This window comes from Anser anser (genome assembly GCF_964211835.1).
Source record: "Anser anser genome assembly, chromosome: 1".
Classification (NCBI taxonomy): domain Eukaryota; kingdom Metazoa; phylum Chordata; class Aves; order Anseriformes; family Anatidae; genus Anser; species Anser anser.
This window is the reverse complement of record NC_139720.1, coordinates 123,565,651-123,637,739: the sequence shown is the minus strand read 5'-3', so window position 1 is coordinate 123,637,739 and position 72,089 is coordinate 123,565,651. Positions and strand designations below refer to the sequence as shown.

At 39.2% G+C, this 72,089-nt stretch overlaps 2 protein-coding genes across 6 annotated transcripts; one reads left to right on the top strand and one right to left on the bottom strand.

The window, feature by feature from the left end:
- Positions 1 to 2,182: 2,182 nt before the first annotated feature.
- TASL (TLR adaptor interacting with endolysosomal SLC15A4) lies at positions 2,183 to 13,450 on the bottom strand. The gene is made up of 2 exons (XM_083821598.1): positions 12,510 to 13,450; positions 2,183 to 6,368 (listed from the first exon to the last, which is right to left on the bottom strand). The coding sequence occupies exon 2, from the start codon at positions 6,365 to 6,367 to the stop codon at positions 5,492 to 5,494; it is 876 nt and encodes a 291-aa protein (XP_083677724.1). The 5' UTR covers position 6,368; positions 12,510 to 13,450; the 3' UTR covers positions 2,183 to 5,491.
- A 21,352-nt stretch (positions 13,451 to 34,802) lies between these two features.
- GK (glycerol kinase) lies at positions 34,803 to 69,532 on the top strand. 5 transcript variants are annotated; one of them, XM_083820822.1, is made up of 21 exons: positions 34,803 to 35,031; positions 40,731 to 40,804; positions 41,432 to 41,538; positions 42,106 to 42,183; positions 43,194 to 43,273; positions 44,274 to 44,411; positions 45,150 to 45,259; positions 45,828 to 45,894; positions 47,033 to 47,050; positions 49,243 to 49,278; positions 49,946 to 50,013; positions 51,594 to 51,636; positions 52,504 to 52,584; positions 54,313 to 54,391; positions 56,201 to 56,297; positions 56,818 to 56,902; positions 59,798 to 59,918; positions 61,177 to 61,320; positions 62,273 to 62,353; positions 63,863 to 63,949; positions 67,075 to 67,235. In XM_083820822.1, exons 1-21 carry the CDS (start codon positions 34,954 to 34,956, stop codon positions 67,086 to 67,088), a joined length of 1,686 nt encoding a protein of 561 aa, XP_083676948.1. In that variant the 5' UTR covers positions 34,803 to 34,953; the 3' UTR covers positions 67,089 to 67,235. The 5 variants fall into 5 exon arrangements, with proteins under 5 accessions (XP_083676948.1, XP_083676949.1, XP_083676951.1 ...); XM_083820824.1 differs by lacking the exon at positions 34,803 to 35,031 and adding an exon at positions 38,563 to 38,582; XM_083820823.1 differs by lacking the exon at positions 47,033 to 47,050 and having other exon boundaries at positions 67,075 to 69,532.
- Positions 69,533 to 72,089: the final 2,557 nt, after the last annotated feature.

Below are 72,089 nucleotides of genomic sequence, written 5' to 3'. Positions count from 1 at the left end.
GGGCACAGAGCTCCAAGGGCCCTTGCCTGCACACCTGGGGTGGACGAGAGGGTGGATGAGAGACCACGGTGGGTCTTGCAGCCCTGTAAACTCAAGAAATGGCTTGGGTGGAGCTGGCACGATTGTTGTCTCACCCAGTAGGGGAGTGGCTGGAAGCATCTTCTCAGGAGGATTGTGAAGCCTGTTTACTCCGCTGCCCGCAGTCCTGTGCCCATTTCACAAACCTGGCTCCCTGGCTCCACATAGGCATCCGTTGCCCACAGCCGCCCATGGAGACCTCTCACCTGGGCCAACACCAGCCTGCCTGCAGGCTCCCATCCTCCTCAGACATCACCCCTGCTCCCCTCCAGGTATTTAGTGTCCTGCCATACCACCCTGCTACTCCTTCTCCTACTGCCAGGGGGGCTGCAGGGAAGAGCGAGGCTGGAGAGCCAGAGCAGGCTGGCCACAAGCAACAAGGCAGCATGGCAGGAGGAGGGAGAGAGGTCTCATGGCCTTCCTCAGAGCTCTGGCATGGCAGCACAGTGTAGGAGTGTGCAGTGACCAGCCTTTTCGAGAGATAAAGTGGGAAAGCAGTGCTGGAGGGAAAGGCAGCCTGGAGTTCAGCAGTAATCAGATGCTAACTCAAAATGAGGCACTGCTAATTTTCCTTGAGGGCATTTCCACTTCAGACAGAGTAGTTCACACAACGTTTAGAAAAGCCTAAGGAACACTGCTCCCTTCAGCCATTGGAAAGCCTGCTTAATATTCTGAAAAGTCACCCTAATCCTGTCGGTATTAATGCCAGTGAGACAGCGAGACATCTCTTCCTGATACAGCAGAAGCAGATGAATAATTCCATTTTGACCTAAAGTTCTATTTCTTTATATGCTAGTTATTTTTATGTATCCATTTCTAAGACAGTGATGTTTTTAACCAAATAACGTGGCCCTCAGTCAGCGTTATTTGCCAAGCAGAGGCCAGCCCCGCCGGCTCACGCTGGTGGAGAAGCTGCCCGCAGTGCCTGCACTGTGTGTAATTAACGCAGCTGAAGCTGCTCCTGTCTCTCCCGAACACCCTCCACAGCTGCTGTACTGCTCTGTGGGAGACGCCATGCTCCTGGGTGTACAGGGATGCCAAGTGGCTGCCCAGCAGCTGTCGTGGGCGTACAGCTTCCTTTCTGAGTCCAATGGGCTGCATTTAATGAGGTTTGCTACTAGCTCTGTCAATTAGCAAAAGCACAACAGGCCTTTCATATCTGGTATTGGTTTAAAGTCTGTAGTCAGGTCATCACTATAGCCTGGTGACCTCCCTAAGTCAGCGATTGTCCCTCCTGAATCTATGAGGACAAGGTATACTACCTACACCCAGTGCTAGTAACTACATTTTACAGCACCTCTGATAAGCATGGTAAAAAATCATGTAGTCCCTTTGTCCCCTCCTCCCCATGGCAGGCCTAACAGCTGGTGAAGGTCCCGTCTCTGACAAAAAGCCATAGTAGAAAGAGGCTAGGGGAAGGGGTGGTCCTTAATAGCTGCCCCTACGTCAGGTGTGGAAGGCCAGTAGCAGCAGGAATAAGCCAGACCTCAAGGTGCCCCCGTCTCACCCAGGTCCTGCCCCACAGCAGCTGCCTTGGCACTGAAGCCCCAGCACTACGCCTGGCTGCTGCAGAACTTCATTTATTTCAGTTTTAGGTTGTTAGCTTTCTGTCTTCATCTGAACACAGCAACCGGAGCGTGAAATGCTCACTTTCACATTCAGCACAGAGCTCAGCCCATGCTTTATATCCCTTTTCCTTCCCTCCACAGCCACGTCTTGGCACAAAAACCAGAAACCAGAGCCGGCACAGGGTTTAAACCCAAAGACAGGAGCCAGAGGTTGCCCTTATTGCAGCAACCTCCTTTCCCTCTTTTCTCCTCCCCGAGGATTTTGCTTCTCACACTGCACATCCAGCCCTCCTGGCAGCTCCCAGGAGCGTTCAGTGGCCCTGCGGTGACAGCCTTGGACTCTTAGGGGCACAGTTGCACTACGTATAAACAATAAAACTCCTAGATGCTAATAATCATGTTAATAGCAAAATGTTCTGTGAAGAAACGTCTCAGGAAGCTACTGGAATATGCTGATGGTGGTCCTTCTATAATCAGTTTCTTGACAGTTGGACAAAATAGGAACCAACCTATTTTTGAAATCTTTGCTCCTTTTTTAATTATTATTATTTTCTTCTCGAGTGATCTTTGTCCTACTCAGATCGTCCTATTGCTGGGAAATAGTCATGAGGCCAGACTTCAGGCTTTCCTTTCAAACTACACTCACCAGCCACCAGAACTCCATCAGTGTCCAGTAGCGATGAGCCTCTGCCTTAAAAATGATTATTTAACAAAGATACTAAACAAATGGGATCTCTCTCTTTAAACGTTTGACCCTGAGACAGATGAGGAGGGGAGGGAGGGAGAGAGGGAGGGAGAAGGAGAGAGAAGATGGTAATCGCTTTAGATAACAACCTGACTCATGCTAATAGCAGCCTAATTGCTATCCAAGTGCTTTTAGCAGGAAACAGACACACCTAGAGAGGCACTCATGCAGAAGAAGATTAGTTTTAAATGGAGGAAGGACAGAGATTTAAATGAACTTTCAGCTGAGCGTAGTGGAAAGTAAGAAATATTTGTTTGTTTATGCAAAAGTCACATCCAAGAGTTACTCAGTATTGCTTCAGGGACTGGGATGGTATGTAATTCATATGAGAAACAGATACACAGTAGGGTTCAAAGTGAAACAAGGAATTATACTTAGGCAGGGGAAATAAAATAGCCATATTTCGGGAGGAAGTGGTTGAATGCTCTTTTTCCAGCATAAATCAGCTTCTACAAAGATTATGACCCTTATATGAATAAAATTCATAAATGTCAGTCCAATAATACAAAGTAAGACCTTTATGTGAGAGTAGGTGTGATTATACTAAGTGATTTGCCTGGGAGAAAGCTCTGTACACATGGAGTGATTTGTCATTGATTGAATAATCCAATGTAAGCATCCAGCATGCCCTCTGATTGCAGCAGCCGTGCTGTCTTACACTAAAGAGCTGTCTTTTCTGCACAGCTGCATAGTGAGTTTCTGTAATAGCTCTTTCCTCTGAAAGCCCAGCCCCAAATCCTCATTGCAGCACTCTGACACAGTAGCTAAGGCGTCAACACTGTAAGCGAAACCACATTTCTACATCAGTCTGTAGGCAAGCCGCTTAGCCCCTGTTCCCCAGGTGCTGTTACTATTTCCTAAATCTCTTCTCAGAATGGAGGCTGTGGCCAGAGGATGTTTCCTGTAGCTCTCAGTCACAGATCTGCCAGTTAGGAGGAGAACCAAGATCTGGACTTCCAAGTCACAGATGATAAAAAGCTCTTTTGTTCACACAGTGCATGCTTTATGTAGTGGGTAGAGTTGAGTGCGAAAATGGAGTATGTTCTCTGATGAAGGTGCCAGATCTTTCAGCAAGGGAATTTATGTACGTATTTGACTCTGGAAGTTGCTCTCTTTTTGTTTTGTGCTACTACACGACTACAGTCAAGTGAATGTCAATAGGAATAAACAAAAAAAAAAAAAAACATTTTGAGGAAATTGATCATTCATTTGTAGGACATAAAAAATGACTGCTTGCTTTTGCTGTCTTCTGCAAGCCATTTTCATAGATTCTTGTTTATCTTTTTATTCTGGGATAAATTAAAAAATTTGAGAGATCTATTGATAATGGATTTTGCATGCAGAACACGACTGTACATTTACTTGAATGTTACTGTCTCTTTAGAATAGTATTTTTTCTATTTGTAAATTGAATTTGATAAAAGTCTAGAAACATTAGAAGCCAGAAATTAGCAATCTTGAGTTGTTGAATAATAGTATTGGGGTAGGCTGCTATGGCAACAGAAGTACAGCCTCTGAATTCACACAGGAAAGATTCGTATAGCAACTGTTTTTTGGATACCCCTTCAATGCACAAGCAGGAAAATATACTGACTTATCCAGTAGTCTCTGGGAAGAGAGCAGCAATAAAATAAACTGACATGTTTACTACTTTGCATTTGTTTTTGAAATACACATAAATGCATGCCTTACATTTGTAAAACAAAACAAAAGAGGAACACAAAGGCCAAAACAACAGTGTTGAATCACTGGCATGAATCACTGGCATGAAAACATTTGATGAATATTTATTATAAATTAGTATTTACATTATATTTAAACTTAGAAACTCAGCCAATGATGGATTGTCATTGTCAATGTGTTATATATCATACAGACTCAAAGCAGGTAACCATCCTTGCCCTTGAGGCAGCTATTTATTTTTTTCTTCTTCTTTTTTAAGACTTGTGAGATTTTACGGAAGACCTTTCTATTAGATATATGTCAAGTTCAAATGACCTTGGCCTATTACACAGAGCAACACTAATAACAAAAGGAGGGGTTGGTCATGCTGCTGAGTGGTCTGTTTCTTCTTTCCTTTAGTGGCCAAAAGAATTGGTCACGTTAATTACCCGGGCTTTGGCTTAGCCCTTATTTTTCAATTTGAAATTCTCTTAAAAATAAGGGGAAGAGAAAGAAGCATTCACCTTATTATCACCACTATGCCTACATGACCACTCCACAGCCACAAGTCTGTAAGTCGCTGACAAACACGGTGTCTGTCTGTCATCACAAGTCACTGGCGTCCGTCGTAGAAGTTCAGCTCGGCACAAAATATACAGCTATACACGCACACTCCCGCTGATGAAGTCTGTCTGGAAACAGAGTTTTGCTTTGCAAAAAGGGATGGTAACTTTTGAATAGGAAAACACCAATGGATTAATTAGAGCTAATATAGAAGAACCTGTAAAGTGTCTACTACTTGGTATCTTTAAGAACAGAATAAAAAAAAGAACATCTGACAGAGGTGTTGTAAGTAAAGCAGTTTGGGTCAGGGAGATGAACCAGATGGCATCCTGAATTCTCTGTTTCTGTGGCTCTGCGATCCCTGCGCTTTCAGGGGTGTGAGCCTTAGCTTCACAAAGACCCTCAGGTAGGATGGCATGTTCCAGGGGAGGAAAGTTGAAATGACATGTCAAGGGGGAAGAAAGGGAGCATCTGGAAGAGTGTCATATGCTCTTAGTCATTTTTCTACCAATTTTTTTTTTAATGTCCATGACTCACTCAGTGAAATAAGCCTTTGGGAAAAAACATTTTTAAAAAAATGTAATTCATCTGGCACACAATAGGGGGACATCTGTGCAGTACAGATATTTTGACTTAACATGTGCTGGAAAATGTAACTGGTAAACAGTAAGTAAATTTTAACGAAGCAGAAAGATGTCTGAAGAGATAAAAAAAAATAAAAAATAAAAAATAAAAAATAAAAAATAAAAAATAAAAAATAAAAAATAAAAAATAAAAAATAAAAAATAAAAAATAAAAAATAAAAAATAAAAAATAAAAAATAAAAAATGAGTTTGCAGAACCTAAAAGCTGTCTAACTGTAGAAATTCAAATACTACACATTAGTGTTGCTGTACTGGGAAATATGCAGACTGGGTGTGCTAATTTCAGAGGATATTTGTTCACTGGCTATTTGTAGGAAGCGGCTGATGACAATGTCTTTGGCCTTGGTGGTCTCCATATTCCTCTCTCGTGATATCTGCATGCTGATTTGGTCTACGTTAGTCATGATGAGCTCCGAGGCCAGGATCTGAGTGGGGGATGCCCTGTTTGCTGTGCTATCCATGATGTACTGCTTGTACAGCTCCACCAGCTTCTGCTCGAGGTAGTCATTGAGGGCCGAGTCAGAGAGAGGCTGCTGGTGTGGCATTAAGCTCGCCAGCCGCCAGCACGACGAGAAGCCTTGGACTGGCCTGCGGATGGTCTCGCTGGGGGGGACCCTCATGGACTCCATCGGCGGCGGAATCTCTGAGGACTCCAGGAAGGGGCCAATGCCACTGTCGCAGGTAAAATCTGACGCCACTGAGCTAATAGGCACCACGTAGTCCCCAGCTATATGCAAGTCATTGTAGTTCTTGCAGATGCTTTTGCAGGAGGATGGAACCAGGTAGGTGTCTTTTCTTGCCAGCCCCTCGCAGATGTCCATAGCTGGAGATGTCTGTCCTTCGGGCGCTGGGTGCTGCGTGGGCTGCAGGAGATTATCCTTCTGCCTTCTGCTGTGTTTGCTGCCTTTAGAGTGGACTGAGGAAAAACATTTGCCAGCAGATCTGCATCTCTGAAGGAAGCTTTTTCCTTGTGCTTCATCCCTGGAAGAATAATTAATGGACCTCATTTCATACACCACTTCCTCAGCTGCCACGTTGGTGCAGAGCTCAGAGCTCAGGTCTTCACAAAGGTAGGCAATTCTGTGAAGGTAACCTTCCGACAGCATCCTTCGAGAAAGGAAAGGAACCACCAGCAGACAGAAAAATGACAAGAAGAAACCATTAGTTCGTTACCAAGTCAGTGAGTGATGATTATACTCACACCTCTGTTACAAACTGCCGAGATATATTTCTGATTTGGACATTAACGCATGTCTCTGTCTTTCTGGGGGGCTTGAGTCAATAAGTGAAGTGATCAGATTGTCTCCCTGTTGTGCTGTTAACTCAATTGCATCAAAGTATATTCTGTGTAACACAGCATATGGTATGTACGATACATCCAAAGACAAGTGAATTGGGAAGAGAGGAACAAGAAGTGGTTTGCTGTGGTAATAAGTGTTATAATAGCTTGCATTTAAATATTTATATTTTTGCCCTTTATTTCAGCTAAAAAGCCAAGGTTCCCCCCCCCCCCCTTTCCCTCTCTGAAGCAACTTTATTGTGTGTGGTTTGTCATCTGCCTCTAAACTATGTTGACTTGAGACTCGTATCAAGAGCATAACCCTTTATTATCCAGACTGATCAATGTCTGTAGGTGGGGATCCTTTTTCACTAAGAAGTCTCAGATCATTAAATTAGCACTTCACACTTCCATATGCTAAGCTGGATGGAATTGTCTCTAGTTTTTAGACATTAAAATGTCAGTGACACAAGCAAGGCTTTTTGGAGACATGACTCATGAGACTTGTTTTAGACACCCGAATTGAAATTAGATGAATTGTGCCCTACATGTGCTTACCACTCTCCAGCTACTATAAAAGGATCTTCTTAAACTGACTGCCCTAGATGCAGTGTGCTTTTGAAAAGACACATTTCAGTGCAATGCATAGGCAGATGTGCATTACAGAAGTACTCCAGCTCCTTCACTGTTGTATTAGCCATGAGTATCACCAGCTCTGAAAACAGTTCTCATTGCGTTACTACAAAGGCACAACCAGGTTCCAGAAGTCACTAACCCTATACAGTCACTGAGCTGGTGGCTCATTCTCAAAAGCTGTGTAGCCGTGTTAGCAGTAAAAGACAGGGCTCACTAGCAAGGACAGAAATGTGTCTGCTCCTCAGCAAATGTTCTGCCCACACTTTAGCAGTTCCACTGCCATGTAATTGTTCATAACTCAATCTTTGTGCCTTTCATTTAAACAGATGTCGAGGAGGTGATTCGTGGGAAAGATGTCCTAATGAAATTGTGTGGTCCAGGAGTGAGAAAGTAAATCTTAAATAGATATATTTTTCTTTGTTTAGGACAAAATATCTTGTGTGATAGAGGAGCAAATAAATTCTTTGTTTAAACAGTGGGTACTTCTTTCACTTACTATTTAATCTGATTACATCATTTTAATCCTTACAGATATTGTCTGTGTAGATTTAAGCATATATCCCAATTAGTTGTCAAAGCACCTGCTGTAAAGGAGCACTGGAACATATTTCCACAAAGTGTGAATAGTGGAAAGGTGGGATCTCTGCAGCACATGCAGTACTACATCATTGCTGCTGATGACTGTTCAACTAATATTTTAAAAGAGTGAAAAGACTTTCATTTCTGAGTCAGGTATCTCTTGTGTTGCAGTTGCTAGTGCAAAATGCTGCAGTAGTATTAAATGTTGGCTAAATCCTGTCTAACTGTGGATATGGACTTGAGGCATATGTTGGCAAGAAGATAGTGTGAGAAAAGACTTTCCTCAGGGGGAAAATAAATCACTTCCACACTATGAAGATGGCTGCTGAAGGAAAAAAATAATCTTCCTTCAGAAGGAAATATTCATGAAAATTAAATATATCCAAACACTTGCTTTGGTGACTCTGAATCCCTTCTGCTGCTTCAAGTTGTGTAAGATTTCCCACAGGCAGGTAACATTTAATGAAATATAGTCCATTTTACTCCCTCTCCATGAGAGGCAAATATATATATATATATATATATTTGGAGCTTGCCAATCTTTGCAGTAAGTTGCTGTTGTCTTGTGTTAGGTTTTAGCTGTAATTAAGGTACCACCACAGAAATCTCACCCAAATGCCTGAGGTGCTCTTGTTGTAAACCTCCCCTTCTCCTCCCCTTTTCCTTCTTTCCCCTCCTTGTGCAGTGCAAAGGCTGTTCCCTTCCCCTCTTGCCCTTACCCAGAGGGCTTTTGTGTCAAGTTGCCACCAGCTTAGGGTAGCAGGAACTGTTAGACACTTATTCCTACATTTATTTTTAATGTTGATTCTGAGAAACAAGTGAAAATATAACATCTGGCCTATTCGCTTCTTAACCAACATGCGCAAAGCCATGCATGTTCAGGTAGCATGTGACACTTCTGTCTTTCCTACTACCCAGATGCATCTTGTTTCTGTCATAAGGTGATACATTAGGGAAATGAAACTGCTGGTTTCATTTCTTCGTGCTGCATTCTGCAGTACCCATTTTCAGAGTTTTAGAGCACAGGGTCTGAGACTGAAGTGGAAACAAAAGAACAGGCAAATTCAAAAAGATCGGGCTCCCGTCATGCTTACGAATTACATGTTTTGTTGAACGAGTTACAAGTTTACCCTCTGAAGGTTGCAAGAGCTGTGGCACTAATCTGATGATATTCACAGCTCTGCAAGGAAAGCTAATTGAAACTCTGATGGGTGTTGTCGAGAGCCAGAATGCAGAAGTGAGCTACATATATCTCTGGTCCTAATACTTATCATATACCCATATCACATTGTTATTCCATCACGACTGATGGCTGGCCACACAGTTGGGTCATGCTTAATTCTTGTATTTTACATCAGACAAGGATGACAGTTTTCATTAATTCTGCTTTCTTTTGTCCCTTCTCTTAGTCCCCCTCCTGTGCCACACACACACCTATACACCAAGACTGCAAATGCATGGGGATTGTATCTAATGCCTTTCAATATCTGGGGTTTCACGCTCCTTAAGTTCACCTTTCACTTTCCTCTTCCTGAATATAATTGCTCTATTTTTGTTGTAGAAGGAAGAACAGTCTGGTCTACAATATTGATCTGGTGCATTTTGCACACAAAGTGAACAAACCAATATTTCCTTGCACAGCTACTGTCTTGGCAAGGGGAGCTGGCTACATCCTATCTAAGCACAGATCACAGTGGAGACAGAGGGAGCAGGCTGTCTGCTTTACAGTCTTTTCTATCTTACGTAGTCTTTATTACTCTCAGAAGATCTTAAAAACTCGTAGGCCTTCCCTGGGGTTTTTGTTCAGTTTTTCAGAAGAAGAAAAGCCTAAAGGCAGGATGAATGTTTAAAGCCATGTGGAGAATCCAGTGCTATTGCTACTATTTTCTGAGTGGTGGCAAATTTGCTGGAATATAATGCTTGGAGATGGCACCAATGTTTGCATAAAGACCTCATATTTTAGTCTGGGAGCAAGCAAATAGAATGGGGGTTCTTGGCTTAGGGTAAGCAAAAAGCTTAAGGAACACATGAGAAGTGTGCACAAAGTGGTATGATAAATTGTGTCCCGTAAAAAACCTGAGCAAGATCAAAAGTTGCTAGGGAGAATGGAAAGAACGTGGTGCCAGCTGGGATCACTGCTCTGTGGGGAAAGGGATATTATTTTGCATTGCAAAAGGAGGGGACAGAAAGCTCAGAGAATAGAAAGGCCTGTTTTGAAATGGAATATATCTGGCTTTCAGTTCTCTGAGTGAGGCTCTGAATGGCACTGAAGTTGTGCTCTTGGTGGTTTCAGTTCAAGTTATAGCACTGGGTATAGCTATAGGTATAGCTTAATTAAGCTATAGATACAGCCTATGTTCTAGCTGACAGTAGGTCTGGACTGCAATTAAAGTCTGCACATTTCAAGGGAACCCAGACCTTGTGGATTCATCTTTGGTATGTTTTTTCCTAGAATTAACAGTCACTTTTATAGTCTGTGGAGAAACGGACCCTTCGCTGAGGTTTGAGATCTCCCTCAAACTGCAGGGCATGCATGTGAGAGTTCCCCCGGCAGGCAGGGTAGGCTGGAGCAGCAAGCCCGCATATGCTGTGGGATCCACATCTCACCTTCCACCAGGGCTGGGATGAAACAGCTCCTGAGAAGCCTCAGTGCAGCCAGCATGGGGAAATCAGGACAGTGAAGAAGGAAGTGAAATGAGCTGTGCGTATGGATGAGTATATAGCCCTTCCTTAATGCATGAAACCCATGGGTTTTGGTGTCTGAACCCCATTTGTTAAGGGCTATCTCCAGTGCCCAGAGCTGGCTTAGGTAAAGGTAATGGAGGCTGCTGCTTGAGGTGGGAGTTGGCCCACTTTGCCCAAGGCAGAAGAGAAGAGGACCAGCTAAGCGGTGCTTCTGCACAAGCATCCAAATGTGATCCGCTGTGTTTGTCGCTTCCCCTACTGTTGCTCTGGAAGACCTGAGACCCATGGGACTGTGCCATGAGGCTCTTCCAGCAGCAGCAGCAGCAGCAGTCCTGAGCCAAGCACCTTTTACCCCCCCCGCCCCCCCAACTCTCTTAGCTCAGATCTTTTTGTCTTCCTTCAGAAGAAAATCGAAGCCCAGCTCATCTTTATTCACATGTCCACAGTTCAGGAGTTGCAGGAAAGCTAGGAGTCCCACAAGGATGTATGGGCTGCTTTGTGGGGAACAGATAGAGAAGGTTGAAGAGGATGAAAAGCCCGTATTTCAAGAGCATGAAGGAATCACATTGTCCAAGGAAGCAACAGAGAGATCTCCTCAGAAAATGCATTATGCTTTATATGTTTATTGTAATGTGAAATGTTCTTGTTTGACAAATGTCTACACAGTCATGCTAAATGGATGGCAATGAACTCCAAGAGCACCTGGCTTCCTTCACTTTGAAAAATACATTCTTAATGTATGTTTGAGTGCTGTTGTATCTTTAAGTGGAGTTTTGGGGGGACAGAATTCCATAAAAATAAAACAAAAAGTGTATGTGGGTAAATAGAGCTTCTCGAGCTCTTAAATCATTTCCCATCCAATCTGTTTTATTAGTTCCTTGAAGCTTTTTACAAAGCCAGCCTGATTTATTGCTTTCCACATTTTCCTTAATCATCTGTACCCATACAAACTTGTTTTAGGACACCATCAATCTGATTCGATAGCATTTTACATCTAACATGCAAAGCTGTAAGCAGCAATATGAAAAGTAAGGCAGGAAGGGATCAAGCTCCGCATTCATTAGGATGACTTGACTACATAATATTTCTAGACTGTGCTTTTCCCCGGGGTGGAAATAATTTCCTGTTTCTGCATTTCTGTGTTTATTTTAATTAGTTGTCAGTTGTTGTTATGACTGAACTATTTGCACGGAAATATTTTGTATCTAAGCAGCTGAAATAAAAGGGAAATAAATTCATGTGCACGTGGTATAGAATACACTTTCTAGAAGTGAAAAGAATAAATGGTAAAGCAAGAAAGACAGAAAAAGCTGAAGGGGTTTCCCAGGAGGAGTGAGGGAAACGTTGCACTAACAAACCTTCAAACATTGGTCACATCTGCTAAAGGGTATAAAAAAGGAGGGGAGGGTGTACACCCATGTCATACTGTGAATTTGCACCGAACCAGGAAATTGGCTGTGAATCAGGAAAACGCAATGACAAAATTTCTTTGTTTATATTTTTTAACATCATCTTTCCGTTTTTCAAAATAAAAAAGTCTCAACATGTTTTCTATTAATATTTTTAACATTATGCCCATTTGTGTCTATTACAGTGCCTATTTTTATTTCTAATCCAAAAATAGAGTACAACACTTCTAAGATGATTTGAACAGTATACTACCATGCAAAAATCAATAAAAAATACCATAATGATTCTAAAAACAATACACGTGGTAAGACTCCCTGTAAAAGTATTCTGAATAACATTAGTTTAGTATGATTTTATGACAGTCTCCAGAAGGATCAGAGGATCAATCAAAAATTTTTTACATTCACAATCACAGTCAATTGTGGTTCTGAAGACAGCACTTTTGAAATGCTCTTATCGCTTCTTAAGGCAGAAATTGCATGTGGACGGTGGCTGGGACTCTGCAAACGTGTGCAGGCATTCAGAACAGTCAGAAAAAGCACATCTTCATTTCACCAGCTACCAGCTGCAATCCCATACAAACAGAACCAAGCTGCTTTGGTAAGCAAGAGCAACATTTTCACACTTTTATATAGCGCATAGTATATTTTATTTCTTACCTCCAAAGATACAGCAGCTGACCAGGTACACAAACTGGTTGTCTTACAATCTGTTTAAAGCTTCCTGTGCGCCTGTCCTACCCCAAAATGCAGCGTTCTGTTTTTATTTCCTTTTCAAATACACTTCTAAGATGACATATGCTTTATTTCCAATCCTCTACAGTGCAGAAGTATAGAAAGAAAGTCCCTTAGGAGTTGAGGGGGTTTTATAACTGACTGAACCACAACATGCTAGCCTTGCTTCCTCTTTTATGTCTAAATGAAACTTCATTGTGAAACAGTGTATTGTTAAAATAACTGGTTACAACACACTCAGTCCATGCAGCCAGACTTCTCTTTATTAACCGTTTAAAACAAACAAAACCAAAAATTGTTCACCTTAATGAATTGAACATCTAAAACAATCTTAGATAAAGTGCTCGTCTTTTTGTGATTTATGGTTTATTATATTTCAACCATTACCTACCATTTTCTTTTTAATTGACACAGCAAGGCATCTAGACCTGTCAAGATTGTGGTGTTGCCAAATATACATGAAGAGTGAGATGCCAAAGCAGAAATGCACTTCACTTCAGGACTATTTTGTTGTCTGCAGAGCTTCTTAAATCTCAGCTTCCTCCCAAACAGCACAGGTTAGCTGGTTTATCAGGTTTTGTTTTCGCTGCAAAACTTGTGAGGAAGGTTCGACACAAGGTGCACTCAGCTTGTCTTCGCAGGGGCAGTACGTTAAAATACTCTGGGCAATGGGGAGTTCACCCTCCAAGCTTGAGGTGCATGGACAATGACTATGGCTTTGAGATTGGTATGGGACATACCTTAAGGGACAGAGGACGTGCACAGTTTCAAGGATGTAACAGCAAGTCCAATGCATCAAGAGTACTGTATCCACATCCTCTAAAGAGAAAAGTGCTTCAGGTAAGCTGCACTGTTCCTTCTTTCCTTCTTACCACAATCCTTCTACTCCAAAGAGCACTCCCAAGAAGATGCACTATGTGCATCTATCTCGTCTTTTTATTTGAGTTCAGGAGTGTGTTTTCAAAACAAATCTGCCGGGTGTATGCACTCGCTGTGCTCTGGTTTGCCTCACAGACCTGTCTCGAAGCACATGAAACAGGATTCCTCATGGGACCACAATAGAGGTAGTCCAAAATAACTTCATACCGTGGTTTCATGGTTTCAGCACCAGCTGTTTTGCTGTCCACATCTACTCTGGCTGTGATGCAGTACAGGCTGATGTAGGCAGAGCAGAAAAATGCTGTCAAGAGGCTCATCTATAAGATAGTGCTGGACAGTTTATCATGTCTTCATGAAGAAAACCTCATCCGCTGATGCCATTGAATTAGTGTGTCTCAATATATTGTAAGTGATAAAGCTACACTGCTATAAACGTAAGAGAGAGGGCTGGATTTCCTTCTGTACAGCTACAGGCTGCACCACAGAGGTTCCATATAAATCTCTGCATAGCCTGGGACTGTTTTGTCAAGCAGCACAAAGGCAGCTGCCTGCCAGCTGTACGTGAAATGTCTTTACTAGAAATTGTAACTGGGGAGCCTTTGAGAGGACCCATATTCTGCAGCTTTTTCTTAAAATTAGTAGTAGGAATAAATGCGGAAAATAAATCAATTTTCTTGTGCATATATTCAAGCAGGTATATACGCAGTAAGCTCCATCAGGTTATCAAGCAGTTTTAGCTCTACCCTTGTTTGGTAGGTCTATGCCATTAACTAGGAATTTTGGAATTTAAAAAGGTTTAGGACAACACCTTAAGATTATCACCTAGTGTATAATTACTTTGTGCAATATGACAAAGGGGATATTTTAAAACAGTCTTTGGAAGGGAAGTGGGTATGGGAAAGAGATAAGCACATTATTCAGTACTTTGTCATAAAAAATGATGACGAATGATTCCTGCTCCTTGCTGTAGCAAAGCCGGTTGTATTTCCCTCCACAGCATGGAGAGGTCTGGCTGTGCTGCGTGCCCGGCGCCTTGCTGCCAGGAGCCCCCCAGCAAGGCGGGGCAGCACCTTGGGCATGCCTTGTGAGGTCACGTTAGGCACCCAGCATTTGATGTTACATGCTTAAAAATAAAACAGCTATTTCATCATGCAAATGACTACTGGATCTTTTAGTTATCTACAGGGGCAAGGACCATGACCCTCCTGATTTCTTGTTGTATTGTGACTTGCTTTTTGTACTTCAGCGACAAGTGAACTATTTGTTGACTTGCATGCTCTTTCTAGTCAATAAAAAATCTACAGGTTCAAACTCTGTGCAAGTCAAAAAGAAAAACAAGGCCTTTTATCTAAGAAAATTAGAAGCAAGACCATTGCACCCTGTGATAAAATCTTCAATGGGAGTTTGCTTTGAGAAAGGGCAGCGATGTTGGACTGGGTATATTGAAGCTGTTATACTGTCTGTTCCCAGCATTAGCCTTGCTAGGAATGCACAGCCAGCTGATGGAGTCTTTTCAGTGCATGCTCTTTCTCCTCTCATACTTTACATGAACTATGTGATTGCTGTTTTCACACTTCCAAAATCTTTCTCAACTTGTCTTCATTCATAATCTTATTTTTATCTTAGTGGTCAAACTGCTCTACCTATGTGTTTTTTACAAAGACCATAAATAATGCTGCACCGGTGCATTCCAGATGATAAAGTACCTTATTGCACAGGTGATCCCACTGACAGCAGAGAGTGTGATGTGTTTTCTGTGCACAACTATGTATGGGCACATAATTGTATAAACACTGTTATTTAATCTGGAGTGTATGAAGCACAGTGCTTGTAAAACACCAAAAAAAGTATTGTGTAGGGCTGATCGGCCTCTTTCCATTGCCAAGGTCTGGGAAAAAAAAAAAAAAAAAAAGTTTTTTTTTCTTCTTTTTCTTTTTTTTAATTAATAGTATGATAATTTATATATTTTTTTTAAATAAAAAATAATCTAAATGTCGTCTGCTTTTTTACATCTCTCTAGCATTAGATAACAGTGAGGCTAAAAGGGGATCCACAATGTATAGATACACAGATATATATGTACTGAAGTATTGGTGTACACAGTAAATACCGTGAAACACATCACAGCTTTTCAGTCAGCAGCAGAGAGCAGCTTGAAACTGCGCTGTGCTGGGCAGAGTGCAAACTGCACCTTCTTTCAGCAATGTACCTTATTCCTGCCCAACTCAGCAGCCTGCTTGGCTAAATGGGTTATCAGCAGCTACAAACCCCTGCTTGCGTTTGTACCTTCCAGGTCTCTTTAGGAGTCTTCTGGGGTCATTTGTTAAGCGTTCCAGGGTACAAAGAGATCAGTTCTGCTCCTTTCGTAGAATTTGTGTTGTGGAAAGCCCAGCCCATTTTTTAGAAAGTCCAGTTTCAATGGAGAAACTTAGCAGTGCCTTTTGCTTGCCTGGATATTTCCCCAGTATGCATGATTCTTTTGTAAGTCCCTACACTTTCAAAATGTGCATATATAATGTGAAGGGTTGTTTGTTTCTCCCTGTCTTTAGTTTTGTTTAATGCTTTGCATACACTGAAAACTTTAAATGCTGGAAACTCATAAATATTTTCTGCAAGCAATGTGAAAAAATACCTTCATTATTATATTTTATTTGTAAATCTCAGTATGAGTAGCAAATGTACTTCAGGTGCTAAACAAATTAAGCAGCCATTCCAGATCACTGCATTTAGATGTAACTGCAGAATAAAAAGTGCTTGAGCCTGTATCTCAGCTCCGTAGTGCCAGATCATTTCCTACTGCAGGAATCCCAGCTTCTTTGAACACAGGGTGTTATAATGCAATTTTTGCTTCACAAGTCCAAAATGGCTACTCCTATCTGCTCACTTAATTAAGTTGCAGCTAATTGCATCCTATGTACCAGATAGAAAAGCATCATCATTAGATTCCTTTTAAGACTAACCGGTAGACCTGGGAGGAAATGCTTTTGCTGCTTGAAATGTTGTTCCACCTTTCATTCAAGAAGAATTTTTAAAATACAGTGTCTAGAGGGAGATTTCTGCAGCCAACAGCATGGTCCTAGGCAGAGGACAGCAGAGCCTGACATTATTTTATCAACGTGGCCAGAGCAGGGTGTAGCCTTCCGTTCCCTCCTCCCCTTGGCTTTCTCCCCCCAGGAACCTTTTTCTGATTTTTTCCTTTGGGTGAGCTTCCCTTCTCAGCAGGTCACCAGATTTAACAGGCTTAAGCTTCAGCAACTCCCAGCTGTAAGAGGAGAAGCTTGTTTCATCTGTCTGTGCCTTGAGGACAAGGAAGGCTATTCATCTCTGCAGGACCATCTCACTACGACATCCGTAGTTTTCTTCCTGGCTTTCTTCTGATCAGATTTCCACTCTGGTTAGATGGACTCTCTGGGATGAGCCAAGACTAGCTGTGTAATTCCAAGGTGGGAGCCAGTTAATTATATTACAAAACTTTCGTGTTGTATCCAGAGGCAGTACAGACAGGCTGGAATACTGCCTGCCTGTATGAAATCCTGCCACATGATACACACTCTAATTCTGACGCTTGTATTGAATCTTTGTTAAGAATAAATCACACCTCATGCTGCTGAATTACTTCTTGGTTTAGTGACAACTAGTCGCTAGTGCTGAGGCTTCAAGTTGTCAGGGAGAGAGCTTTTAACTAGAAAACAAGACCTTGCAACAGATTTTTGTTTATTCTTTTCATAGTTTTTTTTTTTAGGATACATCAGTGTAACACAATGAAGTTGAAAACACTCAGGCTAATAAGGGATTTTTTGATAATCTATCAAAATACCACAAAAATCACAGATACCCAAGAGGTATTGCAGTGGTCTTGTTGTGTTAGTTGTATTGGCACGTGTGCACTGTCCAAGCAGAGCCATCCAGTGGCAGCTGGCTGTATTTCATGTATCTTTATCTCAAGTACTGGCTTTTGCTTTAACTCTGATTATCACACCCTTCACTTCTTATTCTTACATCTTTCCAGTAACCAAGAAAATGCACTTTTTCAACTATCTCGGATTCTCTAGTAGTAAAATTCAACTGAAAATTATGTCTAAGTTCAGGCACTGTCTTCAGGAGGTTTACAACAGAGATGATTGGGGAAATCTGGGAGCTGCGACAGAAAAAGCAGTGGACCCACTGAATACTTTTAAGAAGATAATAATAGAAAACACTCCTGCACTTTGGTCCATACAAACCAGATCCCAGAAAAGCATTGCCTGCGGTTTTGTTAGTCAGGCATTCCTGGGCACCTGTGCCATGAACAAACTAGAAAAGGAAAGGCAACAAATGTCATGAGCTGGAACAACCACAGGCAAACCACCGGCTCCATCTGCTAGCAAAGAAACTATGCCCGCTGCGGTTTGCTGCTGAAGAGGTACCCAAGGGCATGAGACCTGGCAGAGGGGGTGAGTGGAAGGAATGGCATCGTGGGCGAGGGTCTGAATAGCAGGAGGAAAGCTAAGGGCCGCTGAGCTGATTTTTTGATGGTTGTTGCCAAGGAGCAGAAAAAAAAAATGAAATCAAGCAACGATATGGGCATAGAGAACCATAGAAGCTTTTTCAGGTGCAGGCTTAAACTGAGATTTTGCAAGGAAAGCTGAGAGCAAAAGGCTTTTTAGTTGCATAAATAAGAGGAAAGAAATGTAAGAAAAATGCATCCACTGTGGTTTCTGAAAACAACAAATATATTTGCTTTGAAGTGGAAGACAGCAAGTTACATTTTCAGGAAGACCGGGATAGAAACAATACAAAGATTTAGGAATAAGATAGAACATTTTAAATTAATATATCTATCTATATATATATTTGAGTCACCAATGTGTACTCATAGCAAAGAAGGTCAGTAACACCCTATGCTGCACTAGGCAGAGCATAGCCATCAGATTGAGAGCTGATCCTTGCCCTCTGCTCAGCCCTGGTGAGACACACCTGCAGTGCTGGGTCCAGGGTGGGGACGCTCAGTACAAGATCCCCAGTACTTGCTGGTGCAAGTTCAGTGCAGGGCCACAAAGATGATTGAGGGACTGGAGTATCTGACATTAGAGGAGCGGCAGCGAGAGCTGAGACTGCTCAGCCTGGAGAAGAGAAGGCTCAGGGGGATTTATTCATGTGCATAAATACCTGGCAGAGGGAGTAAAGACAGCAGAGCCAGACTCTTCTCAGTGTTACCCAATGACAGGACAAGAGGCATTGGGCACAAACTGAAATACAGGAAATTTCACATAAACAAAAGGCAGCACTGTGAAGGTGCTCCAACATGGGAATGGGTTGCCTGGAGAGGCCGTGGAGTCCCCATCCCTGGAGGTGTTCAACACCTGATGGGACACAGATCCACGCAGCCGAGTCTCACTGCAGAGCCCTGAGCAGAGCTTGGACCAGGCGATCTCCAGAGGCACCTTCCAGCCTCAGCTGGTCTGGGGTTATAAATAGGGAGGAGGTAGAAGATATGGTATTTGGTACAAAAGACAACAAATGCTTCTCTGGGAATATTTGCTGCTACTGCAGCAAAAAATACCAGTGATGTGTGAAAGTACATTGATATAATACACCACTACATGGGGCTGTAAGAACAGCAATATGATAGATAAAAGCTGGATATGAAACTAGACAAAGAGGTAACAGAACAATCACAAAGGAGACTAAAGGCAAAGGAAGATTTTTATGCTTAAAGCAACTTTGAATATTAGACAATTCAGGCAATAATGACCACATTGCTCTTGATTTCCTATGTATCCCTGAGTGAGACCTGTAAATATTGTATGGCTCATTTTCTCAACTCATAAAATCACTTAATAGCAAGCATTAGTTCACATGACGTTTTCAGGAAAAAAAAAAAAAAAAGACAATCTTGTGGATTTGGTTACACGAAAGGGAAACAACCTCAAGTGATTTCAGCAATCACTAAGCAAAACTGAAAACTAAGTGAAAGCTAACCAAAGGAGGAGGCCACAGGCCAAGTAATTTCCATAGTCAAAGGAAATACTGGAAAAAGTTTGGCTGCTGGCATCAAGAAACCAAAAAGAGAGTTTAGGAATTGGTAACGTTAAGGAGTTTAGCACAATGTGCAAGACACAATTGCTCTCTTTTTTGTTTGTTTATTTGTTTGTTTTAAGAAAAGGCAATTGTGAAGACACGAAAAGTAGGAATAGCACCTACAAAACTGAAAAGTTTAACTCCAAAGTCAGTATTAAATAATATTTGTATTTATTGTCCTGGGCATTCTAGAAGTATTGAAAAATGTAGGCCTGTGGGTCAGGGGAAGTTGGTTATTACCTTTTTTTTTTTTTTTTTTTTAATAATTTGCTCTTTATCTTTTAATTTTTTTTTCTGCTAGGTAGTTGGCATCTTAATGACTTGGTAATGGTTTTCATTAAGAAAGAACTAGATGAATCACTGGAAATCAAAGGTGCTTCAATACCATCATAAAACTGAGCAGCCTCTCATGCAACGTCAGCCAATTCCATACACCCAGATGCCAGGTTAAGCAGCTCTTGGTACCAGAGTGCAATTGACATTCTGCTGTGGATTCACTGTCACAAATAAGAAATATTTCACAACACCTCAGACTCATCCAGGCATGATACGTGATGCAATGGCCACAGCAGTTTACATCTAGCCTCGTGTCTGAACTTTGCACTTTGAGCCCACTGTTATTGTATGTGCAGGCAAAGCTCCCCCCTCCTCTGCCATAAAGCAGCAGGCTGCTCGCTTGCTGTTCACAGGCTCTGGAGGGTAGAGAAAAGCCGTCATGGTGCAGGCGTTGTTCTCCAGTAGACCTGCAGGCTCTGTAGTCAGGCTGCTAAGCCAACGGTGTAGGCTGGAGACATGGTCCCCGGTGATGGCCCTGAAGGGTTGACTTGCTTCTTGTTTGGTTGGTTGGTTTTTAACTGCAGTGTTTGAATCAGGTACATCACCCAAGGGAAAAGACTTGAGGGGTGGAGAGGCACATCTCCATATCTCCACAGTCACATGCCAGAACTTCTCCACAGTCCCAGGTGAGTCTCCAGCAAGAAGCAGGAGCTGTCCTGAAAAGCAGAAGCTGCTTGGTCAGCTCTGGCTAAGGAGAGGGCTGAGAAGAAAAAGCCCCAGCTGTTCTGCTGCTTTCCTGCCAAGCAATAGGACCTCTGTGATGAGCTCAGTGGGTTTGACCAGCTCTTCACAGCAACAGAAGGGGACTTCCTATCTGGCATTCAGCTCTTAAAGCAGACCAGGAAAGAGTAAAAATTACCAGCACCCTGATTCACAATGCTGGAAGCTACAGATTGATCCAATCTGTACTGGTCGGATATGGTTGCCAAGAAAGAACAGGAGAGGAGAAGGGAGGAGAGGAGGGGAAAGGAAGAAAAGAAGAGGACAATCAAATTTCTCCCTTTCCCTGTTTTAAGTGGTGAACTGAACTCCTTAGGATTAGGAGGTAGTGAAATGTTTGTTGATGCAATCAGCACCTGACTGAAATGAGACACAGCAGGTGCATTTGTAATGAGGGGAGAGGAAACTTTGTCCTGTCCTCCAAAAAATGACTGCTATGAAGCCGTTTCACAATTCATAAGATCTTTTACCTGCAGGCTGGAAGAAATTGTTCTTTTAAATCAGGCCCACAACCCCAGAAGGTTATCAGGATCGCCTGCTGCAGATGGCACGGCTTGTGCTTAAAGACACACAGGGGAGAGAGGAATGGTTTGAGCCTCTTGAGATTTGCATTAGGGAGATAAGACAAATTTCACAAGATTTCCTGAGAAATAGGCACTCCACCCTTGAACTGCTTCCTTTGCAGAGCACATTCCAGTTACTCATTCTTTGCCTCCTGCGGTAAATAAACTGAGCATTACTCATAAAATTGTAGAATGAACTTTCCCATGACCAGGGAAATTGGTTATAAACAGTATCGTCTCTGAACCTGACTCGACAAAACAGAGGCAGGCTAACAAACACAGTATCCATCCACCAGCCTCTGTACCTGCAGAAGAACACAACACATTCAGGAAAAATACCTTCTCATCTTTCTTCCACAGCAGCCTCTTCTTCGAGGAGCGGCTGCATATCAGATTTCTTTGTAAGGCTGACTGTTAAAGTTTATCTGATGAGGGTTGTTTGCACAGTTGAACAATAGCGTGGAGGTTGTTTCTTTCAGGAGATATTTTCCGTAAACTTGTATAAATCTTATCTTCAAATTTTATGGGACTACAATGGAAAACAACAGCAACAACAAAACTAAGGTTCCAAGATAAAAATATGTTCTCTGAGGTAATCCATTTCGAAGAAAAAATCTCTCCTTTATTTGACAAAATATATAGTCCTGAACTGATTTTAAAGCACCTGAAATGTTCAGTGCTTAATTCTGTTATGTAATTCTTAAATCCTTCCTCTCCTGCCCAGCAGGCTGTCATGCGAAACATGCTTTGTTAGCTGGGATCACCTGTTTCACGTACACTGCCTCAGCTGTCAAAATGATGAAGAGTAAATCCTCCTGCTGAGGTGTAGAAGGAAAACAACATTTCAGCCATGGAAGAGCTATTTGATTTATGTCAGGCTTCTAATTATTGTGATGTTTTAAAAAGAAAGAGGCAAAAAGCAAATAGAATCAGTCTTTCCAGAAGAGGTTATGGGAAAAAAAAAATTATTTTGTTTGGATATTGTGCCCTCTGTGCTGTTAAGGAACAGCACAACTGAGTCTCTAGGGAGGGGGAAAAAAATAAAAAAAGTTTTGTTTTTAATCTTAGAAAAAATACTCTCACTGATCTGGGATATCTTTTTTCCATCAACCAGATGTTATAGCAAAGGATGGATAATCACAAAGAAATCCAATAGAAGTACAAGAGAAATACAGAAGAAGTACAATAGAAAAATGTATCCAAGAATTCAAATCAGAAGTGAATGGTTTCAATAGCTTTAATAATATTGCTACTTTGCTACTTTGCTTTGAATAAACATAATAATGTTTTAATTCTACTATTTGCAAAAATGGTTTGCACTAACTTGTGGCTTTCTGCTACCTAAATGATCTCATATACTGGCTGAGCAATTTTCCCCAATGTCTTCAAACTTTCTGCTCTTCTGTTGGTTCAGGCATCCCCATTAGCGCGAGTGGGAGCTGCAGACATGCCGCATTCGCTCACAGAATCTTCACCAGCACTCAATGTCCTCAGAGACTATTTTATCCAAGTAATCAGCAATCTTTTCATTTAAATTTATAATATTTCTACCGCTATTCAAAACTGAAAACTTATGACAATGTGGGTTTTGTTTTTCACAGAGTTTATAACACTTATAAGTAAGAAGGGTCAAATCCTGATCTCCTCAGTTTATTCAGTACCTTCCTCCACCACACTTCCAAACCATGTAACTAAATATGTATGTGGACTAAGGAGATGACACAAGAAGAAGCATTTTCTAATCATATAGTGACTTTTTTTTCGAGTTGAAAGTGCTCGGTGTTTTCAGAGCAGCACACTACAGATGAAGAGCTTGGTGAGACTCTAGCATGAAGAGGGTAATGTGCCGACCTTCAGAGTTCCCTCCCAGCCTAAATTATTCTATGAAAATGAATGGTGTTAAATTCTTAAAAACCACTACTTTACGTTATTTGATATATATTGTGCTATTATTTTAATACAGTGTATGGAAATAGTATATTATTATACTAAATCTTATATATTTTTATATACAAATAATGTTATTTACTAAATTACATGCATTATATTATACATACTAAATAATTATAACTGCTTAGTATTATACCTACATACACTTATCATTAGTATTTATTACAATTATAATTGTTTAGTATTAGTACCATTTATTTTCAAAGTTCATGTCATGATTTCAAATATTGTTGTGAATTAATTGGAACTGTACTTTCCTACATTTCAGATGCCTCCGAGCATCTAATCTAATATTCTCTGTCCTTTTCTGTTTTAGCAGATTCACATGTCCCACTATTAATCATCTGAGAACTTTGTACAAAATGCACTGTGGCAGTAGGATTGCCTATTTACTTATTGCTTATCTTGTTTACCAAATTACAGCAAACAAAGATAGTAAGCAAAGATATCCCAGAAAAATGTATTTTGATGTTAAAACTTTAATCTGGTTTCTTAAGTAAGCAGCGATAAAAAAACACATAGAAAGCAAAAGCACCCACACGAACACCAAGCACATTTTAGGTCATCCACAGGAGAAATGCCCGTCTCCTTTCCCTCTTAAATTAACTGCAAAATCTTCACCTGACTGTGGGGAGAGCAAGAATTTTCTGAAGTATTTCTGAAACATTCAGCTGTGGTGCACGCAGAGATGCTGTGCAGTCTCTTGGTCATTAACCAGAAAACTATTTTTGCATAGAACGGAAAGAAAACCACTATAAATATAGCATAGAAATGCAGCTGAGAAGTGTGTTGCCTTGGGCTGGTAGAAATGAAATAATATGGTAAAAATTAATGTATAAAAGAAGCTAAGGGTAGCAATTAAATTTCTTTGTATTATTATTATACCAAAAATACAGTCTCATACAGAACAAAGTCAGATAAGAATAGGAGCATTATAATGTCATTAGAAATGTAACTTTTCTATTTCTGCAATAAGTAGATGAATTTTACCACTGCTACATTGATGTTCATCATCTGAACGTCTAGTCTTATTATTATACCTATGCCCCTAATATCTTTTGGCTTAATACTCCGAATAAAGAGCACGTACAGACAAATTGCTCTTTTATACTTACGAGAATTTTATTAAATTGCATAGAAGAATCAGCTCAGCTTCTAGAAGTGAATGTGCTTATAGTAATTACTCACAAACAGGGGCAGATCAAAACCAAGCAGCTGGAGCAGTTTCCACCCTAGCTCTCAACTCTGCCCCTAAGGAGCTTCTGCTCATGCAGAAGAGTGCATGACCTGAGGGGAACTTCAGGTCATGGGAAGCACCCGTGCTTTGGAATCCAGGTCAGAAGGGAACTTGAGAAGTGAGCCCTTGTGAACCTAATGAGGTTCAACATGGCCAAGTGCAAGGTGCTCCTCCTGGGCTGGAGCAATCCTAGACATGAGTACAGACTGGGAGAAGAACTCATTGAGAGCAGCCCTGCAGAGAAGGACTTGGGGTTCTGGTGGACAAAAAGCTCGACACGAGCCAGCAGTGAGTGCTTGCAGCCCAGAAGGCCATCTGCATCCTGGGCTGCATCAACAGTGGTGGCCAGCAGGTCGAGGGAGGTGATTGTTCCCCTCTGCTCTGCCGTTGTGAGGCCGCACCTGGAGCGCTGCATCCAGGTCTGGGGCCCCCAGCACAAGGATGTTGGGCTGTTAGAGTGGGTACAGAGGAAGGCCACAAAGGTGATCAGAGGGCTGGAGCACCTCTCCTGTGAAGACAGGCTGAGAGAGCTGGGGCTGTTCAGCCTAAAGAAGAAAAGGCAACAGGGTGACCTCATTGCAACTTTTCACTACATAAAGGGGGCTGATAAAAATAGATGGAGAGCAGCTTTTTGCTCAATCAGATAACAACAGGACAAGGGGGAATGGTTTTAAACTAAAAGAGGATAGATTTAGATGAGGTATTAGGAGGAAATTCTTCACTCAGAAGGTGGTGAGGCACTGAACAGGCTGCCCAGAGCAGCTGTGGATGCCCCATCCCTGGAGGTGTTTAAGGCCAGGTTGGACGGGGCCGTGGGCAACCTGATCTAGTGGGTGGCGTCCCTGTGATTGGCTGAGGGGTTGGAACTGGATGATCCTGAAGGCCCCTTCCAGCCTGAGCAATTCTATGGTTCTCTGGAACCAAAGCACTCTTCTGAAAATGTCCCAAGAGCATTACTGGAATTAGGCAGAAGTCAATAACAAGTAGCTGCAATATGAATATATAAATATATCCTTCTAGTAAACCACTGCTGGGTAGACGGAAATTGCAAAAGCTCCAGAACATGAGAGAATACCGCACATGACTACAGTGGGCCATAGTTTTCAGAAAGTTACCCTGGGAAACTTCAGCAGGAAACTATGTCTTGAGGTACATTCAAGAAAAACAGGAACTTGCTGTCGGAAAACCATCTAGCCAGTGTACAGGATTCACACAATCTGACCATGTATCGAACCACATAATAACCTACTGAGATAGCCCACACCTGATGGCACAGGTGGGGCCACCTTTATGTTGTGTATATAAACCTGTAACAAACACCTCTTGTTGCACAAGCACGCGTGGTTCAGAATCCAGTATGTAAACCTGACCGCGCTGGTTCCCTGCGATGCTTCATAAGTAAGTATTACCTTATTGTCACTGAAGGGAAATAAAATCTCCTAAATTTGCCTCTGGCCTGCTCTCTTGCCCTTTGAGCTTGGTTGCAATGCAGCTGGATCTTAGAGAATGGGAAGTTCACACAAGCACTACCCTGGCCTTCCTTGACTGCAGCCGGCTGGTTCCTCTGCTCAATCAGGACTGTGTGGTGTGCAGGTCATCTCTCAGACAAATTGATTTTCTTATTTCTGTTTGCTGTGCTTCTCCACCTTTACTTTAAGAAAGTACATTCTTTAGATTAGGTATCCTAAATAATGTTTAAGACATGTAGTCTCTGCAGATGTTCAGAAAGCACACAACAAATCATCAAAAATGTCAAATTCAGTCCTTGAAGAACAGTCAGCATATCCACTTCTTTCTCTTTGGGTAACTGGGCTTTTTGCCCTAATGATATCCTAATGATATCTACTGACTACAACTCTCTCTTGGTCTCTTTAGGATATTCTAATTTTTTTTTTTAATTCTTCTTTTTTTTTTTTTACCTCACAACCTCAGTTCTTCACTCCACAAGAACACCTTTCTGTTGGTCAGCTTCATTGATAACTTCGATAACTTCATTGATAGCTTGGTAAACTCCATCCCGGTCTTTTCCTTGTAGTTTATTTTAGTTGATTCCAAATCTGAGAATTTTCTCTCTCGCTAGAATTTGTTTGTTTGTTTGTTTGTTTGTTTTCCATAAGCATAGCTTTGGTGCTCTACCTTTGCAATCTCAGAAGGAAATCTACACATCTTCCAAATTTAATTCAAATCCAATTCAATTCTTAAATAAACACAGCAGAACAGCTTTCAGGATATTCTAAAAGGTTGGTGTTCATTTTGGTGTCCACACTGGGGTGTATTTGCAAGCTGAGATAGCAAGTGAGGTTTTTTTCTGTCTCAATGCACAGAAACTTTTGTATTTTACACATCTGTCAGTATTTCTTTGAACGTAGGACACTCCAAAATAGAGAGCACAAGCTTCAGGAATAGCTGCTGGTGTGTGCCATCCTGTCAGTGTCAGACCTTGGCAAGAAAAGATCCACTACTCTGAATGAGTCCTTTTGGACCTCAGACCCTGGCATCATCAGTCAAACTAAGACATCCTCATCTGACATTGCCCAGGGAAGTGGTGGAGTCACCATCCCTGGAGGTCTTTAAAAGACGTTTAGATTTAGAGCTTAGTGATATGGTTTAGTGGAGGACTTGTTAGTGTTAGGTCAGAGGTTGGACTGGGTGATCTTGGAGGTCTCTTCCAGCCTCGATGATTCTGTGATTCTGTGATTCTGTGTGACATCTCCTTCCAAATCTCCTTTTCCTGGAGATGTTTTCTTTGGTCATCCATTCAGGAGGTTCTAGGCTAGGCTTCAAAGCCTTCTGATAATAACAGTGAAGGCTTGAAGGAGAAGCAAAAGAAGAAAGAAGGGTCCAAGAGCTTGGCTTGGTTCAGCCCTCAGAACCATTTAGAGCTCTGCCAGCATCACTGATACCAAACTCCTGCCCCATTAGCTAGTACTGCTGCACAAGGGGTTGTGGAGCCTCTCCTGGACTTACAGCACGTACCCTCAGGTTTTCTGCAAGATTCGGTGTCCAAGAATCTTTTAGAATCACACTTGAAATTTTACATCTCTCAGTACAGCTTTTCAGGAAAATACTGTCACTGCTCCCTTCAGAAAGAAAAGGGTCAGGGTCAGGGTGACTTCTGAAATCAAGGCTAGGATTGTCAGGGGGTCTCCTATTCCTAGAACGCAAGCTCCATCAGAGCACAGATGCTTCTCACACAAGAAGTTCAGCCTCTTCAGTTCTGACAGTGGTGTTGATCAGTCCCGGACAGTGTGAAGCTCAGCCTTTCTCTGCATTTCTAAACAATGCTTTTCCGGGAAAGCGGCCCGTTTGTCTCCCATATCAATCAGAAAGGATTTCTCACCCTACGCACAGAGCCCATAGTCTTCCAGGTAGTTCACGACATAGATTCAGGGTTTTTTTCATAATCTCTCACAGAGGGTATTCCCGAATGTTTCAGTACTGCTGGAGGAGTCAGAAACACTGAGCAAGGTTTATAGGACAATATCCCTCACCCAATCTCTCTAGAAAGCTTTTACCTAAAAGTCTGGCTCTGCTGGGCTCTTCATACCTACTTCATGATCTGCAAAAGCAGTGGACTGGAAATATCAAGTCCTTGCTGGCATGACAGAGGTTTTGTTTAAACACGTACCTTCTTCTTTCATTTGGGGAAATAGCTAGAAAAATCAAAAATGCATAAAGAGATTAGAGCCATAAAAACAGAGGAAAAATGTAATCTGGCAGCTCATCTTAAATCTATGCGATTCAGTTACCATACCAAGCTTTGCTTCTAGCTCTTCATTACATTATTTTGAACTATCTGCTTAGGTTGAAGAGTAGAGGTTAGGCATCAGTTTAGCTATTAATCTAGCAGTAATTTCTACCTATTCCTCAGTTGCTGAAAATGGAAATATTAAAAACTGAAGCAAAGGCACTTTTTATGCTCTTCTTCTGGTGAGAAATTCCTTGACGCTGTGAAATCTGAGGCTGGTATTTGCATTACTTCTGAGTCCTTGATGACCTGTGTATGGAAGTAATCACCCCAGTTATCAGCAGTTGTGTTTGCAAAGTAACAGTGTTCAGGCACTTAGAGAAGATCGCTAACAAGTCTGTTTTTCAGATGGGGTATCCCTTCACACACATGGCACGCTTCTGCATAAGAATGTAGTCATATTTACTAGCAGATAAGCTTGAACTATGTTTTCCCAGCCCTCCAGTCTCTAAAACAGAAGAATCACTGTACTCCCTGGGTCTCTGTGGGGTTCTCCCTTTTTGTATTTCAAAACCTTTAGATGTTCTCCAATATCATTTGTCCCATTGCTAACACACAGCCCTACAGAGGTTATTTTTAATTTGGCTATTTAAGGCAAAGCTGACATCAGTGACTGATTGTCTCAGAATGATCTCAGAACTGTCTCCATCTTCACAATCCATAGAATACCCCCCTCAGGTGTCTTTATTAAACTGCTTTAGACTCTGAAGCACTACATAATTGCTAAAGTCTTTGGAAATGGTTCAGGTAGTGGCAGCAGTCCTGAGGTCACTGTTTGCTTGAAGCACATTCTAGATACTGCTTGGAGACTTGTCACATGAAAAATGACATGCAGTACTTCTGAAGGAAAGAAAGAGGTTGTTTAACTGCAGCTTAGTGTTTTTTTTGATATCTGTAATCCACTAGTGCACTTGCTTCATGTTCTCTTCTCTCTCTACTTCATATTCCAACTTGTTTCTTTGTCTAGATTATAGAGAGGGACTGAAAGTGTGTAGCTGACTTGTACCTATGGACCTGTCATAAAGTTAAAGGGAGCAGAGCTAGAGGTACTCAACATGAGTGTTCATTGGACTAAACCTCAAAAAAAAAAAAAAAAGCAGAACCACAGAATCACATGGGCTGGAGGGAGCCTCTGGAAGCTAGCCGGTCTGGCCCAACCCGTTCAAACCAGCACCAGAGCAGGGTTGCTCGGGCCCTGTCCAGTTGCATTCTGAGTATCCTGAATGATGATTTTACAACTTCTCTGCTCCAGTGTTTGACACTTCTCACTGTGAGGGAAAGAAAAAGAAAAAAAAAGTTGCTTATTTATAGCACCTCCTTACATCTGACCAGAACTTCACGTGTTCCTATTGGTGTGTGTTCCCCCTTGTCCTACCATCATGCACCTCTGAGAACAGATGGGATCCACCTCTTCTATACTCGCCCACCAGGCAGTAAAGGCAGCAGTAAGATGTCTCCTCAGCTTTCTCTTACAGCTGAGCAAACACAGGTTTCATAGCCTCTTCTCATACATTATCTACCAGTCCCCCAAAAACTCCAGCTACTAGTAGCTGGCCTCATTTTGCCTTTGGATATAATCAGGGCATGAAGAATCTCCAGAAGACCTCTATATAGCTGAGCTCTCCCATCAGTTTCATGACAGAGGTACACTAGTTTTGTGATATCTGATGTAGATATATGTAAAATTGAAGATAGCAATGTATCAAAGTTGTTCTCAGAAACAGATGATACAGTTTCTTGACAATAGTATAGCTGTTCATATCTCCAGAATGTCCTGAGAGATAGCTGACATTCAATGTGATGATATGGAGGTTGAAGGTCCATGAGCAGTGGCATTGTAAGAGCTTGCTATTGCTGGTATTTCATCCTGTCCTTCGTCTCCTCCACATCATCTCCTACTTATTCTTAACCTTTCCCATGCTCCTAGCTGTGGAAATTTCTGCTCTTGCACCAGCTCTGGCACTCATCACAGAAAGCGAGCCAATTCAGCTTCTTGGCAGAAAACAATCCACTTTTATTTTGTCTAGGTTTGTTCTCTGCCATGTTAATGAGCTCAGACAACTCAAGAAGGGATCCAACAAAAACCAGACACATTTCACAAGCAGCAGAAACTGCACAGGCAGGAACTGGATGGCAGTAGTAAACACACATTCTTTTAGTACCTATGTGCTGCTGGCTCAGCTTACCCTGTGGAATCGTGCCTCTGCTGGTTATTATTAGGTAATTCAGCCCTGCTCTCTCTGAGGTCAACAGGAATGCAGTTACTGATTCCTGAGAAATGTAGCGGATAAGGAATGCAGTGCCTTTTGACCTGAGGGAGAGCTGTCCTTTACCTCTGCTCTGCTAAGCATTTGCTGCGTGACCACTGGTTAGTAATGCAGCCGCTCTGAACCTTTCTCCATATCTGTAAAAAAAATGCTAGGAGCATGACACTGCTGCAGGAGGTTTCGTAGAGCCAATACACCAACAGCTTTTGAAGTTCACAGACAAAGAAATACGTGGATCCTGGGGCCTTCTAACTAACTTGGGTAAATGCCATGACCACCATAGAATAATCAGTATTAAATTCTTAATGCCCTTTCTCTGGATGTTGCTTGGCAATTCAGCATGAAATAACAAAACTGAAATTGCAACCAAAAGCGTGGGGTGTGCTTCCTTAAATACACTAAAATGGATTTTCCTTAATATAATTAAATATATTTCTACAAAAATAGCATATATTTGATTATATGTTTCAATCAACACTATCATTCTGGACTGTATGATGCTTCTCACTTCAAATATTCCTTTTCTATTTTTAGTTCTTCTGCATGATGCAAGAGCTCAGGTTAGTGCAGAATTAACAGAAATTCTTTAAATCCAGTGTAGTGATAGCTTCCAGGTTCTCATACAACTTCCTTCGATAATTCTTAATAGTTTCACTACAGCTGTCCTGGAATTTTTGATATCCACAGATGGAAACCAAACTCTAGAGTATGTAATGCTAAAATTTCAATTCTGAGCCTGGGTTTACATAGAAAAGTGACAAATATTAATATTTAGAGAAATACAACCTTTTTTTTTTCTTCTAATCCTATCATTATACATAGATATTTCTAAAAATAAGCTTAAATTGCTAATATCAAGTGCAAAAAAAAGATATATGTCAGAAGATGCGCTGTATGAATAGCAATTGCCTTGCCTTTGCTAATTTGAAAGTCAAATTGAAGAATAGGATGAGTCTATGTGAAGCGGTCTTCATATCATCCATTTATGGAGCACAAACTAGATTAATTCATTTGACAGGGAAAAATAGGATACAAAAAGAAAGAAAGGATAAAAAAGAAAGCCAGCAATATATAGCATCTAAGGAAACAAGTAGAAAACTATCTCAAATTTAATGCTTCTCCTCGATGCAGTGTCCATTCTCCCTCAGGAGTTAATTTTGCAGTAAGCAGCCATAATTTCTGTATGGAAGCTAGAAGACCAAGCACCTCAGAGTTAAGGATTTTGAGGCATGGAGTAGCTACTATACCAGTAATGAATATTTATATTTCTCTGAATTATTCATTTTAATTCCCAAGAATGTTTACTTTTATCTATATGAAAATTGTGGTTTTTTTTCTTTTTTCTGATTTTTCCGTTTTGAAAAACTACTTCTCAAAGTGGCATTCATTGTAAATTCAAGTATGAATTTACTTTATCCAGCTGTTGCTTTTGTCCACATGAGAGACAGTAACTGCAACAATGATTGCTCAGGGTCTGAAGAGTGAGAGAGTGATTCTAAATATAAAATGTCATTCAGGGAAAACTATTGTTTAATATCAGGTCAGAAGTAAAATGCGTCCTGCAAGACATCTATTGCATCACAACAGTCATGGCTTCACAATTAAACTGTTCTTGCCAAATGGTGACAGAGCACTGTGGACACCTTCCAAAATAAGCCTAGGATAGAGAACAGAGTTGCTTGTTCTAATCAGCTTCCTCTATATCCGTGGAAAGGCTCCCTGTATACGAGTGCTGCAAACCACGTACGTAAATGCGAGGGCACCAGCAACCAAGGTCATGATCTATTTGTGTTTGCTCCTTGGGGTGGCATGAGAGACTGAATGTATTCAAACGTGCAAGCATCTGCAATCTCACATGTATCATTCATGCTCCCAGTAGGCAAAAGGGTACATGCAACAGCGTAACTCATGATCCTGGCACGCTTCACACTTTATGTGTACACCTGCTGTAGGCCAATTCCAAATATTTCCCTTCAGCTCTTCCTACAGGAACACAAAGATCAGACATCAGTAAGGCACATGAGGATTCAGCCAGCCGAGCTCTCTGTCACTAACAGGCGAAATGGAAAGACATGTGGATGTCTGGCATCCACTCTTTAATTCACACAGTATCACATGCTTGGAGTAGCCTGACACGGTCACATTTTGTCCTCAACTTGAGGTCAATAAAGAAGAATCAGCCAGAAAGAGCAGAATGTAATTACCAACACCCCTCCATCATTCTGCTGATACTGAAAAAAAAAAAAAAAAAAAAAAAAAAGGTGGGTGGGGAGGGGAAGGTGTTATTAGCTATTGAAAACAGTTCTTTAGAAAACAAATTACTTGTCTTGGAAAAATGTATTGTAAATATTTATGTGCTTAATGAATGTGCATCAAATATGTTCGTTACCTGAAAATATCCAAAACTACCAGTGGGGTTATACATACTCAGAAGTGGAGAAACACAGATATTCATGCTCCTTCAGGCACACCGCTTCCATTACCAAGCTAATTCCTTTAACAATATCTGAGCTGCGTGCAGCCTCGCACCATCTCACCGCAGAGGTATGGCCGCAGCTCCACCCTTCCTTCCTCTGCAAACAGCTTCCTTGGAACAGTGCCCACTATCTGTACTGACAGGTCTGCAAAGAGCACCTTTCAACTATAAAGCAATAAATACCACAGGGAAAGAAAAATAAAAGTGTTCAAACACCAAATAAAAACATTGAAGGATAAAGAGTACGCTGTTCTATTGAATATTCATATTATACTATTCTGTTGAATGAGCTAGGAAGACTAGCTAAGTTGTTCTCCATGACACTCTGTTTACTAGAGTCTGCCAAAATTCTCTGTCTGTCTTAATCAAGAGTCTGCTGCAGGGTAAAGAAACAGCACAGGTTATCATTGCCATCTCTCCTTTCCCAGGTGTGTGAAAATACAGAGACACTGCTAAAGAATACCCAAGAAAATGGTAGATTTGCACATCCTAGGAAATTGCTGTAACTCAGTGATCTCTATAAATTGTATATAGGTGCAGTAGTGTTTCATGTTTTGCATAAATATCAGTCATGATATTACTTCCTCCTTTTCTGGATCCTGAGAGACCTCAACTTTTGCTGAAAATAGTTATGTCTTACCTCGAGCTAAAATTTAGGTTCAAAACATCATATGGCAGGTTTTAAAAGAAGCAAAAGAAAATACAAAAATCATACTAATTATACTGATGAATTTAGACTTCAATAAGATCCTCTGAGATTAATTCCCTGAGCTGTTAGTCTGTATGAAGATGGTGTAGCCCTGCATAAACTTTTTAAAGTCAGCTGTGGTTACTGCCCGTGGCTGTAGCGTAGAGGTTGCCTGCAGTGTAGGTTGTGAGAGTTGACAGGTGGAGAATTTGGAGGGTTCTCCTGCACAGCCAGAGAGGATTGTTGTCACCTCCTTGCGCCACCTGCCTCTGGTCGTTCTCTATGGGCTGCAGAAGCAAAGTCTCAGAGCTAAGTAATCTCTGAACTGTAGCTGACATTTTAAGAAGAAATACCAGTCGTAGTTAAAACATTTTAGGGTAACAGAGAATCTTTCATAACATTTAGTAAGCGGTTCCAGTGCTTTCTTACTCCAACTCTTAAAAACACGCAACTTCTTACTAAACTGTTATCTGTCTCATTCCAGATTTTGTAATTACAGGCTGTAACTAAGTCATTTGCTATCTATTATACATTAGCAAAGAGCCTTAGCATCCATGCCAAGGTGCCCCAATGCCAACAGACACAAAAAAAATGGTACGCTGGAGGCACTGGATCAGATGTCACACCAAATACTATCAAGCAGCAGCAATCCGATTGCGTCTGACCATATTCTGACAAAATACCTCAACTTTGGACAACTACCACCAACGGGAAACAAAGACAAATCTATTTAATTGGAGCCGGCGGAGGACGATTTACCGCGACATTTCACTAGTTAACTTCTCACATGCTTTAGTCAGCATTATTAGCTTTTGCAACTCGATCACGGGTCTTGCAACACCAGCGGTTTTTCTTGAAGCACTAGTTGCCTCCACGTAGGAAGGCCGGAGGACCAAGATCATGGGGTTTTGTTTTGTTTTGTTTTTTGAAGGCAGTATTTCTGCTGGATGCAGAGACCAGCTTTGCGAAGCGACACCGGCCCCGTTGCGGCCGACGTTTCACAGGTGGCTGCCTCAGGCGGGGTGGCTGCCTCACAAGCCCTCGGAGCTGCCCGGTACCGGACAGATTCGGGCTTGGAGAGGGACACGGAGCCGCCCCGGGCTCCCCTCAGGAGCCGCCTCAGCCTTCCCGCCCCGCCAACGGCTGCCCTCGCGCCGCCAACAGCCACCGGCGTCCCCCCCCGCACCGCCCGTCACGCGCCCCCCGCCCCCGCCGCGCCCCGGGCGCCGATTGGCTGCGGGCTCGTGACGCGCGCGGCAGCGCCCCCCGCTGGCCCCGCCCCCTGGCGGCCCCGCCCCGCCCGCCGGCTTCACTCGGTGGCCACGCGCCGCGGGCGGCCGGGCAGCGCGAGCGCGGCCGTTGGCGCCTCTGCCCGCTCCGCGGCCGTTGCAAGGCGGGGACGGGCGGCGGCCGCCGTTGGCCGTTAGCCGGGGGGGGGCCCCCTCATGGCCGCGTCGGACCGCGTGGCGCTGGGGCCGCTGGTGGGCTCCATCGATCAGGGCACCAGCTCCAGCCGCTTCCTGGTGAGCACGCCGCGGGGATCGCCCGGGGAGGGGGCCGGGGCGGGGACGCTGCTGCGGGTCCCCTCCCGGCCTCCCTTCGCCCTTGGGGAAGGGCAGCGCCGCCCTGCCCCGGCTGCCGCCCCCGCAGGAGGACGAGGAGGGGGGGGGCGCCGAGGGCCCCCCTGGCCTGCTGCATGCGGGAGGATGGAGGTCCCTCCGGGCGGCCGCGGGGCGATAACGTGTATAAAAGCCCCACCGGCCGGGCTCCAGCCCGCTGTGGTGGCCTCCTGGGGCGGCTGCTGCAGTTCCGGTCTCGGTGTCGGCGCGTCCCGGCGTTCAGGTGGCTGAGCTCGCCCACCCTGCGGAAGGTGGGCCCGGCTGAGCACCGGGGGAGGACGGGCTTGTCTAAGGATGGGGCGGTTAATGACAGCCCTCTAGGCTAAGGCTCTAGTCATTTCCATATTATGCAATAGACAGTAACTAATGTCATTACTATCTACCTAACTTACTAGATCAGCTTCCTGCTTGCAAATCTCTGTGCATGCTGTCCTGTCTCCTAGTCAATAAGTCGTAGCGATTTGACATAGGCCCTGGTGATAGCTTCTGTTCTGGAACCGACATAGAGGTAGCAACCAGATAGGGAATGTTGTCAAATGTGCACAGTATTGAACTGGGAAGATGAATGAGATATGCTTCCCCCATGTGGAATTTTCTTTCACGAAGCAGGAGACCGAGTATCTTGACCTGTGTTACCGTTATTTCTCAATATCACGACCTTCATGGGATTGTCAAATGACAAAGCAGAGATCTAGGGGTGGAGAGAAACTCCAAACTGACAAATGACACCAGCGGGCTATCTGGAATGCCAGTCAGGAGCCCTTTTCAAAAAAATAATTGGAAAAGTTCCCTGTAATGCCTGAAAATAAATTCTGTCTGCTCTACACATGCAGCTGAGTTAACTCTTTTTCTTAGCCTACAAGGCTAACACTAGTAGAACTGAAAGTGACACTTTGAACTTTATACTCAAGATCTTTTTATGAATACAAGTTCTGCTAAAAAGAAATTCCTTGCACTAGTTGCATTCATGAGCAGTTTTTATACTGTTAGTTGTTTTTTGTCTGACGTGAAGTATGTTTCTGTTCAGGGATTCAGATGCTCAAATAAAGAAGAGGCCATACCTTTTTACTTCCTTCTTTTTAAGAAAGTGTACTAGTACTGTACAGCCATTACCTTTTTTTATTATTTACTTTTGAGACAGAGGACATAAGATTTTGAAGAGCCCAAAGATGTCTGGGTGAAAAGTGTGGTTAGGGTAGCATCAACAGTTCAGTCTAAATGGTGGTGGCCAATTCCCACGTGGTGTTCCACAGGGGTTGGTAGTGAGGGCTGATACCCTGTGGTATTCTCATCAGCATCCTGGATGATGGGTCAGGATGTGCTCTCAAGTTTGCAGGTGAGCAGTTGATTGGAATTCCTGGTGGAGAAGCGGCCTGTCAGAAGCGTCGTGAAGTTCAACAAACTCTAGCGCTTGGGACAAAAGGCTTGGAAGCAGCTTGGTGGAAAAGGATCCAGAGTTCTGCCGGACAGCAAGTTGAGCATGAGAGAGCCGTGTGTCCTTGCAGCGGTGAAGATTAACCCCATTAAGAAGAGTACAGCCAGCAGGTCAAAGGAACTAATTATTGCTGTCTATGTGCCACTTACATGGCAGCACTGAGAACACTGTGTCTGGTTTTGCCCCCCTCAGAGGAACAGAGAGTCCAAAAAATTGAGTTTAGTCCGGCAGAGTTTCGCTAATGCAGTTCGTGGGCTGCAGCACATGACATGCAGGGTGAGGATGGGAGACCCTGGGCTGTTTGTCCAGGGGAAATGTAAGGAGGCATGGAAGTGGTGTCTCTAGCTATCTAAACACTGCGTGTAGAGAAAATATAACAAGGCTTTTCTCAGAGGGGCGCAGAAAAAGAAAACAGGAAACAAAGACAAGTTACAGCAACATAAACCTCAAATAAATCAAGGAACAAAAGGTTCACTAGGCTCAAATGCTGGATCGGGGCTCAAAAAGACAGATCTCCATCCTTGCAGGTACTTAACACCTGGCTGGAAAAGGCCCTGAGTAACTAGGTGTAATTTTAAATTTAATATTATTTGAGCAGTGGGTCAGGCCAGAGGACTCCAGAGATTCCTTCCAGCATTACTTATTCTGTGTATTCTATGTATGGACACAAGCCAGGATTTGTGAGATTCTCCTGCTTACATGAATGAGGCTGGCCGACGATAAATAAGCACCAGAACTGAGGAAACTGCATCTCTGTTACTGCCACTCCTTGTTTATCCTTAGCACACACAATGCACACAAACAGTTTTAGTTTATGCTGTAGCCTTGCCCTCAGAGGACCTTTATTTGGATCTTTTTTTCTGCAAAAGAAACCGTCATTCCTTGTGTGAGTTCTCAGTTTTCCTGTTAAGTTGGGATGAACTTGGATGACAGGATCAGAGTTACTGGGGAGAGCTCAGTGCTTTGAGTGCCATCACCATTGCTTGCAGCTCATTTTCTTAAGATACCAAGCTGGAGGAAAAAGGGGTGGGCTGAACAACTGTACCTGAGTGACTAAATTCTGATCTAGATGTTTTGCCAAATACATTCATCAAATACTTGCATCTATCATATTCCATTTTATTCAAGAATGATATCATTAAAATCCATTGTAACTCCTGCTACTTTTGCTAAAAGCCTTGGGGTCAGGAGCTAATGGCTCTGCCTGATCTCTTGAAAGGTATTTGCTGGGTAAAGCCTTTCCGGTATTTTATCCCAGAACAGCAAGAATTGAAATATTCGATGAAGTGTCAATACAGTGAAGTACACCTACAGTACTCCGAGTCCTAGGTTTATCAGTCAGTCAGATTTATTTTTTTTCCATGCCCTGCACATTTTCTTTCTGCCTTGATATCCAGAAGAAACACTTCAAATAAAATTGTATCACATTATAACCATTCTTTTCAGTAAACAGAACCAGCTTTTACTTAAGGAAACACTGAGTATCCATTGGGCTTACCCTACAGAAGGGAATCTCTTCTGCTCCTCTGCTAAGTAGCCCAACCTTTTGGGGGGAAAAAAAAAATTGGCCACGTAGCTAACAAGAAAGTTGAAAATGTTGCAAATGCTTTATTTTTTTCCCCCAACTCTTAGCTTTTATCACTTAAAAGGGTTATGGTTTTGCTTTTTATTCCCGTAATCATAAGTGCTTCTGGAGGAGGGGAGGAGCTGTTTGACAGGAGACTTCCAAGCAAGATAATTTCTCTGAGACAATTTAAATTGTGCTCATTCATGAAATCTGCCTGCCTGCTTGCTAATTTTAGTTAAATGCTAAGGGTGGAATTATTGTTTCTGTCATCCTTTCCCCAGTTGGGTTGATTTCAATGCAGTTTCAAAACTCCGTCTTTGGGCGTGTTGGCCTACAAAGCCATAGCTGTTTCAGCTTAACATAAACTCATGAAAACACAGCATAGGCTAACTGAAGTAGCTTTTCTGCAGGTAGAGTTATGACTATCAGGAGCGACAAAGCTTGTAAGTAATGGTAAGTTACTTGTAAAATATGTCACTGTTTATTGCGTTTTCAGCCATGCAGCTTCTTCATCACTTACATGAGCCTCATGTTTGTTTGTCTCACGGTTCTTTTTCATTCTTTGAAAATTGGTAGGGCTGGGTGATCTGAATTCTTTTCCACTAAGATGATAAAGGGTGAATGTAACGCCATGCAACTGTTAGCACTATTTAGTGTGTTGTCATGGATGAGACCCTAGAAACAGCTTGAATTAAATGATCAGCTTTTCTGTTTGTCTGCTTGCTTCCTTACAACATAGCTACATAGGTGTTCCTTCTCTGCTTCGTTGTTTTGAGAGTCAAAACTCTAGCTCTACTTCTTTGTATGATACATTTGCTGGGAGAGGAAGGAGGGTGTTACTCTTTTTGCCTTAATCTCTCACCAGAGCGTTCGGTACATTTCTAGATGTTTTCACTGCCTTCCATCAGATCATCTCTGCCGCAAGATAGCTCCACATGCCCAAATGGCCCAGACAATTCTGTATCTACTGCTGATACAGTTAGGGCAAAACCGACTTTGACTTTTTTTCCCCTATGAGAAGTGAGAGATCATTATCATAAACTGGAATCAGCTATTAATGAATATGAAAGGAAGGAAAGCAGTGACGGAAATACACTTCAAACCTGTTTCAACAAGAATGTGTTGACCTTATCTGCGTTAGTCATTGTCACCTATTTCTCTCACGCCACCGTCAGAGAGAAACAAGGACAGTTTTTCTTTTTTGGCTACAGCCTGGTGGAGGTGGGCAAGAGCTCCAATTTGTTCTGCTTATTTACTACTTTGTTTACCATTTTCTAATGGGTTTAAATGTAATGTCTCCTTCATGTTTAGCTTCCTTCTGTGTATCATAATTCCATTATCACTATATAACATGGTATTGTTTTCAGCGACACTTTTTAGTCCCTTGCCCAGAGGTACAGGGAGTGTTTGCTGCTTTTGTTGAGGATGTCAGAAGCTTGCGGTTTTGTTTGTGTTGGATTGGGAGTTTGCGTTTACCTAGTTCTTCTCTATGGGCATGAAAAAAATCCATGTGTTTGTAGTCTTACTGGTTCTGTTGAGAAATTATTCCTGCTAGAACAGCTTACTTAGAAGGAGGCAAAATCCTCGCTCTGCTAGGGCTTCACCATTTATTATCTGCAGGTCACACACTCTAGGTTTAATGAATGACCTCGTCTGGTTGAATCTGTGTTTATTTCCTTCTAAGAGCAGGGATCCTTATGTGCTACCTCCTATTTCAAGGAGTACTAAATGATTAATGGTGAATGATTACTGAGTGATATTTAACATTGCTAATAAGTCACATACATATTATACCTGTGTTCAATAAAATGTCTTCTATCTTTATTATAAAACCTTAGTAAATGTTACTATGCTTTTGGCATAAAGGGAATTTTAAGTAAAAATATCTTGCTACATACATGCAAGACTCAATCTCTCCTATTAACTGTATTGCTTAGCATTTTAAGACCCTTATCCAATTATACCAATTCCTTGCAAGCATGCAGTACTGACAGAGCTTACCCTCTTCTAGGATAGCTTCATGTCAAGCCTGAGCTGGTAGGTGAAACAGAGCTAAGTAAATACAGTGGAAAAAATACAGTGGTGCTTTTCTGTGTAATCTCTCGGGTGATAACGGAAAAGGAAGAACATGGACCTCTTTAAGAATTCTTTTCTGGGGAATAGAGTGGAAAAATTAACTTCTAACATTTTCCAGAGAGATTGTGCTGTTTCCATCCTTGAAGATTTTCAAGACCTGCTTGGAAAAAATCCATGGGCAGCTTGGTCTTAAACCCATGGGTGACCCTTCTTTGAGCAGGAGGTTGTACCAGAGGTGTCTAAAGGTCCCTTCCAGCCTGCTCTATTCTACAATTCTAATATGTAACTAAAATGTTTCTGAACATCAGGATTTCAACAGTTATCATTGACAGCAAAGCTTACCAAAATATTGCATAAATCCTAATACCTGAACCCTGCTTATGGATATTTTTTTGTAGTTGTTGATAGATGAGAAAGGGGCTATCAATTATAACTTCACTATATTTATTGCAAAGAACAAATGTTATTTATTGTTGTTTAAACTTCTGTGTTCATAGAAAATTAAATTGTGTAATTTATTTGCAGGTGTTTAATGCAAAAACAGCGGAGCTCTTGAGTCACCATCAGGTTGAGATACAGCAGAAATTCCCTAAAGAAGGGTATGCATTTTCTGTGACTTTTTATTCATTTATGGACATTTCAGTAGAGCATATGTATTGTTGTGTATGAATGACCAAAACTGAAGTTGATGATCTAAAATGACTATTTAGAACGTACTATCCACTATAAATGATTCTGTGGTAGGAAAAATGGCATAATATAACTACTTTAGGCATCTAGTATGTGCTTTGTGTTACGTAAACTAAAAATACTTAGTTTTTCACTCTGACCAATCATTAACATGTTCTCTTGCGGTCTCATTTAAAGTGGTAAAGCTGGTTATTTTTGCAATTTAATCATATTCTTCAGCTTAGTCCATAGAGATGGCACAGTTTGTTCTCTGAGGTGTTTTTTGTTTGTTTGACCTACCATTTTGTTAACTGACTTACTGGTTGCTCCAAAGCCCTCTGCATGGGATGAAACAAAACAAAATTCTTGTTTTCTGCAGATAGTTTTGCTATGAAAATACAGCTTACTCTTTAAAAATGCTTTGAAAATCGTTAAACTTCTTATAGGTATGTAAACCATTCTCTGTAATTATGATTGTGTCAAAATGATCAGACTTGATTTTTTTTTTCCTCCTAACCATAATTTTTTAAAACGTGCATTTTTATTGACTGTTCAAGATGGGTGGAACAAGATCCAAAGGAAATCTTAAAGTCAGTCTATGAATGTGTGGAAAGAACCTGTGAGAAACTGCAACAACTGAACATAGACATCACTAACATAAAAGGTATTTCCAATCCTTAAGTGTAACTCATGACTTTAACATGCTCATAGTTGAGCAAGTCAGATTCTTTTTTAAGTCAATAAGGAGAAAGTATGCACTAGCCTCAAAGAAAATGTTAACTCTTACTGAGAGTCATTTGTTTGGGAGGAGTAATGAGAAAAGAGGCTGTTCGTGTATATTAGCAATGCAAAATCTACAGAGTAGACTTAACCAATCTTACAAAATCACAGAGACAGGCAATGAATGAAGAAATTCTGAAATGTAAAATGTTTAGGAGTTACTGAGAGAAAACTAGTTTACCTGTCAGTGTTGGTGCTGTCTCAGTTTGTGGTAAATAAAAAAAAGATTTAGAGCATGTAAGTTAAGCAGTGAAAGATGAATCGACAGTTAATAGAAGTAATCTTTCTAGACTGTAACATGAAAAAGTTGGAAGCATTTTATTTCCCATTTACGTTCCTCTTCTCCTTACCTGTTCGTCCCTCATCTCCACCTCTCCTTTCCCTCCCTCACCCCCAAAAAGAGGAAAACAAACCTTCTGAAAAGGATACTTCTTTCTATTTTGTCCTGAAGCCATTGGAGTCAGCAATCAGAGGGAAACAACAGTGGTTTGGGACAAGATCACTGGAGAACCTCTTTATAACGCAATTGGTAACTGCTATACTTTCTAAATATGTAGCATTGTAGAATGAGTGTGTTGTAGAAAAATGCTTTCCTAGTTCTTTTCAGATCTCATTGTGACATAACCTACTGACTTCTTTGAGTGTTTGAGATCTGTGTCATCAGCTGTGTGTTTGTATACACAAGTACAATTAAAAAAGACTATTTTGTTAATTATTACCTAATAACTTAATAAATCACTTAATAGTCTTTTAACAAAAAACAGTGTTCCTAAGGGGTTTTGTACATCCTTAGCGTGTCATGAAGTCCTGACTTATGCACAACCAGTTCTGTTAAAATGAAGGAGCTTACTAAATTTTCAGGATTTGATTTAACTTTGATTTAACTTTAAAGGAAACACATGTTAAGTAGATTTAATTAATACTTACTGATTTGTATTTGTATAAAAATAATTTACCTTGGCTTTTGAGATTGACAGCTGAGAAATGGTAATTGTCTAGATTGTTTCTCTTAGCCTATGGCAATTTAGTTTAGCAGTTTATCATTGCAAGATCAGGACTCCTCTATGTTTTCCTCTGTTGTTTACAGCTTTATCTTCAGCTGTACTGTGATAGCTCTGGCATAGCACTTTAGTTCAAAGTTTTCATGTTATAGTAAATAATCAACCTGCTGTTTGTTTTGACCTTCCAATTTAATGACACTCATCTGCTATAAAGTAAGCAGTATTAGTCATTTGCTTATACTCTGGTAGAGAAAAGTATATATCCTATTATGTGGAAAATCCTGTTTGACTTTTCAAATCATTAGTTTTTCTAAATCAAATGAGTGTATCCAACCTTTTTTTTTCCCCCACAAACACGCATTAAAAATAGAATGGCAATACAGTATTCTTTCAGCTGTGTTAAAAAAAATAAAAAAAGAAAGCAATAAATAAAGACAGGAATTTACTGCCAAGAGCTCTAATTTTGTAAAAGCAGCTTACATATCTCACTATTGGTGTGTTAGATCATTTAATTAATTCATTTTATTCATGTTTGTAGTGTGGCTTGACCTGAGAACCCAGTCAACAGTTGAAAGGCTTCTTAAAAGAATTCCAGGAAACAACAAATCCTTTTTTAAGGTGAGAGATATTACAGACTAAATAGCAGCTGGATACTTATTGCTACAGTATATAACGTTTTAGGGATTTTTTGCTGAAAAATTCCCCCAAAGTCAGTCAGTTGTAGCTTCTAGTTCCTTCTTAGCTGTAAAGTAATTTTAAAAAATGCATAATACTATCTACTGATCTGAGACTCAAAACAGATTTATAATAGTCCTTACATATTCTTACTAGAGAATTGGGTAACCTTTCGTAAGACTTAATCGAGCACTTCCTATCCAATCACTAAATATCACACCAAAAAATTAAGATCGAGTAGAAAAAAAGTTCAAAAATCATTTACTGATATGAAATATTATCATTTTTCATCGTATGCCATAACATTGAACTTAATTATAACCAGTCTGAGAACTGCAGAGATATTTTATGAAAAGCAAAATCTTCCTTTTTTTTTTCCTTAATAAGAGTATATATAAGAATTTGGAAAATAAATGCTTGCAGAATGGTATCAAAATTCTTTGATTTATGTTTTCCTTGATTGATTATGTAAATATTTTATATTTTATATATTTTATTTTAGCCACAAAATGGATGTAAGAGAGCATGTAAACGTATTTGATTTTTAAGTTCAAATAGAATACAAAATCCATCTTTCTTGTGTCATGTTGTTCATTTTTATCTACTTTACTTGCTGTCTAGTCATGGAGATATCCTGGATGAGACCAGACTTCTGCAAATAACCGTTTCCACGTAAATGGTCTTTGTACTGAGTTTAGATCAGCTTTGATCTTTGTCCATTAGTGCACTAGCCATTTGTTTTTGATACTTTTAGATTTATTGTATGCTTAATACTTACTAAAAGAACAAGTTTGTTTAAGTTATCTGACTTTTGAATCTTGCATTTTTCATTTGATATGACTATTTTTATATTTAACTGTAGTATGTGTTGAAAAGATCTTTGTATGATCTCTAAATGCTTTTTTTTGATTATTTGTTTCTTTTTATGTTTTTGATTTTACAGTTTAGGACTGGTCTTCCACTTAGCACTTACTTTAGTGCAGTGAAACTTCGGTGGCTTTTGGATAATGTAGAAGAGATTAGGCAAGCAGTTGATAATGGAAGAGCAATGTTTGGGACTATTGATTCATGGCTTATATGGGTATGTACTTATGAGTTTATTATTACTCTTCTGTAAAATGAATTTCCATTTCCCATACCACACAAATTCATTACAAAAGCATTTTTTCCTGAAGACACAGACAGAACCAAATTTTGAGTATTTACAGGCTGCTTGTAATAATATTTAATCATAATTTTCTAACCAATTTCATACTTTTCTTCATCTAGAAAAAGGGATTTTTTTGTCTCCTACCAGTTCACTTGCTGAATATAGCCTGTTTTTTAGCACAACTTTAGGCAGAGAGATGGGATCCTAGCAGGAGCGTTGTATCACATGATGCCCACTGATCACACAGTGATGTTGTTACAAGCTGTTAACGAAACTCCATTAAAGCTCCTTACAAAATGAGCTTGTACTGTCCATATAGCACTACGTTTTTTTGTAGAAGCTTACTTTTAATTTCCCACTTTCTGTAAAACGTTGCTTATGCCTTTCAAAAAACTTGGACTTCAGAAAGATGCATTAGCCACCTTTGCAACATAAGAATCCAAGAGGTACTGCAGTACCCTTACTATTGTACTGCTGGACCCATACTATCTTTTCCATGCCTTAATTCCACTATATTAAGTCTTCCCCTTTAGTTGTTGCAGAAATATCAGTTTTCGCACTCCCAGACTGAAAGCTTTGTGAATTTACTTTTTTTTTTTTTTTTTTGTAATTTGTTGAAGTAAACATGTATCTTTTCACGGCAAATACAGGTGTGTTTTTTTTATTCAGTGTTTGACAGGTGGGAAGAATGGAGGTGTTCACTGTACAGATGTAACCAATGCCAGTAGAACGATGTTGTTCAACATTCATTCCTTGGATTGGGATCCTGAGCTCTGCCAGTAAGCTCAGATTTTCAGTTATATTGTTCTTTAAGTAGATTCTGTAAGTGATATGTAAAGAAACATTTAATAGAAGAATTTGTTGTTGAGACTACAGTCAGTTATTACTGTTGTATTTACTGTTAACATTAATAATTAAGATTCATTTTTCTCCAAATGTCCAAAATCCAACTATCTGGATTAATTAAAAAAGCAGAGCCTTGATTTTTTTCTGTCAGTAGAGGACTATTGCATGGAAACAATGGCATTTAATATTTTGTTTATTTCTTAATTAAATTTTTAGTCAGTTACAATTAATAACAATATTATAAAGATAGTGTTGGAAGAGCAAAGACTTCCCATGTGAAAGCGTTGGACATGTCTTCAAAATACTCAAATATTTCTCATTTTACTCCCTGATTCAGTGTCACATTATGTAAGAAGTGGGGAAACATATAGTGATGGATTAAACCCTAGAAATCAGTTACCTATTTTTGTTTATAGCTTATGTTTATTTAAGAAAATAAATGCAGAACCCTTCGTGATTTATCACTGACCATATATATAACTTCTTTTGTATTGTGTTCAGGTTCTTTGATATTCCTATGGAAATACTTCCAAAAGTACGAAGCTCATCTGAGATTTATGGCCTGATGGTATGTTTTCTTGTGACGTTGATCTTGTAAAATATAATTATATCAATATTGATTGACAGAATTTTCATTAAAACTAATGGCTTTTCCTAGACTGGTATTGTTCGGCTTTTTCTAGACCAGTATTGTTTGATTTGTGAGTAATATGTCATTATCGCCTGTGTGATATTATATGAAGTTAAATATCAGTCAAAAAAGCAAAGCAAGATGAGAGAGGTTTTTGATAAATATAAGACAAGTTGTTGACAAGTACTTATTGATGTAGAAATTACCCATCAGGTTGCAAAGTGTAATCAGTAGATCTAAAGTAATGAGCTTGCTGTTATTAAGGCACCGTATTTGTACTTCTTGTACAACTGAAAAAAAAATATGTGAAAGTTACTTAATGGTCTAAGAAGACTGGACAAAGTGTGTAATGTCTTATTCCCATATAACTGAAGGTAGAATTTGGTCAGTTTCTATGAACTAGCAGATCACAAGTGATACCGTAAGATTGCTTTTTTGCCTTTTGTTTTTAATAAACTCCTTTTGCAGTGTATATTTACATAGAACTTCAGTTTAAAAAAAAAAAAAATAACATTGTGAACTCTTACACTAATTGCACTGCTCCCAGTGGAGCTGTGAATGTAACTTAGGAGTAAAACATGATTTGTTATCATTGGCCTGAGGTTTCAAGTTTACTTTGATGTGTAGTACCAATTCTTCTGATAAAGTGACATCTAATTTATTCTTAAAGCTTGAGAATAGGATAAGCTAGATGTTGTGGTTTCACATTTTTTCATGGTATTTTACCCTATTGCTTACTAAGAACATACAAGCATTTTGTAATTAACACAAATTAAAATTTTATTTAAAAAGAAATTCTAATTTGCCTGAAATGTAAGTACTTTTGCTAATCTGTCAAAAATGATGCCACTAGAAATCTTACTAACTTTTACTAATGCAAATGGTCAGATGAGATTGAGCTGTATTAAGCTGAATGAGTGAGGCAAATGAAATACTAGGCAATGTGGTAATGAAAAAGGAGATACAACCTGGCAACTGAAACAGAATAGCTGGTCATTGGTCACTTTAAATTTGAACTTTTGTTTCTCTTCCCCTTTCCTCCCATTTTTTTCTCATTCTTCCTTTTGCTGACTAGAAAATCTGTCCTAGCCTGGTGAGTAGAGGCTTCCATTAGGCTGACCACCTCTATGTTATCCACTCTGTTCAGGTGCTGTGCATTTCCATTGATTTTTAGTATTAGTAAAAGCATGCTTTCTAGACCAATAAATTTGGCAAGTATTTCCAAATTTGAGATATTACAGTATGTGCTCATGTCAAAGTTGCTTCTGAAGTGTAATCTTTATGTAAGTATTTGCTTTAATTTGTAGGCTGGGGAATATTTCTTTTCACAGCGAACACAAAAATACAGCTACTGTCTACTAAATGCTGGCTTTCTCATTTTATAAATGAGGAAACTGAGCCATTCTGTCTACAAATATTAATTCTATTATATTGAAACATTAGATTCATGCCAGGGTTTTTAGTGCATCTATAAAATGAATTACCTTAATTCCAGTCAATTGAAATGAGAATTAAAAAATAAATAAATAAAAATCAGATTGGAAATGCACTTGCATGGCTTCACTGAAAATTCATTTTCACAATTCCACAAAGAAACAATTTTAAAGAAAGAGGTAAAAATTGTCAAGATAGAGATTTATTATGATACCTACTGCAAGAATGCAACTGAAAAAATATGTGGTAGTGTTTGGAAGAATTTCTGTATGAGCCTTGAAATGCTGTATCTTAAAATGAGGCATCTGTCTTTGCCTAGTGTGTCATCACAGTCACTTTTTTTCTACTCACTTTACTGTTTTGCACCTTTTCATTTTAAACTTGACACAGGCTGCATGTTACACTGTATCTGGTTTTCTGTACACTATAATTTCAAAAAATTATCTTTAGAACTATTGAGGTAGTATACAATTTTAGGCATTAGCTGCATGAAGCTGAAGTCCAATGTACAATTCGACTCAACCATGTAGTCCGTGACCCTTTCCTGCTCTATTTTAGGCATGAGCTGCATTAAGCTCAAGTCCAATGTGCAATCAACTCAACCATACTGTTTACGTGATCCTTCTGTTTTCCTTTAGGCGTTAAATCTTACTTCCTTTTTTTTTTTCCTGACCTTAAACCAACTTCAATGCATTTCTCTTTAAGTGATATAAAAAGAAGAGAGTACCAGCTTCTACAATCTTAATATTACTACAACCTTAATATTACTAAAATATAGTTAACATATGCTATGTTCAGGATTGGAATCTGTGCTTTTCATAAACATAATTTGACAGGATTGACTTTTTTTTTTCTCTTCCTAATTCTCTCACTTGACTTTTATTCTCCCAGAAATTTGTCTTTATGTGATGTATCTGTTGTTTTTTTTCCTTGTTTGCTCTATGCAACAAATTGCTAGACAAACAGTTGCTCCTACCAGAAAGTATTTTTCTCCAGGACACTTTCTCCTTTATAAATATCTTGTGGCCATCTTCCATTTCTCACTAGAGATTTTTGTCAGAATTGAAAGAAGCATTAAAATACTAAAAAAAAAAAAAAAAAAAAGTCTCTTTACTGCTTAAACTATTGTCTGTGATAATCGGGTCCTGCCTTTTGCCAGACAGTACCATGATTCTGCCACCTCAGCACTGATTGTGGAAACATGCTAACTGCATAAGTGATAGATATATATATATATGTGATACCATATAAACAGCAGTGATATCACAACTTGCTTTTTTCTTCTCCCCCTCCCCCCCCCCCCCTTTTTTTTCAGCTTATCTACACATTTTCCTTGCTTTTATTCTTGGGTTGAGTTATCTTTCATGTTTGGCTATAACAGGATAATGGGGATATATTTTTCTATTCTTTTTGTGCTTTTTCTTAGCCTTTTTTTTTTTGTTAATTGGAAGGTGAACCTGAAGTACTGTAGTCTAGACTTTAGGGATCAAGGGGATGCAGACTTAAAAGTAACTAAGTTTAATTTGGCTTACACAGAGGACCTTCAGTGAAAAACCTGTATGGTTTTGTGGTCTTTTGTGAGTTTGTTGGTCTTGTATTGAAGTCTTTCTCTTGAAAACTGTAACGGTTTCCATTAAATGGATACTATAAAGCAAATTCTACAGTATTAGTGACACTGTTTTTAAGCGGCTGTCCATTCTTGTATGATTTAGCCTTTCTTTCATGTGTTTTGTCTGCATCCAGGATTTGCATCTCCCTATTAAAATAAAAGTTTAGCTTATTTTTGACTGCCTGAAATTTCTATTCACAGAAAGCTAATATGGAGCTTTTCTTTCTCTTTTTGTGATTCAGAAATCTGGAGCTTTGACAGGTGTACCAATTTCTGGGGTGAGTCAACTTCAACTAAAATTCTGGCATAGGAACCTGGTAGATACTGCAGGAGCATTTCTTCACTGGAAAAAGCTTTAAGAAGGGTGAATCCTGCTACAAATTAAGATGATGGTTTCCAGTTTTGTTTTGTTTTTTTTTTATTTTTCCTTCATATGAAGTAAATTTCCTTTACATGAAGTAAATTTTGAGGTTGAATTTAATAATGAAGAACCCAGTAAATTAATAAGATAAGGCCTGGCTATGCAAAAACAGCTGTCAACTTTAATGCATGTCTAGTTATGTTGGAAACTTAGAATCTCTAAATAAATAACATAACAAAATAGAACCGAGCTCTGCTTTATATATAATAGTAGTTCAGCGTATACGTAATCCAGAAATTTGGGGCAGATTCCCAGCTTTTTCTCCAATATGCATTAAGATAGTAAATTTCAATTTTAAGTTGTTCACCATAAGTTCCATAATACATTTAATTTGCAGTTCTTACAAAAGGAAGAGTAATAATAAGCACAGGTTATCTCTATGGATTTTTCCTCACTTTCAATTACCTGGGTGCTCCTAATAGGTTAGAGTCATAGTTAAATATATCTATTCATGTACTTGTTCATGAATGCGATTCATGCGCAGACATTTGCTAAAAAAAAAATTCCTTTTTTTTTTTTTTCAGTGCTTGGGTGACCAGTCTGCTGCTCTTGTTGGGCAAATGTGTTTTCAAGATGGGCAGGCAAAAAACACGTAAGTTATGATGAAAGTTGTAAGATAAACAGTAGGTCACTGTTCTGTTTTGAATTTAGTGTTATGTTCTCTTTCAACCTAACCGCCGGATACTTTTGTAGTTATGACATAACTATAGCTCTACCTTTTGACTGTGTTGACCTACAAAATAAACAGTGTACTGACTTCTGAATGAAATAGGGAAAATAGTGAAATGGTTTGTGAGGTATACTTTGGAACAAAGTCATTGCGAGGAAATACCTCTGTGTGAAAGAAGGTTTTTCCTTTTAAAATTCTCCAAAATACCGACTATAGCAGTTGCTAGGGTAATGTAAACTGAGTAAGCTAAAGTTAAACAAATACAGGCAATGGAAGTTAGATTGCATAGACTTCAATGACAAAAAACAGACTATTGCTAGATAGGAAAAGGCAACCTCTAGGTTGCTGTGCTTAGTTTTCATTCTGTGTCTAGATCAATATGGAGATTATAAAATGTTATTTTCCTAGCTCTCAGCCTCTTAGTTTCCCTTGTTTAAAACAGCTGATCAGTTAAATCAGGCAAATGGTGTAATCAAACATTCATTTGAGGAAAAGCTCTTTGCTTAAATGACTTACTGTTTCATTTACAATTGTGTGCCTAACAGAGCATGTAGGAATATACAGAGTTCTGGACTTTCACAGATTTAATTGCACAATAATCTGTACTTCTTGCAAATTAACCTTCATGTTATCTTTTATAACACGAATCTAATTGTCGGTAGCCTTGTGTTTTATTAAAACAAACATTGTTCTAAGCAATATTGTCACAAAGTATTTTTATAAAAACATTTTTATAACACGAGAGACTTTTGGGAAAAAAAAAACTTCTAAAGAAAATGGTAAAAGTTAGATAACAGATGAGAATGTTTAACCTATTTGTAGTATTGTTATCTTTTTTCTCTCCAAATATAACTGAGGACTTTCTCAGTACTATGTTTAAGTTGTTGATTTTTTTCAGGGTGTAAAAAATATTGAGAATTAATAATTAGTTGGAATAAATTAGCATGGATTATGAGTATATTGTATTCCTTTTATTAAACTGTGTCTTTGTATGTGTGTATGCACACATACATGTGACGTGGTCTTCAAATGAGAAACATGCCACTTTTAGAAATATTTGAACTAAGTATGTTTAAATAAAACCCTCTTCTTTGTGGCAGGAATGCAGTGTCTTGAATTTTCACCTTTAAAAGTTTGAATTTGATGTTTTGAAATATTTATTTTATAAAGTGGCTTTCATAATCATCTTAAATTGAAATAAGTAAACACTGCCACCCAGGATGAATTCATGTTTAGTTTTTGGCCCTATCTGCTCCATGATAAGTACTATACAAGAAATAACCAGAGAGAGAGGTGTAGGTCTAGATTTTTCAGCTTCAGGTTGCATTTAAATTAATTGGGGGGGGATGATTTTATCATCAGTTAATGCTAACATAAACTTAAATGCGGGAAAAAAAAAGTGGTGTCTTGATTCTCCACAAAGGAGTTGTGGATTCAGGAATTGCAGTAATTGTTTATCCTTCAAACATCCTTGTTTTAACTTTTCTTTGCTTTCATGCTAGGTATGGAACAGGATGTTTCTTGCTGTGCAATACGGGTCAGAAGGTCAGTTGCATTTTTTAATTTTTCACTTGTTTTTATTGCTCTTCATTTAAATACTTGAGCACAACTGTAAATTAACATTTCTTAAACTTATAAGCAACAATTACACTGCTAGACGTAAGGAAAAATGAATATTGAAATATGAAAGAACAGAAAGTAAAAATCTGTTCAACGTGTTTCAGTAAGACTGTATATCCTAGCTGCAAAATGAACTTTTCATAGCAAGTTCCGTGCTTTTCCCTTGTGTATGTTCCTTAACCTCACCCACAAAGTGCTGAGTCTTGTGTTACTTAACCACATGCTCTGTTCCTTGTCTTGGCTATTCTTTTTCTTCTTTTCACATTTTTCTTTCTATTAGTAGTTGAAAAAATAATGCAGAGCTTTGGCTTCCTTTCCATTCATATCTCTCGAAGAGCCCCATTTCTTTGCTATAGAGAGTCTGGAAAGATCTGGGGCAGCTTGTGGAAATTAGAACTAAAACCAGCAGTCCAAGGGTTTTATCTTTGGTGTTTATAGGATCATAGAATCATTAAGGTTGAAAGAGACCTCCAAGATCATCTGGTCCAACCATCCCCCTACCACCACTGTCACCCACTAAACCATGTCCCTAAGCACTACATCCAGCCTTTCCTTAAACACTCTCAGGGATGGTACCTCCCCAGGCAACCCATTCCAATGCCTGACTAAACTTATGTAACTTTTGTAGAGTCATTAATAATTTACTTTGTTTAAACATTTTGTGTATATATATATATGTTTTTTTTTTAAGTAAAGGTTTTGTCTCTTCTTCATTATCATTTGCATATGCCGATTTAAATATTTTCTGCCTGTATTCATGCTTCACCTTTTCTTTCTTCTTTCCCTATTTAGTCTGTGTTTTCTGAGCATGGTCTTCTAACCACAATAGCTTACAAACTGGGCAGAGACAAACCTGTTTGTTATGCACTAGAAGTAAGTACAGTAATTTCTTCCTCTCTGTAGCGATACATGTTTTTGTTTACTTCTGTTTTCTAGTATCTTTCTGTAATCTTCAGTGAAATTATTCAGTTGCACAGAAATTAAAATAGCTTTTTGTTGTATCTTGTGTGCTTCAACGTTTGTGTGTTGTTTTGGTTATCCTACCTCCAATCTAGATCACTTAATCTAATAAAAATATTTCTACATTGCATTTCTTGGCATAATGGCTGAAACACTTTTTCAGTTACACAGTCTTCTAAATCTTTAATAAATAAATAAACAAAAATTCATACTAAGATTGAGTTTAAACAGGAGGAAGTTCTGGTACTAGTGTTTCAACTATCAACTATCCTCTATTAACAAAAAACATGACTAGATGTCTTTTGTCTTATTTCATTCAAATGTTTTTTACTTCTAACTTAAAAATCTAAGCTAAATTTCTGGGACAAGATTCATCAAACAGTAAAGCCCTTTTTACCTACCTCAAAATCAGGTTCCTACTTCCAGTTCCTTTAGTTCCTCAGTTCTCCTCACAACTCTGAGGATATCCAAATTCTGTAGAAAACTGGATTTTTCACTCTTACTCAAGATTTCATTGTTCTAAAGCTCTGCTTCTGAAGCACGGAGCCATTTGGCACATATTTGGCACCAAAGCTTCTTTGGGATCAGTAGAATGAATATTTTTCCATCTATGTTGTTCAGTGGGCCTGATCTAATAGTTACTTTCAAGAAGTGTACTGAATTGCCTGCTGCAATCGAGCTTTTGAAGATAGCCTATGTTTTTCATGTCAAACAGACCAAGACAACACACAGGATTTTCTTCTCTGGGAAAATAATTTGTGGCTTACAATTACCAGGATGTGGGAGGTTGTGCTCATTTCCTTTTCCTTCCCTAAGGAAAGGTGAGCTTTTTATTTGCCATGTTCTGGCAACTTTGGGGGTTTCACTTTATGAAGGTGTGTAAGAGGTTTGTTTTGGTTTTAGTCCAGGTACTTGAAGAAAGGACTTGGAACTGTGTTGAGAGTGATTTTAATTTCCACTTGCTCAGACTTCTGTATGCACACTTTTGCTTCTTCCTCATCTCCAAGTCGTTAATGATATTGTCTGAAGAAATAGCTTCAACCAAAGCTATTAAGTGCTCTTTCTTCTATGGCATCCATGCTAGAATTGTCTACAATTTAGTGGATAAGACACTTTGCAGAGAGGCAAGAAATGTGGCTTTAGCCTTTTGTTTTAATCATCCCTCTATTTTATAACTGTAATAGCTAGCTGTTTAGAAAACACCCCTGTTCCCTTATAGCAATGGCTCTGAATGAAAATGTAATGCTGCTTCCAGTTTACTTGAAGCTCAGTCTAGTAGACTTGAAACTGTCTTGTAGAGAAGTCCATTTGTACTTTGGTGTGAGATGGGAGCCATGTCATTCATCTGTGATGTGATGGAACCATTCAGGGCCATTTGCTGAAGCAATAGAGGAATTTTACTGACAAATGAAAATGCCTACATTTTCTGTCTCTCTGGGCATTTTTACTTAGGCTCTAGCTATAATTAGTCTTATTTTTAAAATTAAAGCATAAAAAACTTAATTTGTTATAAAAAGAAGGCTGAGGCTACTGGACCTACTTGTCCTTAAATTAGTGAGACCAAGAAGATTGCTCACGAAATTAGGTAACTCCCCTCCATGGAAAAATTGCATGCAAGTATAGTGATTTTATTTTCTTCAGGGATCTGTTGCAATAGCTGGTGCCGTTGTTCGTTGGCTGAGGGACAATCTAGGTATCGTTAAGACTTCACAGGAAATAGGTGAGTATTTGCAATTTGGAGCTTTTAATTTTAAGTTGTCAACTGTCTTGATAAATTTTTGAATTCTGACAACTGCTTTATTGTTGAACAAAAGCTCAAAATATTCAAGTAAAGAAAAGCTGAAAGATGCATATATTTTGCTGTGTTCAAACGATTTGTTTTACACCCATGAAATCACTACTTACTGATATTTTTCACCGATATTTCATACAGCATATCACTAAGGTGTTTGAAACCCTTTGCCAACTTTCTGTAGCAAGCACACACTCAGGAAGATACTGCACTGACATACAGTATCCTGGTTTTGTACAATATTGTTTTCCAGAATCAAGAGTGTTTAAGTCTCTATTACAGAACCCAAAGCATGTTAGATCATACATATTCTTTCCTGTCACAGACATGACAACCTGAGGCTCTAAGTATGCAATGATTTATGTAGAAGGGTTTGTATCTACTGATGCAGAGACCTCAGTTTGCAAAGCTGTCTCTTAAAAAATTGTGGATGATGGCAGTCTGTTTCGGCTAAGAACACAGTAATCCTTTAGTATTTGGGTCGCTAATGTTTTCTGCATGAGCTGAACTTAAAGCAAGCTTGTTTGTGACATAAAAACTAGGAATATACCAAATTTTGAAAAAGGAAAAAAATCAGAAACATGCAACTGTAACAGTTTGAAAGTGACTGATATAACAAGATTTTGGACTGTAAAGTAACTCATTACATTTTTTTTAATAATTTGATATCTTATTGAAAAGTGGAAAAAGTACAATTCAAATTTGACTTAAAGCTTCAGAGACTAAGCAAAACTCATAAAACAATAATCTATGAGAAAGCCTGACAGACCATATAGAAGAACATAAGCTACTGTCACTAGAATTAGCCGGTTGTTGAAACACTATAGTAACTGTTGGCTTCACAAGTTTGATTAGACCTTTGACATGTAGGAACTTCAAGAACTTTAATTTGTCAATGTTGCTGAAATCATGTGGGACTCAGTCATTGCTTCTTTTTCCCTGAAGATGTCCTTCCTTCTCCCTTCACTCCTTTATGTGGAATTTGTATGAAAGTACCATTTTAGAAGACTTTTTGAATAAGTTTCCCTAACCTTCTTCTCTATTGCTCTGCTTTGATCAATGCAAACATGAAAATTACAAAAGCTGAAAAAAAATCTACTTTCCTTTCTTGTTACAGGAAGGAGCTGCACATTAACTTCTGTAGTTTTGGCTGTTTTAATACAGCTTTTAAAATTATACGTTTTAATATTGAGGAGTTCAGATATCTGAAGTTACTACTCAGATATTAAGAAACTTCACTTTTTCTTGTAGTTGGATGTGATTGTATTCTTAAGATGAGATTTTAGAACTCTAAATCCATTTGAAATTAATCGGAATTTAGTTCTTAACTCCCTTTGGTCTTGATCCAGTTTCACTTTCTTGCCTTGGCTTAAATGCAAGTAAATTGTGACCTTTTGGAAAGCTTTGAAGGTAACATTCTGTACCCACAGGATACCCTTTGAAAACCGCACAGAATCTAGATCAGAATATCAAGTAAATGATTCTGGAGTTTGATTTTACATTTACCACAGCCCCCCATGCCCCATCTTCCATTTATATTGTTGGATATGGACAGCTAGTCAAAGAGAAGCAGAGTGGCAGTTAGTTGCATACTCTAATGGTACATGGCTTGATTGCTTTTGTAGCTACCTAACATATTCTGAATATTTTCCCTATTTAATAACATCTTTAAGTGTCATTTTTAAGTGTTGGTGCAGTTGTAAAAAGCTAAATATAGACTGTTTGTGTGTGCATTAGAAAAACTGGCTGCAGAAGCGGGGACTTCTTATGGCTGCTACTTTGTGCCAGCATTTTCAGGACTGTATGCACCGTACTGGGAACCCAGTGCAAGGGGGTAAGGTTCTGAATAAACTACATTTGCAGAAAGATTAAATTATGTCACAAATCCTTACAGGTACCAGATTTTTTTTTTCTTCCTTTGGTGTGTCTGGATACAACATTCTCTGACTTATCTTCAAGCAACCATTGTTTCTGTTTTGTATTTAATCTGTTCAAAACAGCAACTGCTACTGGGAGAAGCAGGATGAGCTGACTCAGCTACTCATCCTAATCACCACCACCACCCAAAAAAAAAAAAAAAGGGAGGGGGAGGGGCACAGAAAACATTTGGACCAGGAAACTTTGGGACACTGAAAGGTTTGTCATGATAACAGCTTATTACAAAAATGAGGGAATTCAGATTAAAAAGAAACCAGCTTTTTAATGTTAAGAAGCAGTCCTTATACAATGGAACTGAATGAGACTTGAATTAGAAGACCTAGGTCTAGGATTTTCTAGTAAAGATGTATGTTCTAACTCTGGTTGTTTTTTTGTTTTTGTTTTTGTTTGTTTTTGTTTTTTCCTCTATTCAACAGTATTATCTGTGGCCTTACTCAGTTTACAAATAAAAAACACATCGCCTTTGCTGCACTAGAAGCTGTCTGCTTTCAAACACGAGAGGTAAAAGCAAATTAATTCATAAATTAATTGTAAATTAGTATGAGAACAGTGACTGTAACTCTTCGGGAAGAGAGAGGATTAAAAAGATTCAATGAAGATGATCAGATGCTTCATATCACACTTCCATGCTATTATTTTCTTTACATGATGCTAGTGTTGAAGGTTTGTTCCTGTGAACTTAGCTAGAATGATCTGGCTGGGTGGTACATTATTTTGGAGTGGCAATTATACTTTTTATCCGCGCTTAAAATAAGGTGAACATATTTATGACTGTTATGAGAGGCAGAACATGCAAACAGTAAAATGACAAGGCCAGTGCCATAACAGAAATGCTGTATTGGTTCTACAACAGAAGAGACTACATTTTATATCATCTGCTGTGACAGATATGGCTGATGTTGCTTTCCGTAAGAACAAAAATTATTTAAATCAAGAGAGCACCAAACATATCCAGGGAAATCTGCATTCACTTTTTGCCCACATCTCTTTTTGCATTTGTCAGCATTCTGCAAAAGCAAACCTACATTCTCACACAATAAATTAATCCTTCAACCAAATCAAAGGGCTTGATATCAGTATGTTTTGAGCATTAAAATCTTTATATCACCATCTGCTAGCATTTTATGCTTCTTGTGTTCTGTACAAACACAGGACAAAATGAAAGTCATAGCCCCCAAAGGGTAACAGTGAAACCTTAATATGTTTGCATGTTTTAAATTTATGTTATTTAAACCTCTGTGTTTTAAAATAATACCCACCTGAAACTGTGTGAGATGAGGAAAGTAGCTTGTTGTTTCTGTAGCAACAATGAGTAAAGCAAGAAGTACTCCTGTGGAAAAAAGACAGCTAGAAACTTCACCAAGGCATCTGCTTTTGAAGCTGTGTTAACAGCCTCTGAGTCCTCTGAAAGTCATGGAAGGAGCTTGGAAATAGCAAGCTCTTAATTCTGATACTAGAAGTCAGGGTAAAGTTACAGCGAACTGAAGTGATAGCCTGGTTTGTTTTCTTGCTCCTCTCTTTCCTTGTCTCTCCTCCCATCCATTCCATCTCACGTGACAGCTCAATGATCTTTCCAGCAAAAAATTATCCCTGTTTTGCTGGGCTATTTTTCTGTTGGATTAATTATCTCAGCTGACTTGCAGAGGATTGTAGCAAATGTAACAAGAGATGGCATATGTCTGGGTGTAGCAGGGTGAGGAATAAAGCTTTCAAACCTGAAGGTGAAACTAACTGAATTTATCTAACTCTTCCTTATTTCCTTATTTTTTAGTCAATGTACTTATATCACAGTGGTAGGCGTGCCTCATTAGGTCTCTGGACATGCTTAAATTAGTAGATTAAGTCCTACAGATGTGCAGAAAACACACATTTTTCCAAGATACATTGTTATTTTTGTCTTCTCAAAAGCAAAGTCATTTTGGTTTAATTCTATTTGAAATGTAAGTCTTTTGTATCCTTCAGGAAAAGACTCAAAATTCCTATTCATTGTTTTTTTGTTTATTTGTTTGTTTGTGCCATCCAGTTCTTCTAAGCTTCTGTTCATTTTTTCTCCCAAAAGTTCCTTCCTTGTGCAGACAGATGACCCGTTACATTATTTTTTTTTCTCTCAGAAAGTATTATGGAAAAAGAAGTCATTTTTCAGTTGCTGCACACCTTGCTCTTAATCTAACTACGCTACAATAGAGATAGCAGCAGCATGATCATAATTTGTTTTGTTTCTTCATCACCTCCTCGATTCTATCTTTCTTTTTGCTTTTTAGTCAAAGTCAAAAACTTTTAATCTAAGTGCATACTATGCACTTATATCTTGCACTTAGACTTCTAGTCTGAGTGCATAGTATGATTCAACATGCTCTTGCAGAGTAATAAACAAAATCAGAGCTTCAGCAGTATATGTAAAGCTAAGATTAAGAGGCACTGATGAAGTTCTGAATAGTTAAAAAAAAAAAAACAGGTGAAATTCGGTATAGATGAGTATAAAATGATACATGTGAAGAAAACAAGGTGTAGGGAGCAGTACTAGCTTAGTACTGTCAGTAAACTTTGGTGCTCCGCTATATATCCTGTATTCTTGGTTATTTATAATGTATTGAACAGTGCAGACCCATGTACAGATTCTGCCACAATGAAAGGTGGCCTTTTACCTTCTAATTTTTAACTATTATTTATCGTGTGGCAATGCTTTTCGTTCCTTGTTGACTTACTTTCTGGGAATAAATAAAATCTACTGTATAACCCATCTCTGTATAGTTTTCTGTACTTTACCAACCTACCCGTTTGTTCGTTTATAGAAACATGTTGAATTCCAAGTAAGGATTGTATAACTGGGTACTTTGTGAGCTGCAGAATAGCATAGAATGCACTGTAGTTTCTTGTTTGTGTATTTTGCTATGTTATTTAGAGCGGAGAAAAGCACACTTACAATATGACAGAAAAATCATTCTGCAGTAGTTAATGCCTATCATCAAGTATTATATAATGACATTAAAAGATGTAAATGATACATTTAATTGACTGTTTTTACAAAACCTTAAAAAAACAATATTCTCCATGTAATAGATGATTGTAGGATGATGCTGTGTACTTCCTCGTTAGCTTTAATGAAGTTCGTAGTGGTCATCAGTTGCTTTTTTTCCCCAAAGTTCTTCTCAGACCATATATGCAATGGGTAGGCTGGGTATAGAGAAACATTTCCTACACTAGGATTTCTGTGATAAATTGAATGCATTTGCTATATATTAAGCAAAACTGTGTTGTCACTACCTCCTTTTTGGCCTCTCGATGTACAGGGAAGGAGACCTACCTACTTAACACTCTTCAGCAGACACTGACTTATCAATATTTTGCATTTGGAGATTTTTCTGCAATTAAATTGTAACATATATGGCTCTTCAGATTTTAGATGCGATGAACAAGGACTGTGGGATACCACTAAGTCAGTTGCAAGTAGACGGAGGAATGACCAATAACAAAGTTCTCATGCAACTCCAATCAGACATTCTCTGTATTCCAGTAGGTAAGACAAAACTATGACTCCTGTTTTCTTTTTAAAGCTGAAAACGCTGTTCATGTGTAATGGCTAACGAGGGCTGTTTGGATGGCTTTTGTTGTTGTTTTTGCTGGGCTTTTCTTAGTGCTGAGAATGTTGCTTTTGGGGGGGGGAGATGGGAAGGGTGTATTTTGGTTTTGTTTTGTTTCCAGAAAAAAAAGTATTTAGGTCTAGCATCAAGTTTTGAGGTTCATTTTCCTAGAGCATCTCTGACTCATTTCTCATGTTGAAATATTGTAGCACTGTGATGATATTAAAGTTGTCTGATCAATATCTAACTGTCCAACAGTTCTAAAATCAGTGAAATTTACATTGCCCTGCAACATGTCAGCCCTGAGAATCTTGCTCAGAGATAAAATCAGAACTTTGCACCTCCACTGCTCTTCTACATAAACTTGTGAGCCACTTCAGCGATAGCAAGCCAGTGGAAAGTTTTTAACTCCAGAGTTACTATAGTTTGCCTTTAATAAGACATAATGCACAAGGCTTATACTGTCAGTGCTTCATAGCTAGCACTTGAAAGGATGTGATCAATAAAACCTGCTTTTAAGGGATTCTCCTCTTGAAGGAGAAAAGCAGGCATTTGTAGAGTTAATGGCACAGATTTACATCTTGGGGGTGGTTTGGTCTTTTATAGCACCTGTGGAAGGCAAACCAGCTTGTAAGTACAGCTGTGTAACCTCTTTTAAGATGCCTTTTCTAAATATAGATGCTTTTAATAACAAAGTGACTGGAGCAGGAGAACAACATGGGTTACTAAAACAGTAATTGCTGCTTTGGGGAGGGAGAGGACAACAAAATGTCGTATTATTAACAGAAGTACTCTGAGGAAACTGGTGGTGGTCAGTAACCTTGCACATGGTATGAAAATGAGCAATTACGTGATTCATAGAACCATGGAATGGCTTGGGTTGGAAGGGACCTTGAAGATCATCTAGTTCCAATCCCCCTGCCATGGACAGGGGTGCCACCCACTATTCAATACTGAGGGAAGCAGTTATCTGAGGTATTTCGAAGACTTGGAAGACTCATAGTTGAAGTTAACTTCATAATCATGTGAATGGCAATAAAATGAGGTTTGTAGTTGGTAAACTTAAGGGAAGCTCATATAACGGTCATAGGAAAATATGTGTCATTCTAGATACATATGTAAGTCTGGAGTTCTGATATCATCAAGTTGACTTTCAGTAAAAAGCATCGTGGCCTTCTCTCTGATTTACTTCAGTAAAGCCATCAATGCCTGAAACAACTGCTCTAGGAGCTGCTATGGCAGCAGGAGCTGCAGAAGGAGTTGGAATTTGGAGTCTGAATCCTGGAGATTTGACAGCAGTGACATGTGAACGATTTGAACCACAGATCAACCCAGAGGGTAAAGCCCATTAATGTTCTCCAGGAACCTGTGAACTCTTTTATTTTATGTTCAAAAGATCAGTTTTATTCTTTGTTGCAGTCTGACATACCAGTATAAAAACAGCTGTATGTAAATATCCTCAAAAATGTTAAAAATCAGCTTAGTAGTGTTAGGTTTAGGAAAAAGTGCATTCCACTTGCAGTTTTGTTCATGTATTGACTAGTAGGACTGGAAAAAGGTTAAAACAACATAGCTCCATCAGGGAATGTGTCAACTGTTTACTTAATGTGATGGGGTTTTTTATGTTGTTCTGGTGGTTTGGTTTGGTTTACTTTTTTAAAGAAGCTTGTCACCTGGCATTGCAGTTAATAGCTTTTTTTTGGCTTACAGGAAGTAAAATCAAAGAAATATTGAAAGATTTTTACTGAGAAAGATGTCTCCTAAAGTTCCTGTGCATTTTTGAGTTTTCACAGATGTAGAAAGGACAGACAGAGTATTTTTGGTAGACTCCTAATTTGGCTTTAAAAAGCCTACACTGATCATTCTTTTAGTTAACTTTTTCATCATTCTTAAATGCTTCTAGAAACAAAAAGCATATACTTGACATAATTAATCCAAGTGCATGACATTTTTGCCTTTTCAATTATTTCTTCTTGTTTTTGTAAAGAACTTTGTCTTACCATTTTGATTATAATTACTGCTATGATCCCGTCTTCAAGACAGTATTTTCAACACTGAAGGGCTTATGCATGAATAACAATTGTTTCATTTTGTCCTACTTGTATATCTTCTAATTGGAGAACATGCAGAAAATTGTTTTTAAAGTTTATTTCTTGTCACTGTGCATAATTGTGTTATTTTAGTTGTTTGGAGGGTTTATCTTTTAATTAATTCAAAACATTTATTTAATACTGTAGTTGTATTCATAGGCACTGACAGACATTTCTGTTTGCTGATTTCTCTATTTCAGAAAGTGAATATCGCTATGCCAGATGGAAGAAAGCCGTGATGAAATCTATGGGCTGGGAGACATCTGAAGCTCCTTCAAACGGTAAACCAGACATTAACACAGGTCAAATATTAATTAGCTAACTAGCCTAGGTAATTAATCTTGAGTTTGGTGAGCTTTTCTGTTCATTCTATCTGTTGACTATTCTGATGATTTGAAAATGATTACTTAAAAACACTGTGGAAACAAAGCAGGATATAGATAGGTCTTCCTCTTGAAAGGAGGACACAAGCAATATCTTGTAGGTCTCTAAAAACATAAGACATTAAATCCAGACTAACTGTAGGTTCCACAGAATGGTGATGGTTTACAAAGAAAAAAAAAAATCTTTCCTGTTAAAGAGATACAGCTTAATTCGAAGATGGTGCAAGAATTTTATAAACTTTCTTATACTCATGTTGAAAAAGAGGAGAGTTTCATCCAGTGATTTTTCTTGCTGTATCTTGGCTTTATTATTTGCTGTATAGGAAGGAGGGATTGCTAACTACATCAAAACCTGCTTGACTCGCAAGGACTAAGAGCTAGAAGTTATAAAGGAAAGCACTGCATACACCTATCGTTCACACAGTATATACATACACTTTGAGGGACTAAAAAAGATGTTTCTTTTGAAGTAGGGGACTTTTCCATTTATCAGGTTTGAATAGTCTGCAGTCTTATATGATCTATAATTTGAGTTTATATTTTAGCACTGTTTCAGGATAAGTTTTTAGGCCTGAATCAGCCTACAGCACACAACTTCCATTTCATTTCACTTTTCTTGGAAAAATTACTGAAAAGATTAAGAATCTTCAGAATGTAACCCTATCCCCAGAACCCACAGCTGCAGCCCTCAAGCTGCATAAAGTTTCTTACTTTATTGATGAAAGCTAAAACTAATTTTTTTCTCTTATCATCCTGTATGTAGATGTAAGTATTTTATTTAACAGTGTAGTTATACAAACAATTCTCTCAAGGATGCTTGGAAGGGAAATTGGTAATTTATCATGAATAACAAGATTCACTTCAGTATTATGCATCATGATTTAATTGCCTTATATCTAAATTCTGTTATGTGTCCCCAAATCCCAAGTGCTTGATGTGTGTATTATTTATTATTCTTTCCTTTTGAAGCTCAGAATATCTGCCTTGCAGAAAAGAAAACTAGATCTTGTTCTCCAGCTAATGTGAAAAGGGTTATGTTTATGAAAACTTGACCTCACTGATTATCCACTTTAATACCAGGGGAAGAATGCTAATTTTCTTAGTTCTAGCTTTGAAACTGTCCTATGCCTGCTAGGAGCATTTAAGATTGGAGAATACTAGAAATGGTCTCCACCTAGATAGTTCTAACAGTGGAATTTGGTTTTGAACTCTTATTGAGAGCTTGTTTTGAATTATTTTGGGGGGGTTGCATGAACTTTTTTATTTTTTTCTGCAAATTGTTTTAGTTTTTCTTGCAATTGTTACTTTTTGCTGTTCATATGATTTTTAACACATATATTGCAATTTATATATATATTTCTCTTTTGATTTGCTTGACTGGAAACATCTTCCCCTCGATGACATCAGGTGACACTAGTATCTTCTGTAGTCTGCCCTTGGGTTTTTTTATTATGAGTAGCATGGTAATGTTAATCGGAGCAAAGTACGTCTCAGGTTAGTTATTATTTGAACTAGATCACTTTAAAAGTTGTCTACACTAGTTTAAGTGTTGTGGGTTTTTTTATATTCCACTGTTTATTTTGAGCAAAAATGACTGATGCTTTTTGTTGTTCATGCACACAAGTGTTTAAGGGTGTTTAGTCACATAGAACCTAAGGGAACAAAGAATGCCTTCTTGAATTCATTTTTATGTGCTGTGAAATTCATAATTGTTAGATGCATGTGAAACCTTGGACTATCCTCTCCCTTTGTCTAGCTATGCCGACTGTACACAGTTTATAAACAGAATATAGTTTGGATAGTTTGGAGCAGCCTAGCAGAGTTTTGCATTGCCTGCATTACATTGGGCATTGCAATTAGAATACGGTTCCATCCTTCATCTTTTATTTCTTCTCATAACATTTTAAATTATTTAGAGGATCTGGTCTAAATAAAGGGAAGACTTCTCTTCTGTCCCTGAAAGGCTTTGTGTATCTCCCCCATCTTTTTTTTCTGGCACCCTTGAAGCTATTGTATGGTTAGGAATCTTCATCTGCTTAATCTACAGAATGTTCTTTTAGTACTTTTCTCTTAATGGATAAGTTGAATTCATTTTTTGTAAAGAGAAGAGACACCAATAAACCTACCTACAAAAACTGGGGAAAAAGGGACTGTGTGCATATGCAATGAAGGTGCATCTTCAACCTATTAATATATGTTTTATTTTAAAAGAAAGTTCTTAATATGGATGGATGATGGTGTTAGTTACTTATGCTAGCAGTAAGGCATTGTAGTAAGATTACTTGTATGGTAAGAAGTTTTGTATTGATGTCATTTGTTCTTTGCCACTGTGTTTCAAAATTTCTTCCCAAGTAAAATATTTTACAGCATAGCCATGGTTGCTTCTTAGTAAGGTTTTCTGGAGTTACTGTTTAGTTTTCTTTTTTTTTTTTTTTTCTGAGGGGTGGGGTATTAATTAGATAGCTGAGAACTTTAGTATGCTCCTCTGATAATGCTTGTCTCTACTCATACAGCCTGAATTAACCGTTCAATAGTAATTTTCCTTGCATGGAAGAGACTGTCTGAGCTTATAGGAGAACTAAAATCAAACTAAACAAATGCTGATTAAAAATCACACTGAACAAATGGTTTGACATTGATGTACTAACTCTGAAATACATCTGTGAATGAGAACAATCTTGGTTATGAAATATAACATAAAACCAACTGTGAATAAGTGGGTAAATTTTTAACAAGCTGAACTAAACAACTTGAATATTAATTCCAGATCAGGTTCTCGAGCACATGGGGGATGCCTAAAATAATAGGAAGATCAATATCAAGAGGGCAGATAAGTTACCTAAGTTCCAGGCTTAATGCTTTGTGAAAACAACTAATCAGTAACCTGCATATGTATCTAAACTTACACAATGGGAATTCATAAAAACAGATCTTTTTCTCCCTTCCCTAAGCTTGCCAGTGTCTTTCTGCCCCACAAGTGGAAATCATCTTGGCTCCTCACTCTTGCCTTCAGAGCCCTTTTTTGCCCTTGTTTTCAACCAGTAACAATTGAGGATTTTTGTTATATTCTTTACATGGTAAGCTTGGGGACAGGAGAAGTTGCAAGAAATTTCTAACTTTCCTGGTTTTTTTTGTTGTTGTTTTTTTTAATTATGGTGTCTAAGCAAGAGTGAAATTAGTGATGATATGTACTGTTTGTAGTTTTGCTCATCTGTGTTAGGGTAGAACATGTTAGGACATATTGAATCTGTGTTGCTGATTGGAGCGGGGCTGCATCACCACCACCACCCACCCCCTTAAACATTTTCTCTGGTAAATGCCCTTTTGCTTTTAAAAGCCAGAGCTAGCTGACCAGGCTTTCCTTCTAACTTTGGTACTGTAACTCCATTAATTAATTTGTTCCATTTTATCTCTTAACAAAACAATGGAACTCCAATGCAGTCATCAGTATAGTAAGTTTGAGGATTGAATCTACAGAGGATTGAATTCATCCTTCATGTGCTGAAACAGCAGTAAGTCTTGCATGGCAGCAGCGCTGTTGTCGAACGTGTCTGTGTAGGTCTGGGCCATGCTTTTACAGCTGCTGAAATGTGAAGCAAAAATCTGCTGTGGCAGAACAGAGAACACTAACGTAGCAAAAACCCATTTAGGGATCTGCTAAACTAACTGCCTTTTCGTGCAGAACCTGATGACAGAATATGAAGAACAATACTGTAGTTCATAATTTCATCAAAATCAGGTCATTTACTTGCTCTTTCTTTTATGATCTTCTTTCTTCTCCCCCAGTGGAGAAAGAGTTAATATTTTGTTTTATTTCACTGTTAAAGCAAATTGTATGTAGCAACTGGGGTCCTTATGTTATGATTCCACTAAGTCTTTCACACTACTTTTGTATCTGGATACCTGAGAGATTTCAACATATTCTGTAGCTGTACTTTTTTGGGGGAGGTGAGGGTTAAATTAAAGTGACATTATATTTTATTAGACTTAAATTTAAAGAAACGCCTTTGCATGCTTAAGTTGGCACCTCTCTAATGAGGTATAAAACCAGAGGTCTGGCTATAAATGGGATATTATGCTAGATCTGAGACACAAAGTTCTTTGACCTTATTCTCACAAAGTAAGGTATCGGTGCTGATAGTAATATCATATGCCTCCTGCTTAAGTACCCTTTTGTTGTTGTTGTTTTTAAAAATCTGTTTTTCTTTTAAATTCCTTGTGCTGTGACAGTTACTGCTGAATTGCATACTAATTTACATATAGGAATCACAATGCAGTTCACAAATCAGTTGCAATATTTCCAAAATTTCTGAAAACTGAGCTCATATTCGTGAAAAAAAATAGCTCAGTGTACCTTACTTCAGTTCTTCTCCTTGTTAAAAGTTTACCCATCTTATTTAGTGTGGTTTCTCCTCTTCTGCTGTATACACATCCCACACACTTAAGTGCTAGCTTTTATTTGCATTTGTGTCACAAGATTCATCTAATTTATAATTGCATTAACTGAAAACACAAGATGGTTATACTGAATTCTTCCTATCACTTAGCTTTGTTATATTGTGTTAAAATTGTTTAAAGTAAATTCTATGTTACTAATGCACATTCTTTCTCATTTTAAGGTAACGATAAATGAGACTACATAATGGACTCTCTGGACACAGCTGACTTTTGTTTGTTTGTTTCATTTTGTTTTATTGTTTGAAAAGATTCCACCATCAGTGTGATGATACTACCTGTGTGACTAAATTCATTCATGAATACATCTGTTGTCAGTCCCTGAGCTACCTCCCTGTGGTACATTGAAATTTAAGTATTCAGCCCTTCACTACTCTCCTCTCTTCCCCATCAACTCCAACTGCACTGGAGGCCTTTGTGTGGACTATATCCCATCATCCTTTAAAATTTCACAAGCCATGGCTTTGTTTGAGAAAGTTGGCATAAAAAACCCTGCAACTTCTGAGATGACTTCAGATGTTTAGTTAAACTTTTCAGGGGTTGGTACTTTACACAACACACTGCAAAAAGTTAATGATGAACTATGGGACTTTGTAAACATCTTACAATTTTTCCAGCTGCTGTGAATTACCTATCATACATATGTGGTTGCCAAAGATGTTTTATTTTAGTCACCTCTGGTCTGAAACACCTTCAATGGTACTAACCTTTTAATCTCTAGCTCAAAATATATTATCGGTAGGAAACATTGCCACTGGTTTGGCAATGAAAAAGTTGCTGATATGGTAAACAGAGCACTATTGAAACGATCAATTAAAGACTTAAGTTTGGTTTGGCTTCTGGCATATGTAGTCAGTTTGCCAATTTTAAGTATTTAAGACACTAAGTCCTGTAACTGTACATTAAAGAGGTAGGAGTAAATGGCCGTTTTGGTTTAGGCCGTGCTTCATGTTCTTGCCCTTTTGTGTTTTGAAAGACAAATTTGATACAGCATGCTATTCACAGGACAGCTTCTTTGTCCTCAGTAACTGAAAACTTTTAAAATTACTCTGTACGGTGTACTTTTTCTTGACCAATACTGCATATATTCTGTCGTCCTGCTTAAGGGTATTTTTAGTGATTGTTTGTTAAAATTTGAAAGTTGAAGCTAACAGTTTTCCTTAAAGAGGGTCCACTCCAAATTAAATATCAGTGCTTTAGTTCTTGCTGTCATTTAGTATACCTCAGGGACCAAAATCTCCCTTTCAGTTTCCATGTCCATAGTTTTAACAGCAAGTTGTCACAAAATATGCTGAGACAACCCAAAACCCTGGCTTGGAATTGTAAGCACTTGGCACCTGAAACTGGCCATTGGAGTTCACAGGCAACAGGAGTGAAAACGGAGTTGCGTCCACTTTGAAACTTTAGATCTTCCACAGGTAAAGGAGTGAGGCAATAATCTTACCTTCAGCTTTCGTGTTTGTACCAACAGCATGACAAATGCCAGCCTTATTGGGTAGGTCAGAGAAAACGTATTCTTGTATCATGTCACTGGATCAGTATAGAATGATAGCAAGGTTAAATGTGGGAACAACATGAAGAAACTCAAAACAAATTACAAAGAGGTGTTTAAATGCACTAGGAGTTAAAGGGAGTGGTTTTTGTGTGTTCTTAAAAAAAAATGTTGTCTTTGAAAAATATTCTTTAAAAGTTTTTCTTTGTTTAACTAGAGGCTTAGATTTTAAAAAAATGTTAAATATGTGTTTGTCTGAAGCAGTGGTTTGCACAGAAGTTCAGGTCTGTATGATATATTTAATATCAAATGCATATTAATTGCCTTTTTATTATCAAGTGCAATGACCTTTGAAAATGTGACTTTTAATTAAGTTAGAGAAGGAACATTTTTCCTCCTGTGGTTGCATGTGTACATTTAACAGAAGGGATTTTTGTGCATAAGTGAAAATACAACACCAACATTCAAATCCCTCATCTTGTATAAGAACTCAAATGTGAGGTGTAATAATTAAAATTTCTGAGTTTTCCAGTTTGTATTGGAGAGGTGAAGAAAGAGTGAAAAATGAACATGAACCCATAGGAAAATCTTTATACTCCCTACCTTTACTCTGAGCTGTCACTGATTCCATCTTACACCAAGGAACAGCAGCCTTCGGAGCACACGGGGCAAGGGCAGCATACACCTCAAGCACTGGACTTCTGAGTTTGACTTCTTGCCAAAAACACTGAAGTACTGAACCTGGGAATGGTTACTGTTAAGTGTTGCCTTTGCCAGTGATGTATGTGGCCGGGGGAAAGGTAGCACATAATAAGTAGGAGGAAGACTTTTTGCTGCTTTTCTGATATATCTTTTACTGGGAAACACAATTCCTATTACTTTTTCACTGAGTAAATATCATAATTTTATTTTCAATTGCTGTTGCAAATATTTTTTAAGAATTTCACACCACTTTCTACCAACAGTTGAAATATATTGTAAATTGGGGTTGGGGGGGCAAACTGTTGAAAGTTAGCTTTTTGTGAAGCTGTGATTTATTTTTTCTATAAATTACCAGATTTATAAATTCTTACTTGAGACATGCATTAACTTGGTATTAAAATGCCATAAATAAATTGATCTAAACTGTCGGTTTATTCTTCCACGTTATCTTTCAGACACATTTTCATTAACGTTTATTACACGAGACATTAGTATATACTGAGGTATATTAAACAATGGAGCCCCATCTTTAAGTATCACAGACACATGCTCTAAGTTGCTCAGAGGTATGGATCAAATACATCCAGCAGTGCATTCTGGTGTTCAGTGATCTATTCAGTTTTGAGGTTCTATTAGAAATGCCTCCCATTTTCATGAATGCAGAGGAACTTGTGGAAAAGCAGGAAGCTGTAAGTAAATTTCACCAAGTAAAATGGTTAAAGGGAGTACAGTCCTAACGCAGGTGTGAGATGAAGGTTTCAAACAACAGTGGTGGTGCCACTGGGCCAGCTGGTGTTTAGTCTTACACCATTCTTTGGTAATTGACACAGATTAAAAGGTCATTATAAGTTGGGGCAGGGACTGTACATGAAATAGCGCACCCAGCAGTGTTTTCATTCTAGAAACACGTGGTATTTCTCTTCGTTTGAGAAAGAAGCATGGGGGTACGCATACATGTGCAGGGTGCATTTATGGAGTGTGCCTGCCAGACTCGTTTTTGTTGTCACTATGTAGCTCCAAATTATACTCTACACATCTGCTGCAGCATAATTCCACCAAGGACACGGCCTTCATCAACAGTCGTTACAAAGTCTTTCATTCCAGGTGTCAAAATCAGTTGTGTGAGTCATATATTTAAATGATTTCTGATTGTTTCTATCAGCACAGAAGCTTTGGGTAACATGTTATTACTTAGTATTGGACAATATCTGCTTGTAAGGTTCCAGACTTCCTTTCACATGGCAAAATTAGGGCCTTGCCCTTAGCTGCACTCCACAAGAGCATACTGAAATTTCATGAATATTAAGAGACGAGAACATTTGTGGTGTACTTAGTACCAATACTTTACAGGTAGATTTTTTTTTCAACAAAAGCTTATGCAATGTTTAGTCTATTATTAGAACTATATAAAATATAGTATATTCTTAACATCCACATCAGCATCCAAGCCATAATCTTGCCATCTAAAGAAGCCTGAGTTTATAGCTATTGGAATACCTTCCCATTAAGAGGTGTGACAGAAACCCAGTATGATTTTTTGGTGGTTGTTGTTCTTTGTTGCCATTACTTCTATTTCTGGAAGTAATACACATCAGTAATACCTGGAGATAAGGGCAGGAATATGGAGAGTCACCCTTCAAAGCTCAGAAATGACACGGGAATGCTGCTGGGATGGTTTTTCCTTGACAGAAGTAACAGGCTGTCAGAACATCATGAGGTCCAACAAGGGGAGGCCAAGTCCTGCACCTTGGAAGAAATAATGCCAGGCAACAGCACCAGCTGGGGGCCATCCACCTGAGATGCAGATTTGCAGAAAGGGCCCTGCTGGACACTGTGGGCAGGTGGGCATTGGACACCAGGTTGGACATGGAATTTCAACAAAGAAGGCCGACAGCACACGGGGATGCATCAGGCAGAGTGTCACTGGAGGTGGAGGGAGACAGATCAGGAGAGCTGAGTCGAGCCCTGGGATCCTGGTGTGAGAGACACGTGGAGACACTGGAGTAAGTCCTGCGAAAAGCCACAAAGATGACTGAGGGATTGGAGCATCTGTCTGTCATACAGGGAGAAGCTGAGAGATCTGGGGCCGGTCAGCTTGGAGAGAGCTCAGATATAAATTCTTGATGCAAGGAGTAAAGGCAATGGAGCCAGACCCTTCTTGATGGCACCCAGTGACATGATCAGTGTCAGTGACAACAAACCAAAATGCAGGAAATTCCACTGAAGCATAAGAAAACACTTTCTGACTGCTGGTGGTCACACGCTGGAGCAGGCTGCCCAGAGAGGTGGTGGAGTCTTCATCCTTGGAGACCTTCAAAACCTGACTGACACAGCCCTGAGCAACCTGTTGCTGCTGACCCTGCCCTGAGCAAGGCGTTGGACTGGACAACCTCCAGAGCTGCCTTCCAGCCTCAGCTGCTCCATGGGTCTGTGCTTAAGTCAGTTGCAGTTTGTCCATGGTGCATGCTGAGGGCATTAAAAGTCAGGGAAAAGGAAATGCTAGTTTATTTAGACAAAAGTGGATTGCTTTGTATGAATCGGTATTCACCCTGAGCTGTATTTCAACATTGCTCAAACAGCACTATTACTTTTTATCTTATGTACATCTCTGTTTTGGAGGAGTCTGCCCTATTGTGTGGGCTTATTTTCTTGCATGTTTTAATTTTGAGAGCTAAGCTTTTAAGCAGTTGCTGGTGTGAATTTAAGCAGAATTACTGTGGGTTTTTTTTGATTCCTGATTATTGTAGCCTTATACCTAGTTTTGCATAGGCGATTGTACCACCAGGTGCTTCAAAGCAGTCCAAAGGGCAAGCATGGCATAACCTGCTTCCAAAGACACCACACCTCATTGTAGTTGAAAAAAAAAAATGGGTTCCTTATATTTTTGTAATGGAAGATGGAAAGACATCAGTTCAGATGTCATTTCTTTTTGTATGTGGATTTTGTTTGTTTGTTTGTTTTTAGTTTAAATCTGCTGAGCTGGGG

Excerpts from the sequence above, each read along its gene's own strand:
- TASL (XM_083821598.1), bottom strand. The coding sequence starts at position 6,367 with ATGCTGTCGGAAGGTTACCTTCACAGAATTGCCTACCTTTGTGAAGAC.
- GK (XM_083820822.1), top strand. The coding sequence starts at position 34,954 with ATGGCCGCGTCGGACCGCGTGGCGCTGGGGCCGCTGGTGGGCTCCATC. Across the intron at positions 54,392-56,200 it reads TAAGACTTCACAGGAAATAG|AAAAACTGGCTGCAGAAGCG; the intron begins GTGAGTATTTGC and ends TGTGTGCATTAG. Across the intron at positions 62,354-63,862 it reads ATCTGAAGCTCCTTCAAACG|GTGACACTAGTATCTTCTGT; the intron begins GTAAACCAGACA and ends CGATGACATCAG.